General features: G+C 49.6%; 2 protein-coding genes across 2 annotated transcripts; one reads left to right on the top strand and one right to left on the bottom strand.

Annotated features, from left to right (window-relative positions):
* Positions 1–8,346: 8,346 nt before the first annotated feature.
* WSB2 (WD repeat and SOCS box containing 2) lies at positions 8,347–20,814 on the top strand (the record flags this gene model as incomplete). Its single annotated transcript, XM_080717993.1, has 8 exons — positions 8,347–8,534; positions 14,273–14,517; positions 14,621–14,752; positions 16,643–16,743; positions 18,657–18,829; positions 19,375–19,485; positions 19,572–19,679; positions 20,652–20,814. 8 exons carry the CDS (start codon positions 8,347–8,349, stop codon positions 20,812–20,814), a joined length of 1,221 nt encoding a protein of 406 aa, XP_080574119.1.
* A 3,283-nt stretch (positions 20,815–24,097) lies between these two features.
* Positions 24,098–39,693, bottom strand: RFC5 (replication factor C subunit 5; the record flags this gene model as incomplete). Its single annotated transcript, XM_080717854.1, has 11 exons — positions 24,098–24,194; positions 26,343–26,397; positions 27,771–27,848; positions 28,714–28,843; positions 29,648–29,729; positions 30,430–30,589; positions 32,305–32,378; positions 34,281–34,360; positions 37,022–37,158; positions 37,415–37,479; positions 39,629–39,693. The coding sequence occupies 11 exons, from the start codon at positions 39,691–39,693 to the stop codon at positions 24,098–24,100; spliced, it is 1,023 nt and encodes a 340-aa protein (XP_080573980.1).
* Between the last annotated feature and the right edge of the window lie 24,766 nt (positions 39,694–64,459).

Here is a 64,459-nt window from a genome sequence, read left to right as displayed (position 1 = left end):
CCGCCCCACCCCCGGTCTCTCCTGGCCCCGCCCCACCCCCGGTCTCTCCTGGCCCCGCCCCACCCCCGTCTCTCCTGGCCCCGCCCCATCATGCTGGGTCTCTCCTGGCCCCGCCCCACCCCCGGGTCTCTCCTGGCCCCGCCCCACCCCCCGTCTCTCCTGGCCCCGCCCCATCCCCGGGTCTCTCCTGGCCCCGCCCCATCCCGGGGTCTCTCCTGGCCCCGCCCCACCCCCGGGTCTCTCCTGGCCCCGCCCCACCCCCCGTCTCTCCTGGCCCCGCCCCGGCCCCCAGCCCTCCCCTCGTCTCCGCCCGGCCTCCCCCTCCTCGGCTTCCTGCGCCCGCCCGCCCGGCCGCCGTCGGTGGTCTCCCTCCCCTCGCCGCCCCCCCCCCCCCCCCCCGGCTCCGGGCGCCGCCCCGCCCCGCCCCGCCCGGCCGCCATGTGACGGGAAGCAGCTGACGGCCTCTCCGGGGGCGGCGGCGGCGGCGGCGGCGGCATGCGGGCCGGCGGCCCGGGGGGCTGAGGGCCGCCTGCCGCGCGTCCTCCATGGAGGCGGGAGGTGAGTGGGCCCGGGCGGCCGCCCCGGCTTTGTTTCGCTTTCGCTGTCAGCGCGGCGGGGTCGGAGCGGAGGCCGCGGGAGGCCGGGGGGAGGCCGGGGGAGGCCCGGGGGAGGCCGCGGGAGGCCCGGGGAGGCCGAGCGGGGCGGGCCTCCGGGGCGGGGCAGCCCTGGCGCAGCCGGCCGGCTCTCTGGCCGGGTCTCTGGCCGGGGTCCTTGGCCGCGTCTCTGGCCGGGGTCCTTGGCCGGGTCTCTGGCCGGGGGGCGGCCCCAGGACGCGGGCGGGGTCCGGCCCGCGGAGGCCCCTGGCTGGAGCCGGGAGCGCGGCGAGTCCCGGGGGCGGCATTGCTTCCTAATTTAGGAAATGACATTTCTTTGTTCGCGAGGCCAGGCTTTCGGCGAGGGTGCCGAGGCCGCGCCCGCCCGCCCGGCTGCCGTCTAGGTTCGGCCGTGCCCTGGCAGCGCGCTGTGGCCCCGCGGTGCTCTGCCCCCGGGCGAGCCCCTCGGCGGCTCCCGCCGGCGTCCGCTGGTCCTTACCGCCCGGCCCGAAAGCCCTCCGTAGCCAGCCCCCCGTTTCTGCAGGACCGTGTCCAGTTCGGGGTTTGTCCTGATGATGGACAACCGAGCGGGCGTGGGCAGAGCGGTGGAGAGCTGCCAGGCTGCTGCAAAAGGGAGGAAAGGCAGAGAGGAGGCTTCGGAGTTTTAAGTTCTTTTCAAAGTCAATACAGTCCATTGTAAAGGGATTACAATGGACAACAGTAGGAATCTTGAGAGCCGTGGTAAGAATTCATTCCGCAAATATTTATTGAGTGTCTACTGGGTGCCAGGCATCCTCGGCCAGTGCCGGCCCAGAGAAATATAGGAGGAAGCTGGCACGGTGGGACATGCTGCCTGTAATCCCAGCTGCCGGGAAGGCCAAAGCAGGAGGATCACAGTGCCAGGCCAGCCTGGACAACCTAGTGAGACTCTGAATAAAAAAGACCTGGAGCCGGCCCGCGCTTGGGAGGCTGGGACAGGAGGATCGCGCAGGTTCGAAGCCAGCATCAGCTACTTAGTGAGGCTCTCAGCAACTTAGTGAGACACTGTTTCCAAACAAAGATATAAAAATAGATCTAGCTGTGTAGCTCAGAGGTAGAAGGCCCCTGGGTTCCATCCCCAGCGTCAAACATAAAAATAAAATCAGTTAAAAAATATAGGACTGGGGGTGTAGCTCAGAGGTAGAATGTGCCTGGATTCCATCCCTAGTACTGCAAAAAAGAAAAGGAAAAAAAAGACTGGGGATGTAGCTCAATGGTAGTTTGTCTAGCACGTGTGAAGCCCTGGGTTCTGTCCACAGTACTACAAAAAAAAAAAAAAAAAAGAGAGAGAGAGAGAAATACATAGTTTGAGCTAAATATTAATGTAAAATGTTCGAGTAGACATCTTTAAAAAAAGAAACAAGTGTCCAGGCGTGGTGGCGCACGCTTGTAATCTTCGCGCTTGGGAGGCTGAGACAGGAGGATCCCACAGGTTCGAAGCCAGCCTCGGCTACTTAGGCTCCCAGGAACTTAGTGAGACCCTGTTTCCAAATAAAGTATAAAACGGGTCTAGTAGCCTGGAGGTAGAAAGCCTCTGGGTTCCACCCCAGTAACACACACACACACCAAAAAAAAAAAAAAGAGGTAAAATTAAACTATTTTTCAATTCAACATGTCTAAAATATTTCAACTTGATTCGTTTATAAAATCAAATAAAAGCAGCGAAGGAAATATCTACTTGATTATAAAGTGAACCGGCGTGGTGGCACACGGTTGTCATCCCAGCATTCGGGAGGCTGAGAGAGGGGGATCAGGGTTCCCGGACAGCCTCAGCTACTTAGTGAGGCCCTCTGCAACTCAGTGAGACCCTGTTTCAAATTAAAGAATAAAAAATAGGCCTGGGGGTATAGCTCGGAGATGGACTGCACCTGGGTTCCATCCTCAGTACCGCAAAAAAAAAAAAGGAAAAATATCAAAGGCAAGCTGGGCGTGGAAGCGCATGTTTATAATCTCAGTACTTGGGAGGCTGAGACAGGAGGATTGTAGGTTCAAAGCCAGCGTCGCCAACTCAGTGAGACCCTGTTTCCAAATAAGAAATAGAATCAGGCTAGGGATTTAGCTCAGAGGTAGAATGAGTCTGGATTCAACCCCCCCCCCCCCACACACACACATATCTCTCTCAAAGTCAAGTGGCAGGGCTCCCTGGTGACTGAGCCTGGAGCCCTGCTGGATGCTGTGCCGCAGCCATGGGCGCCTTCCCAGGTGGGTGGAATAGCTGATGCCAAGGTCCTGAGGCAGGAGAGGCCCGGGAGCCTCCTGCCACGAGGGGTCTTAGCACCCGTTGCTGGGGTAAGGCCAATTGCCTTGCCTAGAAGAGGCTGGGTAATAAGGGTCTTTCCCTTCAGCCTCATTGTTCAAACACATCGCATTGTTTAATTGGATAGGGTGCGGAGATGTTGGTCAGTTATAAAACTTTAGTTAGGGATAAATTCAAGATGCTGTATTTGCCGGGCGTGGTGGTGCACGCTTGTAATCCCAGCATTCGGGAGGCTGAGACCGGAGGATCTTGGTTCGCGGCCAGCCTCAGCTACTTAGTGAGGCCCTCTGCAACTCAGTGAGACTCTTGTTTCAAAATAAAGAATAAAAAATAGGGCTGGGGTGTAGCTCGGAGGTAAAATGCCCCTGGGTTCTGTCCTCGGCACCACACGCACAAAAAGATGATGTATTTGTTGTACATTATAGCAATCATAGTTAATACATAATCTAGTGTCCTTGAAAATTGCTGAGCAGCAGGGTCTGGGTGTGTGGTGGCGCACACCTGTAGACCCTGCACTTGAAAGCTGAGACGGGAGGATGATAAGTTTGAGGACAGCCTCAGCAACCCAGGGAGACTTTCAGAAGTCAAAACCAAAACATAAAGCCGGGCGTGGCGGTGCACGCATTCGGGAGGCTGAGACAGGATCACGGTTCGCCGACAGCCCCAGCTACTTAGCGAGGCCCTTCGCAACTCAGTGAGACCCTGTTTCAAAATAAAGAATAAAAAAATAGGGCTGGGGGGTGTAGCTCGGAGGTAGAATACCCTGAGTTCCATCCCCAGTACTGCAAAATAAATAAGTAAATAAATAACAATAAAAAGGGGTTGGGGTGGAGCTCAGAGTTTGAATGCCCCGGGTTCAATTCCTAGTGCCACCAAGAAAAAAGAAAATTACAAAGAGTGGGTTTCTAAGGGCCCGCACCACACACGAAAAAGGGCATGAGGTGATGTATACGTTCAGAATCGGCCTCATTGAGCCTTTCCTCAATGAATACATATAAAAGTATTTTTCGGTGTTTGTCAATTAAGGAGAGGAAGCCCTGACCCGCAGCGGTTGCAGAGCCAAGCAGGAAGCCGGCCTCTCCGCCGTTCCTCGCTCACCTTCTGCTTTAATGACGGTTTTCTTTTCCAGTAGCCGCGTTTAGTTCGGGCCCAGACTCCAGCGGGCAGGAGTCACTGGGTTCTTGTTTCTTTTAGCTCCTGGTTTCCTGGACCTGAAATAGCAAGAGATTAAATCCCTAAGTCACAGAAATAGTGTGCAAATTCTGGGTAGGTTGGTGTTTCAGGGGATTTTCTGTGTGGAGTGTTTGGGATAAGCTTTCTCCAGCAGGAACTCTGCTATCGCACGGGGCTGAATTTAGGTCCCTGTGGGGAGTGGACATCCTTGTAGGGAGACGCATCATCAAACGGTGATGCAAAGAAAAGTGGGGAAATATGAAGGGGCTGCTGGGGGCAGAGAAGAGCTCTGGGAGTTGCCAGTGCAAAGGCCCTCAGGTCAGAGCCGATGGAGCACTGTCAAGAGGTGGAAAGCCATATTACTGGAGTAAGCAGGGAGAGGAGAGGTACAGAACAGTCAGGGGTCAGGTGATGCAGGTCTTGAGGGCAGGATGAGGAGTTTGAGTGTTATATTAAGAGTGATTGACGCTGACTGCCACGGCTGGGGTCGGGGGAGAGCAGTGGGAGGCTGCCTCGCAAGCCAGATGCGCTGCGTAAATTCGAGCGGTGGCCTTGGAGGTGGATGGAAAGGGTTGGAACCTTTTGGAGACAGACCCGATTGCACTTGCTAATGGGCTTGGGAGGCAGGGAAGTCAGGGCCCCTCTGGCACTGCCCGGAGGCCCTGTGCTGTCGGGTGGATGCTGCCTGGTGTGGACCAAATAACCAAGTGTGGGCAGCATCCGGACGGGATGAAGACGTTTGCATTCAGGTCAGTTGGCAACGCTCCGCCAGATGAGTCCGTGTCGTTTAATATTTAACCGCATCTGCACTAATGTGCCTGGGCGCTGTTGACGTTTGGGGCCTGTGCGTCCTAAGATGTCCAGCGGCACCCCTGGCCTCTACCCCTAGATGTGACACTCTTAGTTGTGACAACCAAAAATGTCTCTGGATGTTGTCACAGGCCCTCAGGGGACAGGACTGCCCCCAGCTGAGAAGCCCTGGGCTGCGTGGAGAAGAAGGCCTTGCTGATTGAGGTTTATGTCACCAGAGGATAATATTCTAGGGTTAATGAGATGGAAGAAAAATGTCGGCCAGTTCCTCTGTGACATCAGGCACCTGTCAGGGATTTCAGGTATCAGTGGGCTCCTTATCACGTGACCATTCACACCTGCAGAAGCGTGATTGTGTCAATGGAAGAATCACTCGTACACATTTTCTAGGAAGAATTACCTGTCACAGATGTCTGTTTGAGCCAGGCGTGGTGGCGCATGCTTGTAATCCCCGCACTTGGGAGGCGGAGACAGGAAGATAGCGCAGGTTCGAAGCCAGCCTCACTGGCTTAAGAGACCCTGTTTCCTAATAAAAATATATTTAAAAAAAATAGGTCTGGGAGTATAGCCTGGAGGTAGAAGGGTTTCCAGGAACTCCAGTACCACCAAAAACAAAAAAACAACAAAAAACCCGCAAATGCCTGTTTGGACAGACAGCGTAATAAGTTAAAACCTAGATTTCCACACAAGACCTCGAGGAATGAATGTTCTCTTCACAAAGGCTTGATGAGATTTATTAAAAATGTATTTAAAGACCAAATATTCAGCAAAATCAATTTTGTAAAAAAAATGAATTTTCCAATAATACATATACCAGAAAAAAATATGCATCTGTACCGTCTGTTGAATTGAATCCAAGATGCTATGGATTCGTTACCTTTAGGTGCTACCCAGAAAAGATACGATTGCGAAGGGTGTGTGTGTGTGTGAGGGAGGTGCTGCCTGTTATTGTAGGTTCTTGGGAGGCAGAGGCCAAGTAGATGAGAAGTTCAAGGCCAACCTGGGCAACTTAGCGAAACCCTGTCTCAAGACAAAAGCAAACCAAAATTTAAAAGAACGTAGCACAGTGGTGTAGTGTTTGCCCAACATGTGGAGGCTCTGGGTTCGATCCTCAGTACTGCAAAGAAACCCCCCAAAAGAGTTACTGCCTACTTAACTAGATGAAAAGTTAGCAGGAGGATTGTAGATTCAAGGCCAGCCTCAGCAACTTAGGGAGACCCTGTTTAAAAATAAAATGTAAAATAGGGCCAGGGTGTAGCTTAGCAGTAGACGGCCCCTGGGTTCAAGTCCTGGGGCTACACACACAAGAAAGAAGTCATCAGCTGAAAAAATACATCTTGATTCCATCAAGATCAAACTATAAGAAGACTTTATAAAGTGCCTTAAAATACATAAAATAAGTTGGGCGGAGTGGCACATGCTTATAATCCTAGTACCTGGGAGGCCGAGACAGGAAGATAGCAGATTTGAAGCCAGCCTCCGTTATTTAGTGAGGCTGTCTTCAACTTAGTGAGACTCTGTTTCAAAAAATAATAAGGCCGAGTGTGGTGAGGCAGGCTTAACTCCCAGCACTTGGGAGGCTGAGACCGGAGGATCGCGCAGGTTCGAAGTCAGCCTCAGCTACTTAGGCTCTCAGCAATTGAGTGAGACCCTGTTTCCAAATAAAATATAAAATAGGTCTGGGGTGTAGCCTGGAGGTAGAAAGCCCCTGGGTTCCATACCAGTAAACCCCCCCCCCCCACCACCACACACACACGAATAAGCCAGGCGTGGTGGCACACGCTTGTAACCCCGGCATTTGGGAGACCGGAGGATCAGGATCGCAGTTCACGGACAGCCTCAGCTACTTAGGCCCTCCATAACTTAGACCCTGTTGCAAAATAAAGACTAAAAGATAGGGCAGGGGTGTAGCTCGGAGGTTGAATGTCCCTGGGTTCCATCCCCAGACCTGTAATAAATAAATAAATAAATAAATAAATAAATAAATAAATAAAGCTAGAACTGGGGGTGTAGCTTGGAGGTAGAATGCGTCTGGGTTCAATCCCCAGTACTGCAGAAAAATACACACACACACACACACACACACACACACACGATATAGGCTGTTTACTGTCTAAGCGGGGCATGTAAACTTAGTACTTGGGAGACTGAGACAGGAGGATCGCAAGCTCAAAGCCAGCTTCAGCAACTCAGTGAGGCCTCCACAACTTAGTGAGACCTTGTTTCCAAATAAAGAACAAAATAGGGCTCAGGGTGTGGCTCAAAGATAAAATGGCCCTGGGTTTAATCTTTAGACACGCACACGCACACGCACACACACACACACACACACACACTAAAAATAGGGCCGGGGGGGGGGGTATCACTCAAGGATGTCCCTCAGTTCCATCCCCAGCACCACACACAAAAAAATGGATACTAATTTGTTTTTATTTATCTGGTACTAGCCATGAATGAAGGCCTGAACCCGAAGGGCCCCGCACCTGAGGGATTGCCCTCACTCAGGGTGGGAGCCAGCGTTTGTTTTGCTGTGTATCACAATCACGGTGGCCAAGCCCCCACCCAGAGGGCCTTTAACCTACAGGCCTCCCGGGCCAGGAGCCTCTGGAGTAGAGGGAGACAGGGCGTGTGTAGTCGCTGCAGACGCAGCACAGGTGCGGTGCCCGCTGAGAGGTCCTGTGCTCAGCCTGGGAGAAACCAGGTTGAAATTCTATAGGAAAGAAAGACAGGCAGGGACTCAGCTGGTAAATCGAGGTGGGATGGATTCTCAGAAACAGCTTGAGCCAGGTGTGAACTTGAATGTCCGGAGACTTGGGAGGCCGGGTGGGGCTGGGCTCAGCCCTTTCTGTTATGTAGGCAGGTGGGCGCCTTGGAATGTATCTGATGACCATGAGGTGGCCGGGTGGTGTGTTTCAGCTTTGGCAGTGTCTCTGGGGGCAGGAAAACGGTCTGGTTAGATGATTTGAAGGTTTGAGGCTGGCCAGGGGAGATAGGAGGGGAGGCGTAATCAGTAAGTGCCAAGCAGGGGCAGGGCTCTGGAGGCTTTGTGGGTGCTGGGGCGGGCTGGAGTGACCGGGGGCCTTGGGGTTCCAGTTCCTCTCCTCTCTACCTGCCCACTCGCAGATTACTGGGCTCCTATGCACTGGCAGGCCAGCCCGGGCTGTTGAGAGCACCATCCTGGCCATGGTGCCCCACCGGGTGCCATCCTGGCCTGGCCACTTCCCAGCCTCCTGTAGCGCAGGCATTCACGGGAAGATGTGGCGTCCATCCAGTGGGCTCGCGCACCCACAGGTGACTGACTCATGGTTAACTGGCAGCTGGGAGGGCTGGGATGAGTAACCTCTATGGAATGTGGCCTGCGGCTGCTGTTACTACCCCGGTCATTTAAACGACAACTCCCTCTGGGAATCTGCAGTGCTCCCGCAGTCCTGGAAGACGGCCTGGGCAGTCTGGGAGAGGGTGTGTTTCTGAAGCATGCTGTCTCCCGCCCCAGAGGAGCCGCTGCTGCTGGCTGAACTCAAGCCCGGGCGCCCCCACCAATTTGACTGGAAGTCCAGCTGCGAGACCTGGAGCGTGGCCTTCTCCCCGGACGGCTCCTGGTTCGCCTGGTCTCAAGGACACTGCATCGTCAAGCTGATCCCCTGGCCCCTGGAGGAACAGTTGTAAGTATTCTTTGTATCCAGAGGAACCAGGGAGTGGTCTGACCGCCGGGCGCTCCCCCAAGCTCTCCCTGTTCCTTAGGGCCTCCCTGCCCAAGAGGGCGCAGAGGGATGAGGGCTGAAAGCTCAGGGGTTGATAAGGGAATTTGCAGAAAGCTTTATTGCGATATGTTACGCCATACAGTTTACCAGCTTAAACTGTACAATACAGTGGTTTTTCAGAGTTGTATAGCCATAACTATAATTGAAAAAACTTCTTTGGTGGTTCTGGGATTGAATGAACCCAGAGGCATTCTACCTCTGAGCTACACCCCTCGCCCTGTTTTATTTTAATTTTGAAACAGGGTCTTGCTAAATTGCTGCTGGTCCCACTAAGTTGCCGAAGCTGGCTTTGAACCTGCCATACGCCTCTTTCAGCCTCCCAAGTGCCCAGCCTTTGAACACCTTTTCATGGGCTTATTGGCTCTTCATAGACTTCTTTAGAGAATGCCTATTCAGATCTTTTCGCCCATTTTGAAATTGGAACCGTTTCTTTTCGCTGTTGACCTAGTTTCGCTCCTGGTGCTGAGGTTTTCTTTCCTTGGGGTAGGCAAGCCCAGCGTCCGGCCTCTGCGGCCAGGCCGAGGCCCCGCACCTGCGCTGCTCCTCTCTCCCGGGGCCGCACTGTGTGTTTATTCAGCCAGCGTTTCTTTGCTTAGTGCTGAGTTAGAAGCCAAGGACCCTGGAGTATGTCAGACAGCCTCTATTCTCCTGGGGGTCTTTGTTTTTCTTTTCCAGGGGTGGGTGGTACTGAGGATTGAACCCTTGGGGGTTCTACCACTGAGCTATACTCCCAGCCCTTTATTTTTTTTGTGTGTGTGTGGGGTACTAGGGATTGGACCCAGGGGTGTTCTACCTCTGAGCTGCACCCTTCCCCTGATTTTTAATTGGTTCATGTAATCATACAGCCCCCAGCCCTTTTTATTTTTGAAGCCATTTTTTTCTTTTTTTAGTGGTACTGGGGGTGGAACCCAGAGGCTTTCTACCTCCGGGCTATACTCCCAGACCTATTTTATATTTTATTTGGAAACAGGGTCTCACTAAGCTGCTGAGAGCCTCACTAAGTAGCTGAGGCTGGCTTCGAACCTGTGCGATCCTCCTGTCTCAGCCTCCCAAGTACTGGGATTACAAGTGTGCGCCACCACGCCCGGCAGAAGCCAATTCTTTCGAGGTCCTGGAGGTCTTGCTGAATTGCTGAGGCTGTCTTCGAACCTGCAATCCTCCTGTTTTAGCCACCCAAGTACTGAGATTAGAGGCCTGTGCCACTACTCCTGGCTCCCTTTTTTATTTTGAAACAGGATCCCACTAAGTCACCCTGTGCTGGCCTCTACCTGTGATCCTTCTGTCTCAGCCACCCATGTATTGGGATTACAGGCCTGGCTCATTTGTTTTATATAGCCTTTTCTTACAGTAGCATGTTAGGTTTATGCTTTTTTTAAGTTCAGTCTGAAACCGTGTTGCCTCGCGAGGAGCTAATGCTGGCCAGAGTCTGCTGAAATGGGCACACAAGCTGAATTCTACGACGCACACTTGTCTTCAGGCCCGTCTTCTGGCACACAACTCCTAAACGCCTTGGAGTCTCCAGAGTGATGAGCGCCTTTTTAAATGAGTTTGACAGGCCAGCTGTCCCCAGGTAGCTCCGGGATGGGGCTGTCACCTGGAAGACCAGGGCAGGACCAGAGGGTGGGGCTTTTCTCCCCAGCTTCCCTTCCCGCCCAGGGGAGCGGGGCTGAAAGGTGATGGCTGGTGGCCAGTGTGGTAATCCGTCCTGCCTTATGTCATGAAGCTTCTATAAAAACCCTTTAACAAGGACAAAGTTCAGAGAGCTGCCAGCCACACCTGGAGCCTCCGGAGAGGATGCCAGGCTCTGCCCTCCTCCCCATCTCTTCCTCTGGTGTTCATTGGAGTCCTCCGTCAAGTCTTTTATAATAATTAGCAACTGTGAACACAGTGATTCGCGAAGGTCTGTGAGCCAGGAGAAGGGCGTAGGAAGGAGCCTCTGTTGGTAGCCAGTGGGTCAGAAGGCCGGGGAAACAGCTGGGCTTGCAGTTGGCACTGGAAGTCAGGGGCCGGCCTTGGGGACTGCACCCTCAGCGTGGGATCTGACACTGCAGGTGCTCAGCGTCAGAGGCGCCCAGCTGGTGCCTGCTGGGGATGCCCTCATGTTTGATCCCAGGAGTCCTCTGTGTTGAGAACATAGGAGAGACTCACTCTGGCTTTTCCCTGTGCCTCAGAGGAGTGAATCTGTACAGTTGTTAGAAGAGGGCTGTTTGGCTGATGCATCGAAGACCTTAAAAATCCTCTTCTGGCCATTAGGAATCTCGGAGTGGAGTCAATGTTTACACATGCAGGTTTTCAGCATGAAAGCCACTGTACAGTAGTGAAAAAAATCAGAGTTAGCTTAAAATGTGTGATGAGAGACTGGCCAAGGAAACGGGCATTTCCAAGTGATATTTTTGCAGCCGTCAAAGATTATTGTGTGTTTGTAATCCTGACTTTCAGTTCCTTCCGCAGTCATTTTAATGGTAATGTCAAGGTTGTTCATTGTTTTTTGATCTCCTTTTCTGAATTCAAGGGACTCGTTTGTATCTATCTTGAGTCTGATAACAATTTGTTGTCTAGAAAAGTTATTTTTAAAAAGACCAAAAAGCCGGATGTGGTGGGGCACTGTTATCCTCGTACTTGGGAAGCTAAAACAGGAGGATTGCAGGTTTCAGGCCGGCCTCAACAACTTAGTGAGACCTTGTTTTAAAATTTAGAAAAAGTACAGTTAAAAAGGGAAGAGGCTGGGGTTGTCGCTCAGTGGTAGAATGTTCCTGGTTTCAATCCCAAAATTAAGGAAAAAAAAAAAAAAAGGAAGGCTGAGCATGGTGGTACATGCTTGTAATCCCAGTACTTGGGAGGCCGAGATGGGAGGATCATGAGGCCAGCCTCAGCAACTTAGTGAGGCCATCTGCAACTCAGCGAGACCCTGTTTCAAAATAAAAGAATGGAGCCGGGTGTGGTGGCGCACGATTGTAATTGCAGCATTTGAGAGGCTGAGACTGGAGGATCGGGGTTCCCGGACAGCCTCAGCTACTTAGTGAGGCCCTGTGCAACTCAGTGAGACCCTGTTTCTAAAAATAAAGAATAAAAAATAGGGCTAGGGTGTAGCTCAGAGGTAAAATGCCCCTGGGTTCCATCCTCAGTCACACACACACACGCACACACACACACACACAGAGCAAGGAAAGAAAAAGATGCAGGCCATTAAACTGTATAAACTATATAAACTGTGTATGTAGTATTACCCCAAATTTATGTTTTAGGAACATGAATATACATAAAACATAAAAATTTGCATTGAAATTTTACTGTGGTTAGAATGGTATTTAGATTACGGATAATTTTTAACGTTTTATTTCCAGATTTTTCCATGTGTTTCTATTTTCCATAATTTGAAAAATTGTTATTTTTAAAAGTCTTTGACAGGGGGACTCTGGGATATTTATATTTTTGTTAGGATTATTAAACGTTCTTTCTTTTAGCCCTGGAGGTTGAACCCAGGGCCCTTCTACCATGAGTCTACACCCCAGCCCTTTTTTATTTTTTTACTTATTTATTTGTTTTGTGGTGGTGAGAATTGAACCCAGGGTCTTGTGCTCACAAGTCAAACACTATACCACTGAGCTACATCCCCAACCCCTTATATATTTATTTATAAATTATTTTGATGGTACTGGGGATTGACCCCAGGGGCATTCTACCTCTGAGCTACACCCCAGCCTGATTGTACTTTTTATATTGAAACAGGTCTCACTAAATTTCCAAGGTTAGCCTCGAATCTACAATCCTCTTCTTTCAGCCTCCCAAGTACTGAGATTATACACTTGCCCAGCATCCCTTATTTTTTATTTTGAAAATAAAACTCTTAAGTTGCTGAGGGCCTTGCTAAATTGCTGAGGCCAGCCTCAAACTTATGATTCTCCTGTCTCAGCCTCCCATGTACAAGGATTACAGGCATGTGCTGCCATCCCCAGTTTATTATACATTCTTTAAAAATTAGGAGCCAGGCGTGCTGGCGCACGCTTGTAATTCCCGCACTTAGGAGGCTGAGACAGGAGGATCGCGCAGGTTCGCAGCCAGCCTCACTGGCTTAAGAGACCCTGTTTCCAAATAAAATATTAAATAGGTCTGGGAGTGTAGCCTGAGGTAGAAGGCCCCTGGGTTCTATCCCCAGTACCACAAAAAAAAAAAAAAAAAAAAAAAAAATTTAGGAAGTGCTTTAGATATTGAGAAAATAATTGATATTGACCAAATAATTGTACTGCCCTCAGAAATAAAGGTTTTAGAAACTTTAATTTCAAGTGATGCTGATTATGCCAGTGAATCTCCCTTGGCACCAGCAGCCCCTCCCCACGTTGCCCACCTCCTTCCCATGGAGGTCATGTCTCCATCCACCAGCACACAGCAACCTAGAATATCTGTTGAGCACTGGACCCAGGGCACCTAAGGCTTGGCTTCTCAATCCAGTTCTACCCCTGATTTTATTATCTCAAGAAAAGAATTCCCCCCGATAGCAGGGATTGTAGTACAGTCCTGGGCCACTTGACCGCTCGGGCAGCGCGGGACTACACGTGTGACGGTGGCCCCTGGAGGGTTCCGTTGCCTCGTGACGCCATCGTGCGCTCTCTGATGCTGGCATAGGACCAAATCACCCAGTGACGCAGTTCTCAGAAGCACCCTGTCAAGCGGAGCATGGTGGCACACACCCGCGATCCCAGTGCTTGGGAAGCTGAGACGGAGGATCACAGGTTAAAGGCCAGCCTCAGTAGCCTAGCGAGGCCCTCAGTGAGCAACGCAGCGAGACTGTTTCAAAATAAAAAAATAAAACAGGGCTGGAGGCGTAGCTCAGAGATAAAATGCCCTGGCTTCAATCCCGGTACCACAAAAAAAAGAAGGAAGAGGAAGTGTGGTCAGGGTCACCCAGGAAGGCGTGACTTACTTGCCCTGATACTGTGCACCATGGCAGTGAGCTGTGTTCAGGCCAAGCCCAGGCCGCCGCTTGCCCGTACTTTGGTGGCAGGACCCAGGGCTGAGCCTCTCTTTCCTGGACCTCTCGCCACAGGCAGGACTTGAAGGAGAGGGCTGGGCTCGGAGCTCGGGCGTGCCCCTCGGCGGTCTGGTCTGTCTGCTGACCAGCCTGCTTACTGGTTTCTGTCCCGGCTGGCCCTCAGGGAAGCCATGAGTAGTGAAGGCGGGAATCCACTGGTACCAAACAGACTGTTGGCAGGACAGGGGCTTGTTTCCTGCTCCACCAGGGTTTCTGAGAGAGCTGGAGGTAAAGGTGAGGCAGGAGACAGCAGCTGGGCCTTCGGCTCTCATTCCGTGGGTCCTGGTTCCAAGCTCCAGCCTGAGTACGCTTTCTCTTGGGAAAAACAGCGCATGTCTCTTCTACGCTCCGACCCCAAGAGACCTTAGTGAGCAAGCGCGTGGCTCCTGGGCACGTCTGCGATCTGGTTAGCCCGCAAGGCAGGTCACCCCATTGCAGGGCCGGCAAGGCCTCTGCTACTCGAATCCCAAAGGGGAAGAGAAAGCAGACCGGAATTCGCTGAAAGCCAACAGTTTTGGTTGTAGGACTTTGAAGTCTTTTGGTTACAGGATGATGGGTTGGTCAACTTGCTAACAATTTTGGATTCATTAAGAAATCTCTGCTTTCCCAGCATCCCTAAAGGGTTTGAAGCCAAAAGCCGAAGCAGCAAAAATGGCACGAAAGGACGGGGTAGCCCCAAGGAGAAGACGCTGGACTGTGGGCAGATCGTGTGGGGCTTGGCCTTCAGCCCCTGGCCTTCCCCACCCAGCAGGAAGCTCTGGGCACGCCACCACCCCCAGGTGCCCAGCATCTCCTGCCTGATCCTCGCCACGGGGCTTAATGACGGACAGATCAAGATCTGGGAGGTGCAGACAGGTAGGTGGCCCTGGGAGGCGTGTGGTGGCCTGTCTGACCAGGTTTGCTGGTTGGCAGCCTGGGGGCGCCCCCTCCCCTGACCGACGCCTCTGCTCCCTCCCAGGGCTCCTGCTTCTGAATCTTTCTGGCCACCAAGATGTTGTGAGAGATCTCAGCTTCACGCCCAGCGGCAGTTTGATTTTGGTCTCTGCATCGAGGGACAAGACTCTCCGCATCTGGGACCTGAACAGACATGGTAGGTAGGGAGGTGGCTGGACTTGGCTACTCCAGGGGCACCAGCCTCCTGGAGGTTTTTATCTACAGGCTGTTTCCCAGCCTTTGATCTGTGATCACTTCCTGAGGAACCTTTTTAAACATTCTCTTTCTAATCACCCTCCCCGCCCCAACGAAACACGGAACCAAAGAGATTCCAGTGCTGTGAGTCAGCTTCGGCCTCTTACATCATCCTGCACACGCCGCCATTCCCGGGAGCGGCGGGCACCGCTTCACAAAAGTGGACTCATACTCTTCAGACTTTTTCTGCATCTTGCCTTTTTCATTAAGCAGGAGCTCGGAGAAAATCCATGTCTCCGATTCCATCTGATTTTCGGGCTGGATCTACTCCCACTGATTCACCCACCGCATGGCTGGGCATTAGGGTTTTCTCAGAAAGCCAACGCCTGTAGACATGATGGGATCACCCGGCTTACGCGCCAGCAACACGGGGCCGACATTGAAACCCAGGTCGTGTGAGCCCGGAGCGGGAGCCTTCCTCACCCCACACCGCTGCTCACTGCCGAGGGCTTCCGAGTGGCCACGCAGAAACCATGGCAGAGCTCGAGGGGGGGGGAACGCACTGAGAATCAAGAAGGTGCTTCAGAGCGCTTGGGCGTTTGGGGACCTAAGGAGGCCCTGCCGTCCAAGGGTTAGGTCTGTGCACACTCTGCCCTGCTGATGGCGTAGATTTAGGTGAAGCCACCAACAATGAGTTTCACTGGCCATTAGAATATCATGTTAGGCCGGGCGTGGTGGCGCACACTTGTCATCCCAGCATTCGGGAGGCTGAGACCGGAGGATCGTGGTTTGCGGACAGCCTCAGCTACTTAGGCCCTTTGCAACTCAGTGAAAACCGGTTTCAAAATAAAGAACAATAAAAAAATAGAGCAGGGGATGTAGCTCAGAGGTCAAATGCCCCCGAGTTGCATTCCCAGACCAGCAAAAAAAAAAAAAAAAAATCATGTTAATAGATTATAGGTGTGTGTGTGTGTGTGTGTGTGTGTGTGTGTGTGTGTGTGTGTGTGTGTGGTACTGGGGATGGAACCCAGGGGCAAATCTACCTCTGAGCAACACCGTCAGCCCTATTTTTTTATTCTTTTTTTTTTTTTTTTTTTTTGTGATACTGGGGATAGAACCCAGGGACCTTCTACCTCCGGGCTACACTCCCAGACCTATTTTATATATTTTTTATTTGGAAACAGGGTCTCTTAAGCCAGCTAAGGCTGGCTTCGAACCAGCGCGATCCTCCTGTTTCAGCCTCCCAAGCGCGGGGATTACAAGTGTATGCCACCACGCCCAGCTCCTATTTTATTTTTTTTTTCTTTATTTTGAAACAGGGTCTCACTGAGTTGCAAAGGGCCTCACTAAGTAGCTGAGGCTGGCTTTGAACCTGCACAATCCTCCTGTCTCAGCCTCCCAAATGCTGGGATTACAAGCGTGCGCCACCACACCCGGCTTGGAATTTTTTTTTTTTTTTTTTTTTTTTTTTTTTTTGCGGTACTGAAGATGGAACCCAGGGGCATTCTAACTCCGAGCTGCACCCCTAGCCCTATTTTTTAGTCTTTATTTTTGAGACGGGGTCTCACAGAGTTGCAAAGGGCCTCACGAAGTAGCTGAGGCTGGCCACGAACTGCGATCCTCCTGTCTCAGTCGCCCGAATGCTGGGACTACCAGCGCACGCTGCCACGAACAGCTAGATTACAGGCATTTTATTGTTCTTCTTTTCTGTGTACACGTTGAAATGACAAGCCTGTCCTAGCTCTTCCTCGGCACTAGCGTAGTTCTTTTGAACTAGCCCGTCACTGCTGGGTCCGGGTCCCCCTGCTCCGTGCTCTGAGCGCGCCTCCCTGTTCGCTCTCTCCTCTGGCAGGTAAGCAGATCCAGGTGCTGTCGGGCCACCTGCAGTGGGTGTACTGCTGCTCCATCTCCCCCGACTGCAGCATGCTGTGCTCAGCGGCCGGGGAGAAGTCGGTAAGCCTCCGCCCCGGGGCCAGTCTCTGACACGTGGAAGTCTGGGGTAGCAGGAGTGCGTGTAAAAGCCAGAGCCGTCCGGCCGCCGGCCCCGCTGCCCGCGTGCTGTTGGGCCGTGGCCCCTGCACGGCTCCTCCTCAGTTGGCACGTGGCCATAAACTAAGAAATAGGCGACTCCATGTCCTGGGGCCATTTTTGTAAAATGGAGAAAGGCTGCTTTGTACATTTTTCTGGCCCTTTGGACTCTTTAGATTTTAACAGCTGCAGTCCACATCTGGGTCCAAATTTCCTTTGATAATGTACGAATTTAGGATTTCCAGTTCAGATCATGACATGAGCAGTTACTTATTGCTGAGCTTGGTCCTGAAATCCTATTACAGTATTAGAACCCCAGGAACGAGCTGTTTGACTCAGCTGCTGCTGGTTAGATTTTCATGGCTGTGAGTGATGGGGAGTTAGGCCAGAGTTCGCCAGATGGTGCTTCTGAGGGATGACTATTTACTTACGGTACTGGGATCAATCCAGGTATTCAACCTCTGAGCCTCACCTCCAGCCCTATTTATTATTATTATTTATTTATTTATTATTATTAATTAATTAATTTATTTATTGTTTGCGGTACTGGGGATGGAACCCGGGCATTCTACCTCTGAGCTACATCCCCAGCCTTATTTTTTATTCTTTATATTGAAACAGGGTCTCACTGAGTTGCAGAGGGCCTAAGTAGCTGAGGCTGCCTGCAATCAGGATCCTCCCGTCTCAGCCTCCCAAATGCTGGGATTATAAGCATGCGCCACCATGCCTGGCCCCAACCCTGTTTTTTATACTTTCTTTATTTTTTTGGTACTGGGGATTGAACCCAGAGACATTCTACCTCTGAGCTACACCCCCAGCCCTACTTTTTATTCTGTATTTTGAAACAGGGCCTTACTGAGTTGTGGAGGGCCTAAGTTGCTGAGACTGGCCTTGAGCCTTTGATCCTCTTGTCTCAGTCTCCCAAGTACTGGGATTGCAGGCCTGTGCCACCTCGCACGGCTGCGGTTGACCATTTGAGGTGTGGAGCCCTGTGAAAGTGAGCTCTTTCCTGGAGGACAAGGAGACCTTTAATGATTCTCGGACTGAGTTGCAGGCTGAGCTATTCGGCTGGAGTCCTGGGGTCGGTTCCCGTGATCCTAGACAGCAATGTGTGGGTTGTAAAGTGTCTCCTTAGGGTGCTACTGCTTTGTGGGGTAGCCAAGGTCACTTCTGAGCCCTTGGGTTTCAGTAGGACAAGATAGTACTTGGCTTAGTCCTTCCTCAACGCACGCTCCCTGCTAGCCCCTGAGGACCACTCCAGCCGGCCGCCTTCCTCAGGTCGGCCTGGCCTGTTCTCTTTGTGGTATGGGGAGTGAGCCCAGGGGCATTCCACCTCCGAGCTAAACCCCAGCCCTATTTTTCATTTTTATTTTCAACAGGGTCTCACTAGGTCGAGGAGTCTGTCTTCTGAGGCTGTCCTTGAACCTGTGACCCTGTTTCAGCCTCCCAAGTACTGGAATTCCAAGCCAGTGCCACTGTTGCCGTCTTACTTGCTCTTATTAAACAAAATTCTGGGTTGGGTGCGGTGGTGCACCCTCTGGGGAGGCTTAGGCTGGTAAGTTCAAGGCCAGCCTCAGCAACTCGGTGAAACCCTGTCCCCAGATAAAAGCGGAGGATATTTCTTAGCGGGAGAGGCTGGATTTCATTCCAGGAAGGAAGGAACGCCTTCCACCTTGTCCACTGAATGACTGGAGGACTCAGACCCGTCACTCTTAGGTTCTGGGAGAGCTGTAGAGGAGAGAAGGGGCCTCACCTGGCTGTGGGGCCTCAGGCTGTGCGCCCAGGCCCATCCCCGCCCTCACCCATCCCGCCCTCACCGGCGCCTCCCCTGCCCACAGGTCTTCCTGTGGAGCATGCGCTCCTACACGCTAATCCGGAAGCTGGAGGGCCACCAAAGCAGCGTCGTCTCTTGTGACTTCTCCCCGGACTCGGCTCTGCTCGTCACCGCCTCCTATGACACCAGCGTGATCATGTGGGACCCCTACACTGGCGAGAGGCTGCGCACGCTGCAGTAAGGACCGGTCCCCGCCAGCCGCCCCGTGCCTGGAGTCGGGCGGGAGGGCGTCCCGGGTGGAAAGGCATCTCTGGCGGCCGAAATTACACCAGTGTCAAGCCTCCTGGCTGCACTCACTGGGATTCACATAAGGAGACCGACCTCAAAGTGACTATTTCTGTTTACTAATAACTGCTAACCACTGCAGAATGGCCCTCCAGGTGAGCCGCCATTTCCAGTGTGCATTTTCACGTCCTCGCAGAGTGGCTCTACTCTCTCCCTTTGCCTGTTGATTTATGAAGCAGATAGTAGGTAGTCCTATAATTATCATGTAACTCGGCCTAAAAAAAGACTCCGTTTGTCCTGTGGCGTTCAAGTGGGGCTGGCCTACTTTGGAAGAAAACCGGCACAAGGCGGTGCTCCGGCCCAGCCAGCCCCTCCAGACACCGGCCTCCGCCCCGCCCGTGCCTCCAGGGTTTCCGTAAGGGGCCCGGGCCACAGCAGCCCGGCCTCCTGGGTGCAGGCAGACCCCCGGGCCTAGCCTCCTGTTCTTCCTGCCACAGCCACACCCAGATGGAGCCCGCCATGGACGACAGCGACGTCCACATGAGCTCACTGAGATCCGTGTGCTTCTCTCCCGAAGGCTTGTACCTCGCCACTGTGGCAGATGACAGGTACGCAGAGGACTCCCGGGCCGCGGGTGGCTCCCGGCCCTCCGCGCCTGGCTGGGCGGGCTAAGGCGCGTCCCTTCTCTTGGCAGGCTGCTCAGGATCTGGGCCCTGGGGCTGAACGCGCCCGTGGCCTTCGCGCCCATGACCAACGGGCTTTGCTGCACGTTCTTCCCGCGCGGTGGAGTTATTGCCACAGGGTGAGTTTCTGCTCCCGCAGACGCTCGCAGGTTCTGCTGACTATACGTGTAGTTGAGGCATTCTACCTCCAAGCCACACCCCAGCCCTCCTTATTCTTTATTTTGAAACAGTGTCTGAGTTGCAGAGGTCCTCACAAGTTGCTGAGGCCAGCTGCAAACCTGTGATCCTCCTGTCTCAGCCTCCCAATACTGGGATTACACCTGGCTACTGTGTAGGGGTTTTTTTGTGTGTGGTACTGAGGGTGGAACCCAGGGGCTGTTCTACCTCCGGGCTATACTCCCAGACCTGTTTTCTATTTTATTTGGAAACAGGGTCTCACCAAGTTGCTGAGAGCCTCACCAAGTAACTGAGGCTGGCTTTGAACCTGTGCCATCCTCCTGTCTTAGCTTCCCAAGCGCAGAGATTACAAGCGTGCGCCACCACGCCCGGCTACTGTGTGGGTTTTTAAGAGAAAAACAATCTAGAATTTTCTTGCTTCTGACAAACCACAAATAAAATTCAAGATGACCTAAAGTCAATATCTCATTTGCTGCCAATATATCATTTACTATTCAACCTAAGTATAATTAAGGATCTATAGTTCATGCCACACACTGGGCCAGATCTACAAAGAAACACAAATTAAGATGATATCAGCTGTATGTGGGGACCTCTCTATGGCCGAGAGCCCCTTCTAGGCTCAGTGGGCAGCACCCTTCCCTCTGTTGCTTTTTGGACTAATACGCTGACAGATGACGCATGGTGTCGAAGGCTGTCTTCAGGGTTTTCAAGGTCTTGCTGTATTGACCAAGCTGACCTCAGACTCCTGGGCTCAGGTGCTCTCCCGCCTCAGCCCTGAGTAGCTGGGACACAGGTGCGGGCCGCACCTGCCTCTGAGCCCTCCTGCCATTTCAGGTCGAATGAGAAGCATTACTCCATTGCTCTGACGACACGCCTCCCAGGGCCTGCCTTAACACATTGTCTTGTTTCAGGACCCGAGATGGCCACGTCCAGTTCTGGACCGCTCCTCGCGTCCTCTCCTCACTGAAGCACTTATGCCGGGAAGCCCTTCGAAGTTTCCTGACGACTTACCAAGTCCTAGCACTGCCAATCCCCAAGAAGATGAAAGAGTTCCTCACGTATAGGACTTTTTAAGCAACTCTGCTCATCTTGTTCTCTTGGTAGCAGGATAAATCTTTCCAGCAAAGGAACAGCTGGAATAGGCCCAACATCTGGTCTTGGATCGAGATGGAATTCTTCGGGATTGTGAATGGAATGTAGCCAGCCGGATCCCAGGGGCCTGGCGTGGACCCTTTCCCCGTGGCGCGTGCAAGCATCTTACAGCAGGCTCCCCCCTCCCGGGACGCCTTACCTCCCGTCTTCAGTCCACTAGTGACCGATGTCCAACTCCTAGTCGTTTTGATTCCAAGTGCAGTTATCCATGTGTTTGGGTAGTAAGAGTAGCGTCCAGCTCCTCACCCTCGTGGCGGCGAAGCTTGCGTCCTCGGCTGGGAAGCGGCTTCACGCCGCGCGGGCCGGTCTCCCCTCCAGTGTGGTGTGGGCAGCGTGGTCCAGTCTCCTGCGGTCAGGGCTGCTCCATGGCGGCTCCTGACCAGCGGGACTGAGTTCTCGTGTATCCGTTGTGTGAGGCGTTTACCTGCGTTACAGCCGAGTCGGGCTGGGCTCCTGGGTGAGACACTTCTCGGCTTTTTCCTTTAGACAGTGGTGTGCATGTGCAGAGGACAGGTGTGTGCGTCGGCCCATACGAGGATGACCGCTAAGCTGCATGACTGGTCAGATGGCTGCGTTGTCAGTTGGCCGTTTATTAGCATCATATTTATTTGTATTTTCTCAAAAGATGTTAAGGTACAACTGTGTTTTCTCCATGGTATCTAGAAGCCGTGGGCAGATAGAGTCCTGTGAAGCTGTCTTGGGTCTGTGGAGGCGCTGTGGCCTCCCTCAGCTCACGCCGGCTCGCTGCTTGACCGCGTCAGGCTCACGGCCACTTTCAACCTCACGAAACAAAAACAGCTCCTTAGAGTACTGTTCCCCTTCGGTGGCATGTACCTACCCAATCAACACCTCATTCAGACAGAATCTGCCTTAGGAAATTTAATATATTTTAAATTATTTTAAAGGAAATGCAACATCTTGGGTTTGTTAATACTGTGGAGGCAGTGTAACGGACAGCTTGCTGAGACTAGAGGAATCTCCTCTACCACCTTTGTTGCTTGAAGAAAAATGTTTCAAAATGAGGGTTTCATTGAAGGACAAAAAAAAGGTTTTGGCTCCGTCTTTTTTTTTCCATTAAGAAAGAAAAAACAATCATTTTTAAAGCAAGTAGCAGAGTGGGAATTTTACAGTTATTTCGGTGACATGCAGCGTGGTTGGCAGGCCCGGGGTGGTCTGCAAGCCCCACTCGGCCAGCAGGTTAAGACTTGACCCGGGCCCTTGCAGGGCAAGTTCCTCACGGTGAAGGACATCACCTCCCTTTCAGTGGAACGGATGCTCCTCACCAGAGGTTAATCAGCATTAAATGAGCTCTGGAAGAATCACACCTCTATAAAGAACAGCCTCCAAAAAAGTTTTATTTGGTGGTAGTAAAGACAGGCTTTAACATACGTGCAGGACAAATGGGCATCAGTGACTGGCCGGGCAGAGAGCAGACACGCTCTTTACCTTTGTTCTTACGCTTTTTATGTGTGCGTGGTACTGGGGATTGAACCCTTGGGGAACTCTACCTCCACCCTTTTTATTTTTTGTTTTGAAACGGTCTCGCTAGGTTGCTGAGAGTCTTGATAAGTTGCTGAGGTTACTTTGACCCTGCAACCCTCCTGTCTCAGCCTCCCAAATACTTGGGATACGGGCGTACACCTCCTTGCCTGGCTTTTTTTTTTTCTTTTATTGGTGTATTGTGATTATAGATCATAGTAAGACTGCTTTGTTTTTACTGTGAAGAGTTTTAGAAATGCGGCAAAACTGCTGTGAAGTAGACTGCTACGTTTGCACAAAAGTTCTAATCCTTTTAGCAGCTCTAGGTATAAGGGTCATGCATAATCACTCATGGCCTCCCTGTAATTAAACCTTTTACCAGATTCAGTGGCGCACACCTGCAATCCCAAGTATTCTGGAAGCCTACAAGAGAGAACTGCAAGTTCAAGCCAGCCTGGGCCACTGAGTGAGACCCCACCTCAGCGGGCTGGCAGCAGGCTCTGCGGTAGGGCGTCCCCGACCTCACTGCCCAGTGCTGCAGGGAGTGTTTCTTACTGTCCACAGAACTTCATACCTACCAGTAAGTACTTCAAGAGAACAAATAAGACTAGCTTTTAACGAGTTCACTCTTGTTTCATAAGAATGTAACAGTTTTGCCTGGCATGGTGGCTCATGCTTACAATCCCAGTACTCAGGAGGCTGAGACAGGAGGGTCGCAGGTTGGCAGAAAGCCTTAAGCAAGTAGTGAGACTCATCAACTTAGCAAACCCTGTTTCAGGATGAAAATACAAAGCCCCTGGATTCAACTATCAACAGCAGCACCACTACTACCAAACAAATATAAAAAACAATAGTTTAAGTTGCAAAGCAACTCAGACCAATTTAGGCACAGAAGTGATTCACATAAGTCAAAGAGAAGAATCTTGAGCTGGGCGTGGTGGCACACGTTTGTAATACCAGCGCCCGAGAGGCTGAGACAGGAGAATTGCACGGGTTCGAAGCCAGCCTCAGCTACTTAGTGAGGCTCTCGCAACTTGGTGAGACCCTGTTTCCAAATAAGGTATAAAAATAGGTCTGGGAGTGTAGCCCGGAGGTAGAAAGCCTCTGGGTTCCACCCCCAGCAACACTAACACACACACAAAGAAGAATCCTATCTGGGTTTGTGGTGCATGCCTATAATTGCAGTACTTGGGAGGCTGAGACAGGAGGATTGCAGGTTCAAGACTAGCCTCACCAGTTTAGCAAGACTCAGCAACTCGGGGAGACTCTGTTTCAAAATCAAAAGGGCTAGAGATGTAACTCAGGTAGAACATCCCTGGGTTCAATCTCTACTAGGAGGGGGAAAAAAGTGGATAGCCATCTGATACCCGCCCACCCAGGCCTGGAACAGGTTTCTCCCCTCCCTCCTTCCTTCCCTCCCTCCATTCCCCAGGGGCTTTCTACCTCCGGGCTATACTCCCAGACCTACTTTATACTTTGTTTGGAAACAGGGTCTCACTAAGTTGCTCAGAGCCTCACTCAGTAGCTGAGGCTGGCTTCAGACCTGTGCGATCCTCCTGTGTCAGCCTCCCAAGCGCGGGGATTACAAGGGTGCGCCACCACGCCCGGCTCTGGAACAGGTTTCTAAGACTCGGGGTGACTGGCTCCATCCCACGGCGGGGAAGCACTGCACTCTGTAACCGAGTCCTCTTCTCCAGTACCGACGAGCTCCAAGATGCTGGAGCGGTTAGGCCTCTGCGACAATCAGGTCTCTAGTAACTTGAAAAGCAGCGATGAGGGAACTCAGCTGAATCTTCTCGCTGGTGCCAACGGAAAGTCTGTACCTAGAGAAACCAAATGCCAGGTAAGAATAAAGAAAGCCCCTGCCTTCTGCTAAGATCAAAAGCTGACGGTCTCTAGGAGGAGAGGCACAGGTATTGATAAAAACCCATCCTCAGGAGCAATAATTAGTGTCCTCTGCTTTAAACACTGATGTAGGAAGCTTTTTTTTTGGGTGCTGGGAATGGAACTCAGAGGCTTTCTACCTCTGAGCTACACCCCCAGCCTTATTTTATTTTTTATTTTGTAACAGGGTCTCGCTAGGTTTCTAAGGCTGACATCCCTTCCACTCTCCTGTCTCAGCCTCCCAAGTACTGGAATGACAAGCCTGTGCCACCATGCCAGCTGGAAATCTCCATTTTAACTGCTCTGAATGCAATTTGCAGATGAAGAAATAAGCCTTAATCACAGCAATTCTGTATGTCTATAGTTAGATCAGAAACACTGCAGTTGATAAAGAGCTTTAAAAATTGATCTTCCACAGTGAAACCTTGTTTCAAAATAAAAAATAATCGGGGCACGGTGGTGCACACCTATAATACCAATATTTGGGAGGCTAAGACAAGAGGATCACAGGTTCAAGGACAGTCTCAGCAACGTAGGCCTGCCACAATCTAGTGAGACCCTGTTTCAAAATAGGAAAAAAGGGCTGCGGATGCAGTTCTGGTTGAATTCCCCCGAGTTCAACCTCCACTCTCTCTCACACACACACACACACACACACACACACACACACACACACACACTCACACTCACACACACGGAGATTTCCTTTCTCTAATGTTTCTCTGGGAGGTTGGGCGGCTGTGCTGGGCTGTGGTCTAGTCAGTAGAGAGGACGCTGGCAGCTCAGCTTGCCACCTTTTAGGTCCCAGCCATCAAAAGCACAGTCCCACAGCACTGATAAGAAGCGACCCGATTTGCACACACGCAGGCCCAGGACGGCGTGCTGGGGCTGGCCTGTGCTGATGTCTCGCGTGAACCCAGTGCTCCCTCGACCTAAGTGGCCGCTGCCAGCTTCACTGGGGGTTGATAACTGCGTTTACTGAACCAGGCAGAGTGGAAAATTGGGTTTGTTTGCGTTCTGCCCCCATTATGCCTCAGAGGGCCAAAATGCCTTAATAACAGTTGGAGAGCTGCTCGTCCTCGGACGACCTGCCGCCTCCCAGACGGCGAGCGTCTTCAGGACTAACGGGGGCCGGGCCGTAGAGGCCGATCTGTGTGTCCTCCAACGTGCTTGCTTTTGTTTTGGGGTGCTACTAGGGATTGAACCCAGGGCCATTCTACCTCCAAGCTACACCCGGCCCTTTATATTTTGTATTTTACATTTTTATGTTTTTATTTTTGTGGTACTGGGGATGGAACGCAGGGACCTTCTACCTCCAAGCTACACCCCCAGCCCTATTTTTGATTTTTTATTTTGAAACAGGGTCTCACTGAGAGTTGCAGAGGGCCTCACTAAGCAGCTGAGGCTGTCTGAGAACTGTGATCTTTGGACTGTCTCAGCCTCCCAAATGCTGGGATTACAGCGTGCGCCACCACGCCCGCTTTATTTTTTATTTTCAAACAGGATCTTACTAGGTTGCTGAGTCTCACTGAGCTGCTGAGGCTGGCCTTGAACCTACAATCCTCCTGTCTCAGCCTCCCAGGTACAGGGATTATAGGTGTGCACCACCATCCCCGGCTCTAATGTTCTTTAAAAGAGCAACTCACATCCTTTGCCATGTTCCATTCAGTAACACCCCAAACTAGATTAAACAGTACGTGAATAATGTGGATAAAGAAGCTGAAGTCTTAGGCCCTTGCAACCCAGTGAGAGACTGTTTCAAAACGAAGAATAAAGCCGGGCGTGGCGGCGCACGCTTGTAATCCCGGCTCTTGGGAGGAGACAGGAGGATCACGCAGGCTCGAAGCCAGCCGCGCTGGCTTCAGAGACCCTGTTTCCAAATAAAAAATATAAAATAGGTCTGGGAGTGTAGCCTGGAGATAGAAGGGTTCCATCCCTAGTAACACACACACACACACACACACAGAATAAAAAAAATAAAAAATAGGGCTGGGGTGTATAGCTCAAAGGTAGAATGCCTCTGAGTTCCATCCCCACTATCAGAAAAAAAAAAAAAAAAAAAAGAGAAAAATCAGGAAAATACTTACTCAATGTCTGCCATTTTGGTCAACAAATGTATTCGTACTGAAGACGGAAAGTCAACTGAGGGGAAAAAAAAAAAAGGAAAAATCAAATGAGTTCTCCCCTGCTGCTAAAAAAAAAATCCCAGAGGAAAAGTAGGAGTTTAGACATGAGCTAGCTCAACACTGAGCCCGACAAACTGGAGTCTATAGCCAAGTAGCCACGAGGCGCTTCTGGAGCTGCGCGGACCAGTTAGGAGACTTCCCAGAACGTGAAAACGCCGTGACGTCGTCTTTCCCCACTATTTTGTGATTCTCCAGAGTGTTGCTAAATATGTACGTAGCAGATTCCAAAGTGAGAGTGAGAACACAGAAGAGGTGTCAGCGCTGCGCTTTTTGGGCGGCTCAGCGAGGGAACTTGAAGCTGAGTTCTGTTTTAAAAAAACACGCATGAGCCGGGCGTGGTGGCGCACGCTTGTCATCCCAACGTTCGGGAGGCTGAGATGGGAGGATCACGGTTCGCAGACAGCCTCAGCTCCTTGGTGAGGCCCTCTGTGACTCAGTGAGACCCTGTTTCAAAAATAAAAAAGACTGCCGGGTGTGGTGGCGCACGTTTGTAATCCCCGCGCTTGGAGGCGGAGATAGGAGGATCGCGCAGGTTCGAAGCCAGCCGAGCTGGTGTTAAGAGACCCTGTTTCAAAAATATAAAATAGGTCTGGGAGTGTAGCCCGGAGGTAGAAGGGCTTCCAGGAACCCCAGTACCACCAAAAAAATAAAAAATAAAATAAAAAAATAAAAAATAAAAGACTAAAAAAGTAGGGCTGGGGGTGTAGTTTGGAGGCACAATGCCCTGGGTTCCATCCCCCAGTACCGCAATAAATAAATAAAATAAAGCTGGGCATGGTGGCGCAGGCATGTAATCCCAGTACTGGGGAGGCTGGAACAAGAGGATCGCAGGTTCATGGCCAGCCTCAGCTACTTAGTGAGGCTCTCCACAACTTAGCGAGACCCTGTTTCCAAATAAAATATACAAAAGAAGATCTTGGAGTATAGCCCGGACGCAGAAAAGCCCCTGGGTTCCACCTCCAGTTCCACCAACATGAAAAAAATGAAGGAAGGAAAGATCCAGTGTGGAACTAGGGATGGTTCCCCTAAGACTGGGGTGTTTTGGGGGTTTTTTTGGTGGTGCTGGGGGTGGAACTCAGGGGCTGAGAGCCTCACTCAGTAGCTGAGGCTGGCTTCGAACCTGTGCGAGCCTCCTGTCTCAGCTTCCCAAGTGCGGGGACTACAAGCGTGCGCCACCGCGCCCGGCATGGAACAAAGTTTTAAATGGCAAGACAGAACTAAATTTAAGGGGTCAGCCCCACACTGCCTCCTTCTTGTTGCTCTGCCCGGCGTCCCCTTTCTCTTCACCCTTAACCCTAAAGCAAGCGGCCACCACAGCTTCTCAGTTACCTCTGTGCACGAACAAGTGAATCTCCGTCAGGATGTCATGGAGCGCCAGCCCCTTCAGAGTTTTCAACTCCATGATGTCTGCGGAGGGGCGGTCAAGGCAGAGACCGCGTCCCAGAACAAGCGTACTTAACTGCAGAGGATTCTGAGCTCAAACCTCGGTGAGTGACTTTAAAGCGGGGCTTTCAATCCCGACACAGCTGCCCCTCTTTCAGTTTCAAGCTGCACGTTGAGCCCCAATTCTTTCTTTGACGTTTTATCTTCCACAAGGGCTGGAAGGTATCGTCATATCTCCTTCTAGCAGAGAACAGGGCCGCATGCATTCCCTAAAGGCATATCCCGTTCCTAGCTTTGATTTTCAGTTACTGACCACTTCCGAGTTACTGCCTCTTCAGCCCCGAGGCCTGGTTTTCCCCATCTGTGAGCCAAGTTGCTTTAAGCCTCTACAGTGGTTTGGATTTGAGTAAAAGACAGCAGTGTTGGGAGGGAAGTCCCTGCGCTGCGGCCTCGGGATTATATGGCTCCTTCTCCCTCCTTACCTCCTCCTGCCGGCTCCTCTGTGATGGGAGGAGTCCTGCCCTCTCCTCTGTTTCCCACTATGCCCTGAACTCTGCAGACCCGCCAAACATGGACGGAACCTCTCAATCTCCAAACACTGTGAGCAAACAAACCTTCCTCTGAATTTTGTGTGTGGGTCAATCACTTGATTAAAGCAGTGAGAATGCGGACCGAGAGCCTTACACGGGCCAGAGCCTCTCAGGAAGGACTTTGGGGTGTTTAAGACAAGGACCCACCCCTTCTACAGACACCTGCCCTCACAGCAAGCTGACCAGAGCCACGTGCGGCCAGGCGCCCTCCGGCCTTGCCAGGGTAGGCCGGCCTCGGTCTGAGCTCACAGGGCCACCCCGCGGCCTCAGACAACACGGGGAGACACGAGGAAGGATACTCCTGTAAGCCGTAGTGAAGTCCAGATTCAGCATCCAGTCCAGGATGTTGGCGATGTCTGACTTGAGCGGGTGCCCCGTGCAGGTGTACACTGTCTCCTCCGTCACCTTCCCGAAGGCCATGTTGGTGCTCTGTGCAGACAGAGGGGGGACCCAGGAGCTGTCATCAGCTGCCACGCTGCAGTAGCCAAGAAGGAGCAGCAGTGGCGTGACATGGACCCGGGAAGCCCGTGTCTCCACACCGATAAGAGCGTTTCTTGTGGGAGGAGGCCGTAGCCTGTCCCCTTCCTTTGTCTTGTTTTTGCAGTAGCGGGGATGGAACCCAGAGCCTTGTGCATGCTACGCTAGGCAAGCACTCCACCGCTGCACTACACCTCCAGCCCTCTTTCTTTCTTTCTTTCTTTCTTTCTTTCTTTCTTTCTTTCTTTCTTTCTTTCTTTCTTTCTTTTTTAGTTTTTGGTGGTACTGGGGTTCCTGGAAGCCCTTCTACCTCCGGGCTATGCTCCCAGACCTATTTTATACTTTATTTTATTTTATTTTTGGAAACAGGGTCTCTTAAGCCAGCACGGCTGGCTTCGAACCAGCGCGATCCTCCTGTCTCCGCCTCCCAAGCGCGGGGATTACAAGCATGCGCCACCACGCCCGGCTTTATTTCTTTTTTTTGAGACAGGGTCACAGTAATTTGCCCGGGCTGGCCTCACACTTAGGATCCTCCTGCCTCAGCCTCCCAACTAGCTGGGATTACACGCATGTGCCACGATCCTTGGCTTTAAAGATTCTTCCGATTAATCAAAATACAAAGGGAGGGGGGCTGGGAGCCTGTGAGTTCAGTCTTCCCAGGTCTAGATTTCCGAATGAACGGACTGGCTGCTGCCACTGCCTTTCCTAGAAAACTGCGTAGAAGCAACGACCAAGACTCGCCCGGCAGGGGCCTACCTGTAAGATGTTCAAGGCCCTTCGCATGTCCCCGCTGGAGAGCGTCACAAGCGCCTTCATCCCGTCCTCGCTTATATCAACCCTGCAAGGCAAAGGGATTCACTGAGCCGAGAGCACAAGGGAACAACACGGCCTCAGGTGATTAAGGCTTTAAGTGAATGCAAGAAAAATCCAGCAGAGCCAGCAGTGCCGTGATCTGAGCGGCTCAGCGGTCACTCCGGGCCTGAGGGACAGAGGACCGGAGTGACCTCCACATCAGTGGCCACACCCAGCTGAAGTCTAGGGAGACGGGCAGGATGGCACAGACGTACGCCCAGCCTGGCTGTGGGTTCTGCTCCCGGGACGAGGAGCTCTGGCGCGACCCGAGATCGGGGGCCTAGCGCCGCCGTCAGCACGAGCAGGTGCTCGGGCGGGCTCCTCGCTCGGCGTCTCATTACTCGGCATGCAGTGTCACAGAACCTTCCCTTCTGGTCAAGAGAGGCTCGCGGCATCACAGCAGGGGCCCGGCAGCTCGCGCCTCCAGCGACGGAGTAGGAGGAAACTGGGGCAGCTTCCAGGGGAGGAAGGTGGAATCAGAAATCAAATGACTTTTATGAGGCAGAATGTCCATGAGATCCCAGAGACAACGACAGCCGCCAACAGCCCCCGTCGCTCATCCTGGGCCGGGCCTTCTGCTTAAATCATTTACCAACATTCCCAGCCAGTCATCGGGGCCCACTCTCCACCTGCCCGAGAGCCCGAGAGCCCGAGAGCTCGCCCTTCCTGCCTCATGGCTGACTTACTTCTCTTTTCCTACAACGTGTTCCAGGCGGGGAACCATGAGTTCAGGTGTCAGGGGACCGAATCGAAACCTCGTGCACCGAGACTGCAGGGCAGGGATGATCTTGGACAGATAGTTACAGATGAGGCAAAATCTGGTATTTTCAGTGAATTTCTCAATCACTGGAGAGAAAGATAAAACCAGCTCATGTCAAAGGCCAGTCCGATTCTTCAGAGGACCCACAAGCCCTGGACTTTTCTGTGGTCAAATGGCAGGGAGAGATTCAAAAACACAAACAAGCAGGGAGTTACCCACAAGGGGAGAGGGCACCGTGCCGTGTTCAAGATCGGGGACCGGTCACCCTCCTTTCGGGAGTTAGTAGCGTGTCCCCTCCAGAGGACTTTTTAAAATGATTCTGGCTCTTGTCTATTGATCTCTTAACCTGAGACCAGCCCACGAGCTGTGCTGCCACCTGGCAGGCGACACTGCATCTTCTCTAGTTTTGAGGGGGCGGCTCTTTGCAAACCTTCCCGTGGACCTTGGCAGGCGGTCTCGAGCGCGGGAGGGAGCAGCGCCCCGAGCCGAGGATGCTCGGGACCCCAGAGCCACTCGGCAGGGACCTGGTGTCTTGCAGGTTGCATGGAGATGTGCCCGGGCTGACGGCCACTCAGCACAACAAGATGCCGAAGAAAGGCTGCCGACTGTCCTCCTCCTCCTCCCCTGCTGCACATGCCACAAACGCACAGCCTCCCACTCACAGTTCACTCCCTCAGAATCTCTTTCTTTCTTTCTTCCTTTTTTTTTTGGTGGCACTGGGGATTGAATCCAGGGGCATTCTACTTCTGAGCTGTACCCTATTTTTTTGAAATAGCATCTCACTTAAGTTGCCCAGGCCAGCCTTGGACCTGCAATCTTCTTGTCTTAGCCTCCCAGGTACTGTGTTTATAGGCAAGCCTGGCTCCCTTGAACCCAGGGACATTCCTCCTCAGAACTACACCCCCAGCCCTTTTTAATTTGAAACAGAATCTCTAGTTTGCTGACAGTCACACTAAGTTGCTGAGGCTGGTCTCAAAGCTGCCATCCTCCTGTCTCAACCTCCCAGGCACTGGGATCCCAGGCCCGTGCACCACCGTGCCCGGCTCCCTCAGAGTCCCAACGAGATAACAAGGGTCCTGTAATGGAGGTGCACCGCACTAGCTCCAGCAGGACTGACATATCACATTCTCTCCCTTTGCTGCAAGCCTGGAAAACAGCAAAGGCTCAGCAGCTCTCTGGGCCCCGGGATGCTCTCTTCCTGGCTATTTTGTATCCAAGGGCACCAAAGACAGAAGGGCCTGCCCAACAACCAAGGCGTGAAAGACTTTCCATACCTTCCCACCGAATGATACAAACCCCAACCTGAAACAGTCCAGCAGGAAGAGGATGAACCAGCAGGGGCCCGCCATACTTAAAAAAGCCCCGGCTGGGGCCATGTCCTCAAGCTGCTGCCAGGGGAATCCCTGGCCCTGGGGATATTTTGTCCAGATCATCGGGTATGTGGAGAAAATACCCAAAGGCGGCTCTGGAGCAGAAGATGAACAAGACCTGGACAACAGCCACGCGGAACGCCACCCCCAGGGGCCCCGGTCCTCCCTCCGTCCCGAGAGCCCCACGCTGCAGCCAGCAGCTCCTCTTTTCTTTTGAGGTGCTGGGGATGGAACCCAGGGGCAGCCCACCTCTGAGCTCCATCACCAGCCCTATTTTATTTTTTATTTTGAAACAAGGTCTCACTAAGTGGTGGAGCGCCTCACACAGTTGCCGAGGCTGGATTCCAATCTGCAACCCTCCTGTCTCAGCCTCCCAAGTACTGGGGTACGGGTGTGTGCCACCCCACCTGGCTCCTCGGCGGCCCTCTTACCTCGCCGCAAGGCATTCTGGGCATCCTGGGTCATGGCATCCGCTTCGTCCAAGATGACCAGCTTAAACCCTTTCCTAGGAAAACACACGGGGTATTAAGGGTGCTGCTGCTCCCGCTGCCACACGGGGCCCAAGTCCACGCCGTCATGTTTGTGCCACCAAGTCCGTCTCTTCTACAGCTTTTATTTTTGCGGTACTGAAGACTAAATCCAGGGGCATTCTACCTCTGAGCTACACTCCCAGCCCTGATTTTTATTCTTTTATTTTGAAACAGGGTCTCACTGAGTTGCAGAGGGCCTCGCTAAGTAGCTGAGGCTGTCTGTGAACTGCGATCCTCCCGTCTCAGCCTCCCAAGTACTGGGATTTCAAGCGTGAGCCACCCTGCCTGGCTTTCTTCTAGGACTTTGACCAAGCTGCCATCTGTGGATACATGAACAGGAAATGCCCGTTAGTCTTTCGACCTTTAGTAGGGACTGCGGCTGGACTTCTGCGTCCTTTTGTCTTCCCAAGGCTATCTGCCGTGTGTGTGTGTGTGTGTGTGTGTGTGTGTGTGTGTGTGTGTGTGTGTGTGTGTGAGACTGGGGATTGAACCCAGTGTCCGTGTGTGTGTGTCTGTGTGTTACTGGGGATTGAACCCAGAGGCATTCTACCTCTGAGTTATACCCCTAGTCCTTTTTTTGGGGGGGGGGGATGGAAGCCAGAGGCATTTGACCTCCGAGCTACAGCCCCTGCCCTATTTTTTTTATTCTTTATTTTGAAACAGAGTCTCACTGAGTTGCAGAGGGCCTCACTAAGTAGCCGAGGCTGTCCGCGAACTGCGATCCTCTGGTCTCAGCCTCCTGAATGCTGGGATTACGAGTGTGCGCCACCGCGCCTGGTTCCTCCTAGTCCTTTAAAAAAATTTTTTTTTTCGAAACAAGGTCTCACTAGGTTGTTAAGAGTCTTGCTAAGTTGCAGAGGCTGGACTTGAACCTGCAATCCTCCTGTCTTCGCCTCTCAAGTACTGGGATTATGGGCATGCGCCACCATGCCTGGCTATCTGTTTTTTGTTGGTCAGGACCTTGAACACGCTAAGCGTGAGCTCTACTACTGAGGTCCACCCAAAGTCCCACTATCCGCTTCTTCCCCCTCCTTCAGGCGTGCCTAAGACTTTTCACCTTTTTCTAAACCGCCATCCTAGTTGTCCTTCCTGATCTCAATTAATTTTTGTTTAAATTCAAACCAAGCTGGACGTGGTGGGGCGCATCTGTATCCCAGTACCCGGGAGGCTGACAAAAGAGGATTACAGATTGGAGGCCAGGCTGGAGCAACTTAGTGAAGCCCTTGCAGCTTGGTGAGACCCCGTTTCAAAACAAAAAGAAAAAAAAAAATAGGTCTGGGGGTGTAGCTCAGAGGTAGAATGCCCCTGAGTTAAATCCCCAGTACAAAAAAAAGAAAGAAAAGAAACAGGGTCTCAGCCAGGTAGGCGTGGTGGTGCACACCTGTAATCCCAGTTACCTGGGAGGCTGAGACAGGAGGATCGCAGGTTCAAGGGCAGCCTCAGCAAGGTGAGAGGCTCTCAACCTAGAAAGACCCTGTTTCAAAACAAAAATAAAAGAGGGCTGGAGGGCTGAGGGTGTATATCTCAGAGGTAGAACACTCCCGCGCTAAGTCCCCAGCACCCCCCCCCAAAAAAAAAACAGGGTCTCACTAAGTTGCCGAGGCTGTCCTTGAACCTGTGATCCTCCTGTCTCAGCCTCCAAAGTCCTGGGGCTGCAGGCCGAGACACTGCTCTGGTCTGGATATTTCCTTTATATTCGCTTCCTAATATTTCTGACCACATTCCCCCCATCTTCTCTCTTTCTTCGTGGCTGCTTTTGACAGAGTCATGTTTTTCGTCTTTATAAAATGACAGAGGAGAGGACCGAGAAACAGTCAAGCCGCAATATCTCAGGGATCAAAACCTCCAGGGAAAGAAATGGTACAAGTGCGTCTTACTTAAATATCGTCCTTGTGCTGGCAAAGCTGAGGATGGGTCCCCGCACGATATCTATCCCTCTGTCGTCCGACGCATTCAGCTGAGTGCAGAAGAGACAAGCCACGGTGAGAAAGAGCGTCTGCGGTCTGACTCCTTGCTGCTGCTGCTGCTGCTGCTGCTATTTTTCTTCTGTAACTGGGGATTGAACCCACGGGAGTTCTACCTCCGAGCTGCACCCCCTGATTTTGAAACACTAGGTTGCAAAGGGTCTCGCTAGGTTGCTGAGGCTGGTCTCGAACTTGTGATCCTGCTGTCTTAGCCTTCCGAGTACTGGGGTTACAGGCGTGTGCCACCATGCCCAGGTGAATTATTGGTTTTAATATATCTTTTTTTTTTTTTTTTTGCAGTACTAAGAATTGAACCCAGGGGCATTCTACCTCCGAGCTATACCCCCGCCCTATTTTTTATACTTTATTTTTGAAACAGGGTCTCACTGAGTTGCAAAGGGCCTTGCTAAGTAGCTGAGGCTGGCCTCGAACCTGGATCCTCCTGTCTTGGCCTCCTGAATGCTGAGATTACGAGCGTGCGCCACCACATGTGGCTTTAACATATCTTTTCATCAATTTTGCTCAGCTCACGAGTTTTCCAGGTCTAGAGATGGCTAAGAGACGATCATTAAAACAAAATCCACAACTGTATTAAAACTCAATATATGATTATATTCTGAAAGGCAAAAGGCCCCCCAAAGATAAATCTCTCTCTATAAATCTTGGAAATAAATATGTCCTAGTCACCCTGAACAGCCCTTAGCAGAACAATGCTAAGTTTAGTTCGCCAAACCCAAAGCAATCCAGGCTACACGTTTTGAATCCACCAAAGAACAGTGATAACAGTAATGTCCCGAGACCCGTATGTAAAGAGTAAGCCAAATGTTCTTCTTGCCAAAGGCAAGACTTAGACTTCTGAAATCTAAGTTTATCAGTCCAGGTCCCAGCAATATTCAGAAGGCATTCATGCATGCCATAAGTTGAGAAGAATTAAATGAAGAGGTATTTTAAAGGGTTTAGTATGCCGGGCGTGGTGGCGCACGCTTGTAATCCCCGCGCTTGGGAGGCTGAGACAGGAGGATCGCACAGGTTCGAAGCCAGCCTCAGCTACTTAGTGAGGCTCTCCGCAACTCAGTGAGACCCTGTTTCCAAATAAAGTATAAAAAATAGGGCTGGGGGTATAGCCCGGAGGTAGAAAGCTCCTGGGTTCTACCCCCCGGCACCACAAAAATAAATAAATAAAAATAAAAGGTTTAGTATGTGGGAGTTGGGTGTGGTGGCCTACACCTGTAATCCCAATACTTGGGAGGCTAAGACAAGAGGATCATAGGTTTGAGGACAATCTCAGCAACTTAGCAAGACCCTCTTTCCAAACCAAAAAATAAAAAGGGCTGGGGGTGTAACTCGGAGGTAGAATGCCTCTGGGTTCAATCTCCAGTACCAAATAAAAAAACAAAACCTTTAGGGTTTGGGGATACCACAGGAATATGCAATACCTGTTATCACCTCCAGGCCTGGAGGGCTTCAAGGAGGGAGGCCCCTAGAGAAGGTGGTGGGAAGGAGCCTGCCTGTGGGACGGGCCCTGCAGGTGGGGGACGCTGCCCAGTACTAATCCCTGGACAGGGCCAGGGACCCTCATCCTTCCTCTGACCTCTGTCGGCCTCACCCAACCAAGAGCCAAAGAGCACGGAGCCTACAGCCACGACAGACTACCGTGCAGCCTGTGGGCCAGAACAGGCGGTACCACGTGGAGACTGGGTGCAGACAGCGCACAGCAGCCAGCCAGCGGCTGAGCTGCCACAGAGAGAAGGGTTCAGGTAATAGTTGGGAACCGCAAAGTAAGATGTCTGGCCCCACAGCCGCCCTCCAGCTGACGCGTGCTGGAAGCCAACCACTGCAGACGACAGGACTGCAGATGACAGGGAAGTAAAATTTCTTCCTCAAATCTGCTTCTTGGGCCCGGGGAGGGGAGTGGTGGCGCAGGCCTATAATCCCAACACTTGGGAGGCTGAGACAGGAGGATCGCAGGTCCAAAAACAGCCTCAGCCACTTAATGAGGTCCAGTTTGAGATTAAAAAATATATAGCCGGGCGTGGTGGCGCACGCTTGTAATCCCCGCGCTTGGGAAGCAGAGACAGGAGGATCGCGCAGGTTCGAAGCCAGCTGCGCGTGCTGGCTTAGGAGACCCTGTTTCCAAATAAAAATGTAAAAATAGGTCTGGGAGTGTAGCCCGGAGGTAGAAGGGTTTCCAGGAACCCCAGTAACACCACCAAAAAAAAAAAAAAAAAAATATATATATATATATATATGGGGGGGGGGGTGTAGCTCAGAGGTAGAGCGCCCCTGGGTTCATTCCCCAGCAACACACACACACACACACACACACACCTTTCCCAAATGTCAGCGGGCAACTTTCAGAGTAAAATAAAACTCGCAGAACTAAAGTTAAAAGACTGGAGTGTGCTGGACATGGTGGTGCACGTCTATAATCCAAGTACCCGGGAAACAAACGGGAACGTCGCAGGTTCAAAGCCAACCTCAGCAATTCAGGAAGGCTCTCCGCAAACTTAGCGAGACCCTGTTTCCAAATCAAAAGTAAAACGGGGCCAGAGTGTAGCTTGGAAGTAGAATGCTCCTGGGTCCAACCCCCAATATAACAACAATAAAAAGAGGCCGGAGCCTAGTTATGTATAGACTGAAATGACCCTATTTACCTCCAGGACCATGGAGCCGAATTCTTTATCTCCGTACAGCTGTTTGGCACAGGCCAGGATGGTGGATGTCTTTCCTGTCCCTGGAGGGCCATAGAGAAGCAGGTGGGGCAGTCGGTCTTCACTGATAAACTTCTGAACTGGGGGCGGGGATGAGAGACACCGTCAGTTTTTGGAAGCACCTCATTCTCTGTGGGCCCTGAGCTGGGCCGAAGGAGATGGACACCAACGCGGCACCCCAATCGGAGGCAGACACAGCAAAGAAAAAGCTTGGGGCCACGTGCTACAGGGCGCGACCAGATTCCTCTGTGTTCTTATTCAGCAGAGACAACGTCGCAGAGAAACCTTCACAGGCTCCTCGGCTAGGATGACAGCAGCTAACACGTGGATACTCACTGGTGCTCAGAATGTCCTGGTGAGAGATGAGGTCATTCAACGTCTGCGGCCGGTACTTTTCCACCCTGTAAGAGAGTGTGGCGTACGCCTTACTACATGTGTAAGCGCAAGAGTATTTTTCTTCTGTGCAGAAGACGCCTTTCACATCCTAACTAAAAGAGGAAGAAAAACCCCTTCTGTTAGAATAGAGACCAGTGTTTCTCAGCCAGAGGCCATTGTGTCCTCCAGAAAACATTTGGTGATATCATGAGAGATTTTTTTTTTAATTTTTTAATTTTTGGTGGTACTGGGGTTCCTGGAAGCCCTTCTACCTCTGGGCTACACTCCAAGACCTATTTTTTATACTTTTTTTAAATTTGGAAACAGGGTCTCTTAAGCCAGTTGAGGCTGGCTTCGAACCTGCGTGATCCTCCTGTCTCCACCTCCCAAGCGCAGGGATTACAAGCCTGCGCCACCACGCCCGGCTATCGTAAGAGATTTTTAGATCGAATCCCTACTTTCCGACCATATGCCTTGTAAGCTCAGCGTGGATGGGCACCTACTATATCAATGTGAACTTGAAACTGAACTTATACCCAAATAGCCATCAAAAGATGATAAGTCATCAAGGTAGATAAAATGTGGCCCAATGCAGAATGACTTGGCCAGATTAAGGAACGAAGGATGAACTCTGAGAACTTGGGCTGAGAGAAGGAAGGAAGCCAGACACAGAAGGACACATAGTGTAAGTCTATGTATATGCAACGTCCCCAAGAGGCAGAGAGTGGGAAGGGACATCCGGGGCCTCCAGGGGCTGGAGAGGAGAGGATGCTGGGGGCTGACTGCCGGCAAGGACAGGGTTTCTGTTGGGGGTGATGAAAATATTTGGAATTAGACAGGGAAATAGTTGCACAACATTCTGAATGTTTGTAATGCACTGAACTGTGTGGCTAGAACTGCATATTTTATTTTATTTTTTTACCCTGGTTAAAACAAATTTAACTGTTTATTAGACAAGAAACATCTTGGCATCTTCCTAAATCAAGCCAAATAGCCGGGCGTGGTGGCACTCGATTGTAATCCCAGTCCTTGGAAGGCTGAGACAGGAGGCTTGCAGGTTTGCAGCCAACCTTAGCTACTGAGGGGGGCCCTGTTTCCAAGAATAAAAAATAGGGCTGGGGTGTAGCTCGGAAGTAGAATGCCCTTCGGTTCAATCCCCAGTACCACAAAATAAGTAAATAAAAAATAAAATTAAATCAAGCCAAATCCCACCAAAGTCTTGGAAACATCATCAAGACAGTTGTTGCACTGGGAAAAGCGACTTTCTAGTCCCGGCACCTCTGCAAGTCATTTAATCTTTCTTTTCTTTCTGTCTTTTTGTGGTAGTGGGGATTGAACCCAGGGTTATTCTGCCTCTGAGCTACACCCCGCCCTTTTTATTTTATTTGTTTATTTATTTATTTATTTTTGGTGGTACTGGGGGTGGAACCCTGGGGCATTCTACCTTCGGGCTATACTCCCAGACCTATTTTATATTTTATTTGGAAACAGGGTCTCACTGAGTTGCTGAGAGCCTCACTAAGTAGCTGAGGCTGGCTTCGAACCTGCGTGATCCTCCTGCCTCTGCCTCCCAAACGCGGGGTTTACAAGCGTGCGCCACCACGCCCGGCTGTTTATTTATTTTTGAAAGGGTCTCACTCAGTTGCTGAGACCGGCCGGGAACCGGCGAGCCTCCTGTCTCAGCTTCACAGGTACTGAGATGAACAGGCCTGCATCATCCTGCCCGGCTTAACCTTTCTAAAAATGCAGTTCCCTCGTGGGTAACATTTGAAATAACAGTGACCGTCTCTTGGGGTCTCCGTAAGGAATTAAGCATCTGCGAGGATGCCTGCTCATGTAGTGGAAAACTGCTCAGTAAAAATCAGTAGCAAAGTTATTACTGTTTGGGTTTAGCATCTGGCCAGGAGGCCCTGGAAGGTTTGGGCAGGAAGGCAGAGGCCAGGCTGCAGACGCAGGGGCGAGCGCGGGGCCCTCCAGGTGCCAAAGCGGCCTCCTCCCCTGCAAGCAGAGCGGAGGAAGAGGCGGGGTGTCGAGGCCAGCCGCCATGGGTCTCCGGGCCGCAGGCCTGAGAGCAGCGGGCTGGGGTCCAATGTTGTGCAAATGTTCCCCTATCTAGTTCCCCAAACTTGCCATCACCCCAAAGCCAAGCCCCGCGGCAGCCGGGCCTCCTCCTACCAGGGCAGGTTCCTGATCTTGGGCGCCGCGGGCTGCTGCTGCTGCTGCATCGTGGAGGTCTCCATGGCGGGGAGACTAAGGTGGCCGGGCCCGCTGCAGTCGGCGGGTCCCCAAACACACGCCAAGAACCGCCACCCCCGACCCGACCTCCCCCCACCACCCTAGCACTTAGAGTTCGCGCGCAAACCCAACTCTCGCGAGACTAGACCTCCTGCTTACGACTTCCTCCCGCGGTCCCGCCCCTTCTCTGTTGCTAAGGCGCCGGTTGCTAGGTGACCGTGGCGCAGGCCGCCATCCTCTGCAGCTCCGCCCCTCCAGCGCGCTCCCAGCTCTCAGACCCTCAGGGGCCTTCAGAGGGATGGAGCCCCAGGGGCAAGACTCTCCCGCAGCCGCCACTCGTCAATCCCAGCTGTCCCCAAGGCTCAGACACCTACTTGCGAAGGAACAGAAAGCTGTCAGAGCTTAAAATAATTTCAAAGATGTGGTTCTGGAATAGAAAAGGCCAAACGAAAAGGTTCGCAGTACCTCTCAGTTCTCAAGAGGAAAGATGGTGCTTGGAAATCACAAGCCAAACCCTGTTCCAACCTATCCGTCTCCCCAACCCGTGTTCCTCACTCGGCAAAATTGAGAGGATCAACCTCCAGAACTAAATAAACAAATAAAAGTAAAAATATTTTCAGTTGGGTTCATATGTATAAAAGAAGAGGGATAATAAATATAGAGGACAGAGTTCCCATGAGCTGAGATACTGAGGAGAACCACGATCAGAATTTTAGTTTATTTTTATGTTTGTTTGTTTTTCTAAAGTAAGGGGATTATGGACCACTTCTTTTTTGCTGGTCTGTATTGTCCAGTGAGTGTGTAGAACATATATATATATATATATATATATATATATATATGTTATATGTGTATATATATGTGTGTGTATATATATATATATATATACACATATATATACACATATATATACTTTTTTTGCGGGTCTGGGGATGGAACCCAGGGGCATTCGACCTCCTAGCTATACCCCCTGCCCTATTTTTTATTCTTATTTATTTATTTATTTTTGGTGGTACTGGGGTTCCTGGAAGCCCTTCTACCTCCGGGCTACACTCCCAAACCTATTTTATATTTTTGAAACAGGGTCTCTTAAGCCAGCGCGGCTGGCTCCGAAACTGCACGATCCTCCTGCCTCCGCCTCCCAAGCGCGGGGATTACAAGCGTGTGCCACCATGCCCGGCTTTTATTCTTTATTTTGAAACCAGGTCTCACTAAGTTGCAGAGGGCCTCACCAAGTAGCTGAGGCTGTCCGCGAACCACGATCCTCAGGTCTCAGCCTCCAGAATGCTGGGATTACAAGCGTGCGCCACCACACCCAGCTCATGATATTCTTTTTTATATAATGGAAATAAGGAGATCAACGATGTGATTTGGAGGTAGCTGTATGGCTGGCATCCTATCCAACATTACTATCACCTGCTGGGTCTGGCCTCCAACCTGTGGTCCTCCTGTCTCAGCCTCCCAAGGATCACAGGTGTGCACCACCACACCGGGCTTGTGCTTTTCATTTCTTATATCCATGGCCCCCAACGTATAGTTCAACTTCAGGTTGACTTTACCATGGGTTTATTGAGGTAAAGTGCATTTGGGGCCTCACTAAGTATCTGAGACTGTCTGTGAGCCACGGTCCTCCTGTTTCAGCCTCCCCAATGCTGGGATTACAAGCTTGGACCACCATGCCCGGCTCACTTTTTTATTTTGAGACGGGGTCTTGCTAAGTTACCCAGGCTGGCCTCGAACTTGGCATTGCTGCGCTTTCTGAGCAGCTGCCACCATGCTCAGTAACTTACATAATATTTCTGATTTGCAGGAGGCTTATTGGGACATGACCCCATTACTGCAGGAAGCCTGAGCTACTATCACCGGCCCCATTTCATAGGTATTTTAAGTAACTTACCAGCGTTCCCACTTAGTATAAGGGGCAGAACTGGATCTTACCGGGATAGTCTGACTCTACAGCGCAGGCTTTTGGCCACTACACCGGTGACCCCCGGGCCGGCAGCAGTGGAAGCAGCATCCCCTGGGAGTTTGTCACAAATGCTAATTACTGTCCCTACTCCAAAACTGGAATCTGAAACTCGGAGGGGGGGCTCGCTGTGTTAAAATAAACCTTCAGAGGCGATCTGGGTGTCTTCAGGCTTCACAACTGTTCTCTACAGCACTCTGCTTTCAGTCCTTGGGCTCCCCAGGACTTTGCTCTTTTCTTTCTTTCTTCCTTCCTTCCTTCCTTCCTTCCTTCCTTCCTTCCTTCCTTCTTTTCTTCCTTCCTTCCTTCCTTTCTTCCTTCCTTTCTTTCTTTCTTTCTTTTCTTCTTTCTTCTCTTTTGTGTGTCTACTGGGGATTGAACCCAGAGGTATTCTACCTCCAAGATACACCCTCACCCTGATTTTATTTCTTATGTGGAAACAAATTCTCAGTAGTTGCTGAGGGCCTCGCTAAGTTTGTGGGGCTGGCCTGGAACCTGCGGTCCTTCTGTCTCAGCCTCCCAAGTACTGGGATTCCAGGCATGTGCCCCCACACCTGGGTCCTAGGACTTCACTTTCTAAGAAAAACAATGCCAGCTGGGCGTGGTGGCGCACACTTGTGACCCCAGCATTCAGGAGGCTGAGACAGGAGGATCGTGCTTTCCGGTGAGACTCAGCTACTACTTAGTGAGGCCCTGTTTCAAAATAAAGAATAAAAAATAGGGCTGGGAGTGTAGCTTGGAGGTAGAATGCATACTGTCAACACCCCCCCGCCCAACTTTTGACATATTAGGTTTTTAATGACCTACTTAAGCTTTTATTAGCCGTCATAAGTCAAATAGCATCCCACCTATGAAATAACAAGGTGCTCCTCTGGGCGGAACAGAATCGGTAGGCTTGGCTTTTAATTTTTTGTTTATTTTGTTATTTATGTGTTTGTTTTGTGGTACTGGGGATTGAATTTAGAGGCATTCTACCTCCAAGCTACACCCTCAGGCCTATTTATTTTATTTTATTTTTTGTTTTCAAACAGGGTCTCACTGGGTTGCTGAGAGTCTAAGTTGCTGAGGCTGGCTTTGAACTGTGAACCTCTGGTCTCAGCCTCCAAAGTACTGGGATAATAGACATGCACCACCATGTCCCTCTGGGTGGGCTTCTTAAAGAGAAAAAGCTGACCATATGTAGTGATGCATGCTTGTAATCCCAGTACTCGGGAGGCGGAGACAGGAGGATTGCAGGTTCACGGCCAGCCTCAGCAACTTGTGAGGCCCTCTGCAACTTAATGAGACCCTGTTGCAAAATAAAGAATAAATAGGGCTGGATGTATAGCTTGGAGATAGAGTGCCCCTGGATTGAGCCGGGCGTGGTGGCACACGCTTGTAATCCCTGCGCTTGGGAGGCGGAGACAGGAGGATCGCGCAGGTTCCAAGCCAGCCGTGCTGGCTTAAGAGACCCTGTTTTCAAATAAAAATATAAAAAATAGGTGTCTGGGAGTGTAGCCTGGAGGTAGAAGGGTTTCTAGGAACCCCAGTGCCACCAAACAAAACAAAACAAAACAAACAGAATGCCCCTGGGTTCAATCCCAAGTACCACTAAATAAATAAATAAATAAATAAATAAATAAAAACAAAAGAGGCTGAAGAAAACAGAAATAAGAAACACAAAGTAGGCAGTCGTTGCAAGGTCACTTTCCTTAGACGGTGCTAAGGCTTGCATGTGCCCCCAAGCGCTCATGTGTAGGACGTGTGGTGCTCAGTGTGGCCATGCTGGCAGGTGGCGGAACCTTTAAGTGGTGGGGCTTACTTCAAGGTAGCTAGGCCTTCCGGGTTCTGTTTGAAAAGAGATTGTACTGGCCTCCCAGAGTGCTAGCTGTCCTGGCAAGGCAGACTTGTTATAAAAGAACAAGCAGGGCTCCAGGATCTCTCTCAGGCTCCCTTCTGAAAGGTTGAAAATAGAGTTGAGGAGGGAGGTAAAAACACCAATCATGTTATCTGCTGCGTTATTCAGACCCAACCCAGCATCCTCCGGGGAGTCCGCCAGCCGTGGGGGAAGGGACCGATGGGCCACGTGTCTGGAGAGTTACGCACAGTCCTGATCGGCCGGCTGAATCACGTGGCGGATCAGAGGCGCTGATGTTTTATAAGCATGCCGATTCTCTCAAGACATCTGTAGTCCCGTGATCTCAAGTATGTCTCACGGCACCCGTAGTCTCGCGATATCTCCACTTCTGGCTTCCGGGGTTCCGCCTCCTGTTCCCACTGCGGGATCACGTGGGGGAAGGGGAGGGACCCGGCTTATCACCTTCCATCATGACGTCATCGGCAGTAGGCCCTTACCAGTCGTGGAACCCTTGGGGCTGCCGGATCTTGGACTTTTGGCCTCCAAAACTGTGAGTCGAATAAACCCGTTTCTTTGTGCATCACCCAGGTGTTTTATTACAGCAGCAGAAAGTGACTAATACAAACGGTTAAAGCAAGGGTGACGGGCTAGCCACACCTGCTTAGGATAACTGGGCCCTTTGGAACCCCTTGCTCTCGTTTTTTTTTTTTGGTGGTACTGGGGTTCCTGGAAGCCCTTCTACATCCAGGCTACACTCCCAAACCTATTTTATATTTTTATTTGGAAACAGGGCCTCTTAAGCCAGCTCGGCTGGCTTCTAACCTGCGCGATCCTCCTGTCTCCGCCTCCCAAGAGCGGGGATTACAAGCGTGCGCCACCTCGCCCGGCTGCTCTTGGGTTTTGCTTTTTTTTTTTTTTTTTTTTAAACTGGCTCATTGTAAAGTTCCCGGTGATTGCATGTCACCCGGCAGGAGGGACTCCCTTCTGGTTCCGTCTGGTCTGTTGAGGCCTAGTTCGAGAGCTTAGTTCAAAACAAGGCTCTCCCCCCACCCCATAAGTTTTATTTAACTCACGTGCATATTCTCAAAAAGCGAAGTTGTCCTGCTAAATGTTGTCTCTGTGTGTGTGTGTGTGTGTGTGTGTGTGTGTGTGTCTGTGTGTGGTTTTGCTTATTCCTGTGTTGGTATTAACTGGGCAAGTTACTTAATGCCTCTGTGGACCTCAGTATTGGCATCTGTAGAGTGGGTTGGGGTGGAGACCGGGCTAGATCACTGAATTCTGAATTTTAGCACTCACTATACATTAAGAGCACTGGGGAGCCAACACAATTAAATCTGGCCTCTCAGAGTAGAAAGTCCACATTAGCGTGTGTGTGTGTGTGTGTGTTTGGAGGAGTCCTGACGATTGAACTCAAGGATCTTCTACCTCTGAGCTACACTCTAAGTCCAATTATACTGTTTATTTTGAAACAGGGTCTCACTAAGTTGTGGAGGGCCTCATGTTGCTGAGGCCAGCCATGAACCTATGATCCACCTGTCTCAGCCTCCCAAGTCCTGGGATTACAAGTGTGTACCACCATACTCGGTTTCACATTAGCGTTTTAAAAGCCTGGCATGGTGCTGCACACCTGTAATCTCAGCTACTTGGAAGGTCGAGGTCAAATTCAAGGTCAGCCTGGGCAACTTTAGTGAGATTTTGTCTCAAAAAGGGCAGATGACATAGCTCAGTGGTAGAGCACTTGCTTAGCATGTCTGAGGCTCTGGGTTTAATCGCAATATCACCACAATAGATAGGTAAGTAAATCCTGGTGATTCTAATCTATTCAGCCAGTATTGAATTACTTCAGCCCAGCCTGATGGTACAGTATTTTATTAGCAATCCTAGTACTTGGGAGGCTGAGACAGGAAGATTGCAGGTTCAAGGCCGGCCTCAACAACTTAGCAAGCGTGCGCCACCACGCCCCACTTATTCTTTATTTTGAAACAGGGTCTTACTAAGTTGTGGAGGGCCTCACTAAGTAGCTGAGGCTGTCCTTGAAACAACCCTCTGTCTCAGCCTCCCAAATGCTGGGATTACAGGGAGTGCCACCACACCTGGCTGACTTTTTTTTTAAATAAAAAATTAAAAGGGCTGGAGGGTGTAGCTCGGAGATAGAATGCCCTTGGGTTCAATCCTCAGCACTCTACCTCTACTCCCCCTACCCCAAATTAAGTCAGAAAAGAAATGTAGGAAGGAGATTCTGGGTAGCTTACGTAATAACTAGGAAGGCTGGAGATCTCCACTCAGGAGAGAAGGGGCGAAGCTGGGCATGGTGGTGCATGCTTTGTCATTCCTGGGACTCCTGTAATTCCTAGGATGGAGGCCGAGGCAGGAGGATCACAAGTTTAAGGCCAGCCTGGGGAAGCTAGGGAGACCCTGTCAAAGAAATAAAAAGGGCTGGGGGTGGAGCTCAGTGGTACTGTGCCCCAGGATGAAGGGGGGCAAAGAAAGGAGGGAGGGAGAGAGAGACAGAGACAGAGAGATAGAGAAATGGAGGAAGGAAGAGAGGGAAGGAGGGAGAGAGGGAAAAAAGAGAAAAAGAGGGGCAGGGAGGGAGCGGGATGGGGCAAAGATAAGGCGTTCAAAATTAATCCACCAAATTAAGTCAGTGAGGAAACTCTTCCCTCTTCTGCCAACCACTGGGTACCACTGAGCCTGCGGCTCCCGCTGCCCCTGGAAACCAGATCTTGCGTTCCCCACGTCCACTGTTAGAAGCAATGCACCAACCGTTTCCTGGGCTGGCTCACTCGCTCCTAAAATCAGCAGCCCATTAATAAGCCCGGAAGACAAGCCTCAGTGGCCGAGCCCACGTAGCCGGCCGTGAGGACCTAGCAGCCAGCGCTCCTGCCACGTGGGACGTCCCGCATCCAGATACAACCAACCACAGATGGAAAGATATTTATAAAAAGTTGCAGAAAGCCGGGCGTGGTGGGCACGCTTGTCATCCCAGCACTTGGAAGCTGAGACAGGAGGATCGCGGTTCGTGGACAGCCTCAGCTACTTAGTGAGGCTCTCAGCAACTCAGTGAGACCCTGTTTCAAAATAAAGAATAAAAAATAGAGCTGGGGGTGTAGCTCGGAGGTAGAACGCTCCTGGGTTCCATCCCCAGTAGTGCAAAAAAAAAAAAAAATGAACCAAGGTGCATCTGTACTAAGCATGTACAGACCTTTTTCTTGATACAAAACAGTATAACAACCATTAACTAAGCATTCACGTTGTAGTAGGTATTACAAGAAATCTAGGGACAATTTAAGCATATGGGAGATGTGGGTGGTTCTATGCAAACACGACTCGCTTTTGCGTAAAGGACTTGGGCATCCTGGATTTTGGTACAAGTCTTCAAGGCCACTCGGGGATGACTATGCAGCTTGTTTATTTTTTGTGGTGTTTATTTGGAAACAGGTTCTCACTAAGTTGACGTGAGCCTCACAGAGTTTCTGCGGCTGACTTTTTTTTGTTGTTTGCAGTACTGGGAATTTTATTTTATTTTATTGTTTTTGTGGTACTGGGGATTGAATACCTTCAATCTATTATACCCCAGCCTTATTTTTTATAATTTTATTTTGAAAAAGGGTCTCCTTAAGTTGCAGAGAACCTAACTAAGTAGCTGAGGCTGGCTGCAGACTTGTGATCCTCCGGTTTCAGCCTCCCAAGTACTGAGATTACAAGTGTGGGCCGCCACGCCCGGCTGGGAATTTTACTTTGAAACAGGGTCTTGCTAGGTTGCCGAGAGTCTCACTACTTTGCTGACACTGTCCTTGAACCTGCGATCCTCCTGTCTCGGCCTCCCAAGTACTGGGATTACAGGTGTGCACCACCACGCCTGGCTTCTTTAACAAATTATTTGAACACAGGGTCTTGCTAAATTGCTCCAAGTGTCGCTAACTTGCTGTGGCTGGCTTTGAACCTGTGATTCTTCTGTCTCAGCCTCCCCAGTACTGGGATTACCAGTGTGTATCACCACACCTAATGGTACATATTATTTTTCGTGTGTGTGTGGTGGGGGGTGCTAGGAACTAAACCCAGAGGCGTTCTACCTCTGAGTATTTTATTTGGTAACAGGGTCTTACTAGGTTTCTGAGAGCCTCCCTAAATTGCTGAGGCTGGCTTTGAACCTGCGATCCTCCTGTCTCAGCCCCCCAAGTATTGGGATTACAGATGTGTATCCCTGGCCCAGCTGTATACAGTAGCTTTAGTAGTGGGAGGTGACGTCAGCCTCCCGCCAGGATTTGTAACCAGGGACCTCCCTGAATAGGAGCAGGGTTCAGATGCCAGCGGCTAAAAGCATCACAGATGTTTTCCACATCAGTGCTCGGCAGCCAGATGTTGTCAGATCTTTTGTTTTTCCAAGAGAAACCATAATTTTGGATTTTACACGAATTTCCCGTGTATTAAGTGTCAGCATCTACATTTAAAAACAAGTAAGCTGCCAGGCGTGGTGGCGCACGCTTGTAATCCCCGCGCTTGGGAGGCAGAGACAGGAGGATGGAGCAGGTTTGAAGCCAGCCACGCGCGCTGGCTTAGGAGACCCTGTTTCCAAATAAAAATGTAAAAATAGGTCTGGGAGTGTAGTCCGGAGATAGAAGGGCTTCCAGGAACCCCAGTACCACCAAAAAAACAAAACAAAACAAAAAACCCCCCCCCCCAAAAAAAACAAGTAAGCAAACTGAGTGTGGCGGCGCACGCTTGGAATCCCAGTACTTGGGAGGCTGAGGCAGGAGGATTGCAGTTTGCAGCCAGCCTCAGCTACTTAGTGAGGCCCTCTGCAACTTAGTGAGGCCCTCTGCAACTTAGTGAGACCCTGTTTCAAAATAAAGAATAAAAAATAAGCCGGGCATGGCGGCGCACGCTTGTAATCCCTGCACTTGGGAGGCGGTGACAGGAGGATGGTGTAGGTTCAAAGCCAGCCGTGCTGGCTTAAGAGACCCTGTGTCCAAATAAAAATAAAACAAACAAACAAACAACAACAAAAAAAGGTCTGGGAGTATAGCCCAGAGGTAGAAGGGCTTCCAGGAACTCCAGTACCACACACACACACACACACACAGAATAAAAAATAGGGCTGGGGTATAGCTTGGAGATAGAAAGCCCCTGGGTTCAATCACAGGGACTGCAAAAATTAAATAAAACCAAGCAAGCAAGCAGTCCATGCATGGTGGCGCATGCCTGTAATCCCAGTACTTGGGAGGCTGAGACAGGAGGATCGCAGGTTCAAGGCCAGCCTCAGCCACTTAGTGAGGCCCTCTGCACTTAGTAACACCTTGTTTCAAAATATAAAATAGGGCTGTGTGTGTAGTTCAGAGGAGGAATGCCCCTGGGTTCAAGTGTTCAAGTTTCAGTAGCGCGCGTGCGAGCACACACACACACACACACACACACACACACACACACACACACGGACGACTGGGTGATGGTAAAAACAGTAGGTGGTAGGGTCCAGTGGGAAGAAGTCCCCGGGGGCTTGCCCTGGAAGAATATATCTTGTCCTGGGCCCCATCCGTCTTTCTTTGTCTGTCTGTCTGTCTGTCTGTCTCCCTCTTTCTCTCCTTCCTGTCCCGTGTGAGCTGAGCGGCCTTCTGCCGCCACACCCTCCCACCCGGCCATTTCTGCTTTGGTTCCAGCCAACCACCGCTAAAAACTCTGAAACTGGGAATCAAAAGAAATCCTTCCACCTCTAAGTTGTAGGGGTAGAATGCCCCCGGGTTCAACCCCCAGTACTACGATAAAATAAAATGATAAAAATAATTGAAAAAATAAGGCTGGGGCTGCAGCTCAGAGGTAGAATGCCTCTGGGTTCAATCCCCAGTTCCATACCCACGCCCAAACCCACACGTGTACACACACACACACACACACACAGGAGGCGGGGCCTGGTGGAGGTCTTAAGTTACTGGAGGCGTACTCTTCAGAGGGTGAGGGAATGCAGCTCTTACCTAGCTCTTTGCTTCTTGGAGGACCTGGGATAAGCAGTTCCCTCCACACACACTGTCATAGACTGCCTCCCCCCCAAATATAATTCAGCCACCCAGTATTTTTTATCATTGCTCCTGAGGCCACAGAACTTGGGGTTTAGCCTTCTCTTTGCTCCTCCTTGGAAGTCCTTCTCCATGTTCTGCACCAGGGAGAATTATGGAGAAATAAGAAGTGATCCATATCTGGCTGCTCAGAGCCAGGTCCAGAGGCCAGCCGTGTCCAGGGAGCCTGTTAGAAATGCAATCTCTGTCCCAGAATCTTCATTAGAACAAGGTCTCCAGGCAACTTGTGTGCACACATCGGTTGATAAGCCCTGGGTACCAGCAGTGTGCCCATCACAGGGTCCTGCCCTTCCCACATGTTCTGCACCCCTCCTGTGGACTTCCTCAGGGAGCCGGGCCACTCCCCTCTCACCCGGCACTCCCTTCTCCTTCTCTCGAAGGGCTTGGAGTTCTAACAAGTCAACTCCACGTCCAAAGCTCCCCCGGGATAAGCAAGCTCGACATCCCAGAACTCGAAGGCTTAATTACTTGGGGGAAAAAATCCTCCATCGTCCTTTGTGGCTTGTCTACAACAGCAAATAATTCCCATGAATTTCTCAATCATGTTATTATATCACACGAATAACAGGACCTCTAGGCTGGTAAAATTTTTAAAATATTTTTATTATCTTTCCTTATTCTCCCTACTTTGAGTCTGGTACAATTGCCCAGACCTAGAATCTTTGGGGACATGATGAAATTGTTGTGGGTTTTTTTTTTTGTTGTTGTTGTTTTTGTGTTTTTGTTTTTGTGTGTTTGTATTTTGTGGCCCTGAGGATTGAATCCGGGGACATTCTACCTCTGAGCTATGCCTCCGGCCCTATTTTATTTTTTCTTTGAAACAAGATCTCACTAAGTTGCTGAGGGCCTGGCTAAGTTGCCGAGTCTGGGTTCGACACTATGATCCTCCTGTCTCAGTCACCAGAGCACTGGGATGATAGGTGTGCGCCACCACACCCAGCTGCCGTCATGACGTCATTGGTCTCGTCTTGGACTACACTGCTTTGAGACTGTGGGATTGAAAGTGCAAAGGTAAAAAAGTGGTTGGGTCTGTATATGTTGTGTGGATGTGCACGGAACAAGGGGATGTTTATTGTTTCTGTTTTATCATACTAGAGACCCTAGAGAAAAAGAGCGTAATATTAACAAAAGTATTTAGATTCCACTTGGGGATGCGTAGTAATAAGAAAATGCAAATTACCATCATTGTTTACGTTGCATGGCGGAGTCACACAACACTTTATTATAGAATAGATGCCATACAAAGAACTGCTATGTATAGACACGTCACCCCATTCCTCCAGTTCCCCCTGGACTCACTCTCTCAAAGCATTTGGCCCAACTTCAACAGCAATGTGATTGTGTGTGTGTGTGTGTGTGTGTGTGTGTGTGTGTGTATGGTACTGGGGTTCCTGGAAGCCCTTCTACCTCCGGGCTACACTCCCAGACCTATTTGATACTTTATATTTGGAAACAGGGTCTCTTAAGCCAGCGTGGCTGCGCCATCCTCCTGTCTCTGCCTCCCAAGCGCGGGGATTGCAAGTGTGCGCCACCACGCCCGGCAGCAATGTGACTTAAAAGGCATGGATTTTAGCCGGGCGTGGTGGCACACGCTTGCAATCCCCGCGCTTGGGAGGCGGAGACAGGAGGATCGCACAGGTTCGAAGCCAGCCACGTGCGCTGGCTTAGGAGACCCTGTTTCCAAAAAATGAAAATGTAAAAAATAGGTCTGGGAGTGTAGCCCGGAGGTACAAGGGCTTCCAGGAACCCCAGTACCACCAAAAAAAAAAAAAAAAAAAAAAAAAAAGGCATGTATTTTAAATACACACAACTCTGAAAAGTAAAGCAAAAGAGTAAATACTGAAAATTGGGGAGCTGAAGGCACCCCAAAAGAAATAATTTTTAAACCTGAAGGTATTTTGTGTGTTTCAAACATAAGCAATCAGAAAATATTTTTAAAATTCTTTGAATTTAGAAAGATTTTTTTTTTTTAATTTTAAAAGTGAAGCACCTTAAGCCAGGCGTGTATGCTTGTAATCCCTGCGCTTGGGAGGCTGAGACAGGAGGATCGCACAGGTTCGAAGCCAGCCTCAGCTACTTAGTGAGGCTCTCAGCAACGTAGCGAGACCCTGTTTTCAAATAAAATATAAAATAGGTCTGGGAGTGTAGCCCGGAGGTAGAAAGTCTCTGAGTTTCACCCCCAGTACCACCAAAAAAAAAAAAAAAAAAAAAAAAAGTAAAGTACCTTAGAATTAAATCTTATTCCAACCTGAGGAGACTTGGCAGATTGGTACGAAATTAAAATGTCTGGCATGTTCATTTTTATGAAGATTGGACACTTGTCTCTTTTAAAAGCCCTGAAATTTAAAAGTCGTTTAAAGTATAAATCTTAACAAAATTTAACAAAAGCAAGCTTCTTTGTAAGGGTAACTAATTAAACTTTTCAGAGTCACATGGCAGTAATGTGATTTTATAACCTCTGCTTTAATTTTTTTTTTCTCTTAATGTGAGGGGTATTGGACAAAAGCAACATATTCAATATGTCGGTTTGGTGAATGTCAGTCAGGACTAGCATGTTGAATACGGGTTATCTTCAGCTGGTGCCCATTAATTAATTAAAAAAATGTTTCCTTAATGCTGAATTCAAATAAGTTCCTGGTTTTGATACAACTTCCAATATTCTTCTGTTGCCCAGGTGATTTGAAATTCTAATTGAGAATAAATTTTGAAAAATTAACACATAAAAGGGCATCACTGAAAACATTTTCCATTGCATAATTTGAAACACTGTGGAAGCGAAGTGGTTGGCGTGTTTGGGTAGTCAGGGAACTTAATGCCATGCGTCCGTGTTTCAGATTTACCCATCTGCTCGGCACCAGGAAGGGTTTCAATGGTAAGAGCTGCGTGTACGCAGTCGTGGAGAACTCGGCGTGCTTCAAATTTGCAAGTGTTATTTCTTTGAAAACAATTAGTAGGATAAGAAAGTTGTTCCGAGTTGGCAATATGGTATTGTCAGAAACAAGCACATAACAGAATTTGTTCCCATCTCCTGATACTCCTAGGTGACCACCAGGGAGAAGATACACACAAAGGGAAAGAAGGAATGGTATCCGCCATCCTGGTACCCCTCATCCTACAGACCGGGAGAATTGAGCTGAAGCTTCCATTTTTTTCCCCCCGGTGGTACTGGGGTTCCTGGAAACCCTTCTACCTCTGGGTTACACTCCCAGACACCTATTTTTAATTTTTTTAATTGGTGCATTGTATTCATTCATCATATCTATTTTTTTATATCTTTATTTGGAAACAGGGTCTCTTAAACCAGCGCGGCTGGCTTCGAACCTGCACGATCCTCCTGTCTCCGCCTTCCAAGCGTGGGATTACAAACGTGCGCCACCACGCCCGGCTAAAGCTTCCATTTTAATTAAATGAGAGTATACCTTCTCAGTTGAAATTGTACATGCTGAAAAATAATAGTGAGATTCAAACACTGCTTTAAACACACGTGTGTGTGTGTGTGTGTGTGTGTGTGTGTGTGTGTTGGAAATTCCACCCAGGGGTACCCTAAGCCATATCTCCAGCCATTTTTTAATTTTTTATTTCTGAAACAGGGTCTCAGTAAGTTGCCCAGGCTGGTCTCAAACTTGTGATCCTCCTGCCTCGAGCCTCCCAAGTCACTGGGCTTACAGGTGTGTGTCACCACACCCAAGTGAAATAATATATTTATACTGGGAAAGTACCTTGGCATTTTTGGTTAAGTGCTGTACACTACTCTTAATACTAGTACTAAACTGAGCTTAATAAACTTCCCTTTGATTGATTGGTAACAACCCCCCTACTCCCTGTACTGGGGATTGAACCCAAGGGCCTTCTACCTCCAAGCCTCACCCACCCTTCCTTCCTTCCTTCCTATCTATCTATCATCTATCTATCTATCTATCTATCTATCTATCTATCTATCTATCTATCTATGTATTGGTACTGGGGATTGAACTCGGGGGCATTTTACCTTGAGCTATACACCCAGTCCTATTTTATTTTTTATTTTGAAACCCAGTCTAAGTTGCTGAGGGCCTCATAAGTTGCTGAGGGTAGCCTGCAATCCTCTTGTCTCAGCACCATGCCTGGCGGCAGCAAGTACCTCTTCACCAACACTGACTTAATTAACTGGGCACAGTGGCACACGCCTATAAGTACTTGGGAAGCTGAGACAGGAGGATCATGGGTTTGAAGGCAGCCTCCACAACTTAAAGAGGCCCTCCGTAATTGAGACTCTGTTTCAAAATAGAAAATAAGGCCAGGCCGGCATGGTGGCACCCGCTTGTAATCTCCGTGCTTGGGAGGCAGAGACAGGAGGTTTTCGCTGGTTCAGAGCCAGCCTCGCTGATTTAAGAGACCCTGTTTCCAAATATAAATATAAAAAAATAGGTCTGGGAGTGTAGATTGGAGGTAGAAGGCCTTCCAGGAACCCCAGTACCATAAAAAAAAAAAAAAAAAAAAAAGGCCAGGCATGGTGGCGCATGTATGCTTGTAATCCCAGGATTTGGGAGGCTGAGACAGGAGGATCACAGGTTCAAAGCCAGCCTCAGCAACTTAGCGAGACTCACAGCAACCTAGTGAGACCTTGTTTCTATATAAGGAAATAAAAAATTGGGCTAGGAATGTAGCTCGGAGGTAGAATGCCTCTGGGTTCAATGCTCAGTACCAAGAAAAAAATTAGTACTGCCGGTGTAGCTTAGAGGTAGAATGCTCCTGGGTCAATCCCTAGTAACACACACACACACACACACACACACACACACACACACACACCCCACTAGATATACTTGTATTAAATATTCATATTTTAATATTAATGCAAACATTCCTAGATCTAAGACAGGAAGAAATAAACCTGGGCTTAAAATAAATTTAAACAAGTCAGGATTTCATTTGAATTATAAATATGACTTGCAATGCTCCTGTGGAATTTTCAAAAACTTAGCTACCTGCTGTTAACAAGTGTGCCAGCATTTTGAACAGGCCATGTGTAGCAATATTGGGAGCAATTTTTTTTTTCCAGTACTAAGGATGGAACTCAGGGGCATTCTACCTCCAAGCTACACTCCAGCCCTATTTTTTTTTTAATTTTTTTTATTGGTGCATTGTAATCATACATGACATTGGAATACAAAATTTGAGAGGATATACAAGCACACATCATCCAACTGGCCCTCATCTAATCCCCATCCCATTCCCTCCCCCTCCCTCGATACCATGTTTGATTGATTATCTTTGATACATTTGTTTACGTACCTCCTGAGTTTTAAAGAGGTTCCATCCTCCCCCATCCCATCCCCTCTGACTGGTCACCTTAATTGCTTCTCTATAGGGCCCTTTCTGCAACTTGACCTTCTCCTTTTACCCCTTTCCTCCTAGATTTTGCTAGCTAGGGGAAGCATCTGTTTTTTACTTTCTGTGATATTTCTCTGTGCATGCTGCATTGCAAGTTCTGATCCCACTCTTGACATCCCCAGTAGAGGCCTGGCCACCCAGAGGACTCTGATCCCGACCTTGCTGGATCCAGCACTGGCCTTGCCTCATGGGAGGCCCCGATCCTGGTCTCGCTGGCCCCCACACCAGCTTAACACCTCAGCTGGCTCCGATCCCGGCCTCGGAGGCCCCAGCACCGGTCTTGCCTCACAGCAGGCTCCGATTCCGGCCTTTCTGACCCTGGCACTGGCCTAACCCCTTGGCAGGCTCCTATCCTGGCCTTGGAGGCCCCAGCACTGGCCTTGCCTCACGGCAGGCTCCAATCCTGGTCTTGATGTCCCAGCACCGGCGTAACCCCTCGGCAGGCTTCGATCCCGGCCTTGGAGGCCCCAGCACTGGCCTTGCCTCACAGCTGGCTCTGATCCTGGCCTCGCTGACCCCGACCTAACCCCTCGGCAGGCTCAGATCCTGGCCTCGCTGGCCCTGGCACCGGCCTTACCCCTCGGCAGGCTCCAATCCAGGCCCCCAGCACTGGCCTTGCCTCATGGCAAGCTCCGATCCTGGCCTCGCTGGCCCCGGCACCGGCCTTACCCTTCAGCAGGTTCTGATCCCGGCCTCGGAGGCCTCAGTAGTGGCCTTGCCTCACGGCAGGCTCCAATCCCAGCCTCGGAGGCCCCAGCACCGGCCTTGCCTCATGTACTCCAGCCCTATTTTTGTTCTTATTTTGAAACAGGGTCTCACTGAGTTGCAAAGGGCCTCACTAAGTAGCTGCGGCTGTCCGTGAACTGAGATCCTCCTGTCTCAACCTCCCGAATGCTGGGCTTACAAGCATGTGCCACCATGCCTGGCTAGGGAGCAATTTTGATGACTTCAAGATTTTTTATTTAACATGCAAAATTGGAATGGATAGGCTTTTGTTGTTGTTATTTTGTTTTGGCACTGGGGATTAAACCCAGGGGCATTCTACCTCTGAGATAAATTCCCAGTCCTTTTTCTATTTTAAAACAGGGACTTGCTAAGATCCTAAGGCTGGCTTTGAACGTGCAATCCTCCTTTTTCAGCCTTTTAGTACTGAGGTTACAGGGATGCATCCCCATGCCCAGGTGGGATAGTTCTTTTTCTTTTTTCTTCCTTTCTCTTTCTTTCTTTCTTTCTTTCTTTCTTTCTTTCTTTCTTTCTTTCTTTCTTCCTTTCTTTCTTTTTTCTTTCTTTCTTTCTTTCTTTTTTTTTTGGTGGCACTGGGGATGGAACCAGGGCCTTTTACTTCCGGACTACATTCTTAGACCTATTTTATATTTTTTTATTTGGAAACAGGGTCTCTTAAGCCAGAGAGGCTGGCTTCGAACCTGCGCGATCCTCCTGTCTCCGCCTCCCAAGCGCGGGGATTACAAGCCTGCGCCACCACGCCCGGCTAGTTTTTTTTTTTTTTTAAAGGAGAACATTATTTAAATTAGCAGGTAACAAAGCCGGGCATGGTGGCTCACACTTGTAGTCCCAGCATTCTGGAGGCTGAGACAGTAGGATCACGGTTCCTGGACAGCTTCAGCTACTTAGTGAGGCCCTCTGCAACTCAGTGAGACCCTGTTTCAAAATAAAGAATAAAAAATAAATAGTGCAGGGGATGTAGCTCGGAAGTCAAATGCCTCTGGGTTCCATCCCAGACTTGCTAAATAATAAATAAATAAATAAATAAATAAATAAATAAATAAAATAAATTAGCAGGACGCTTGGGAGTGGTGGTGCACCCTTGTAATCCCCGCACTTGGGAGGCGGAGACAGGAGGATCGCGCAGGTTTGAAGCCATCCATGCTGGCTTAAGTGACCCTGTTTCCAAATAAAAATATAAAAATAGGTCTGGGAGTGTAACTCAGAGGTGGAAGGGTTTCCAGGAACCCCAGTACCAACCAAAAAAAAAAAAAAGTATAAAATAGGTGTCTGGGAGTGTAGCCTGGAGGTAGAAGGGTTTCCAGGAACCCCAGTACCACCAATAAATAAATAAATAAATAAATAAATAAATAAATAAATAAGTTAGCAGGTAACATATAGATCAGATACAAGCTGTAATTGATGCCTGTTCACTAGAAAATTACATAAAACAATAGGAAAGGAGATGCAAAGAAGGCAGTCATGAGAACCAGTAACAAAGGAGGAAAAGACTAGTTTACACATGAGATGTGATCGGCAGAAGCCATTTAGTTCTAGACTTTGACTCTTGTCAATGTTTTGGCAGTGGGGATTGAACCCAGGGCCATTCTACCTCTGAGATAAACTCCGGGTCCTTTTTCTATTTTCTATTTTAAAACAGGGACTTGCTAAGATCCCGAAGGAGAAAAGCGGTAAACATACCAAAACCACGAGAAAGGCGACTTCGTATGAAAACAGATGGGTGCACGTATGATAAGGGACAGATCTAAACACTAGTGTGATGGGGTTTCCATTTTTGCTAGCAGATTAAACTAGATCACCTAAGAACTTCCACAGCAACCATCCCCTTAAAAACATTGGGTTAAAGATCACACACATCCTTTTAAATGTCACAAAGTAGTCGGACGTGGTGGTGCATGCCTGAAATCCTGGTACTGGGGAGGCCGAGACAGGAGGACTGCAGGTTCGAGGACAGCCTCAGCAAGTAATGACACTCTCATCAACCTGGTGAGACTGTGTTTTCAAATAAAACTAAAATAGTACCGGGGGTGTAGCCCAGAGGTAGGATGCCCCTGGGTTCAATCACCAGCACCACACATACATACATATATACATATACATATACACACATACATACATATATACATATACATATACACACATACATACATACAAATAAATAAATGCTAGAAACTAAGAATAATCCTGAGGAGTTAGAAAAATAGGGCTGGAGCTGAGCGTGGTGGCGCACGCTTGTAATCTCGGTGCTTGGGAGGCTGAGACAGGAGGATCGCGCAGGTTCGAAGCCAGCCTCAGATGAGTGAGGCTCTCAGCAACTTAGTGAGACCCTGTTTCCAAATAAAGTATAAAATAGGTCTGGGAGTATAGCCCAGGGGTAGAAAGCCCCTGGGTTCCACCCTCAGTACTACGAAGTAAATAAATAAATACATAAACAAACAAACAAACAAATAAATAAATAGAAAAAGAAAAATAGGGTATGAAAGTCAGAGCACAAGGGTGAGCTGGGTGCTAGATGAGTTTCAGTTTTCACCGTCCCAAGTCCAGGAAAAAGACTCGTTGGAATTGTAAGTACAACTTTTATGCAAATGAGGGCTCTGAAGAGCTTCATTCTTGGGAAAGGGGATAGATCTAGAAGAATCTGTCCAGCCAGTGCAGGGAGATGACACGGAAGCTTATCTGTCTCATTCTGGGTCCTGGGTGGGAGAAAGAGAATTCTTCTCTTTTGTTTTTGTGGTATTGGGGGTGAACACCAGCGCCATTTTACCTTTGAGCTATCACCCTAGTGAAATATGGTCTTGCTAAGTTGCAGAGGGTCTCGCTACATTTGCTGAGGCTGGCCTCAAACCTGTGAACCTTCTGTCTTTGCCTCCCAAGTAGAGGGATTATAGGTGTGCGCCGCCATGTTCAGATAAAGAATCCTGCTTTTAATGTATCACAGGAAGATTCTACACTCAGTTATAAGGTGAACATTTCTGGGGATCCTACAGGCAGCTTGGCTGGTAACGGATGTGTTCATTCATTTGATTGTCAGTCATTTCATAATGCATCGCATGTTAAATTACCACTGTTGTACACCTTTGAGTACATACGATCCTTACTTTTCAGCTAAATATTTTAAAATTAAAAAATAAGACTACATTCACATAGGGTTGAGGTTCAAATGTATACTGTGGGTTACTTTAAGCCAAGAAACTTGCTAAACAAAATCTGATTAAACAAACTTGTAGCCTAGATGTCCTGGATTCCTAAAGATAAAAATCTACTCATTCCAAAATTGCAAAACACACAACACACACACACACACACACACACACACACACACGTAAAAAAAATTCTAAGCCGGGCGTGGTGGCACACGCTTGTCATCCCCGCGCTTGGGAGACGGAGACGGGAGGATTGCGCTGGTTCGGAGCCAGCCGCGCACGCTGGCTTAGGAGACCCTGTTTCCACATAAAAATGTTAAAAAATAGGTCTGGGAGTGTAGCCCGTGGGAGTGTAGCCCGGAGGTAGAAGGGCTTCCAGGAACTCTAGTACCACCAAAAAGAAGAAGAAGAAAGAATAAAAAAATAGGGCTGAGGGTGTAGCTCGGAAGTAGAAGGCCCCTGGGTACAATCTTCCATTCTCAGTACTACAAAAAAAAAAATCTAAACCCCCAGATTATAAACACACAAGGAAACAATCCATCATGAATAAGACACAATAGATACAATTCAAATGGTCAAACTAAATGCTGCAGATAATAGGATATGTGTATGTGTGTGTGGGGTTACTGGGGATAGAAACAGGGGCATTATACCTTTAAGCTACACCCCAGCCATTTTTTAAAATGTTTAGTTTTGAACAGGGACGCACTCAGTTGCTGAGTCTGGTCTTGAACCTGCGATCTTCCTGTCTCAGCCTCCCGCGTACTGGGATGACAGACGTGAGCCACCATGCCTGGCTCCACTTGAAGCAATTTCGGTGAGCTTCACAGGGGGAATAAAATAGTTAAGAGAACTGGGTATGGGGATGCATGATGGTAATTCTACTACTTGGGAGGCTAAGACAGGAGGATCGCAGGTTCAAAGTCAGCCTCAGCAATTTAGCAAGGCTCTTGGTAACTTAGCGAGAGATTCTGTTCTCAAATAAAAGGTAAAATAGGGCTGAAGGTGAAACTTGGAGGTATAATGCCCCCGGGTTCCATCTCTAGCACCACACATACACACAGAGTAGTTAAGAGAAAGTAAGCTTGGGATAGATCCACTGAGCATTCTGAAATTGGAAAACCAGCATACAGATAACATGGCCCACAAGTTCTAATTTGTTGTTTTTTGTACTAGGGATTGAACCCATGGACTACCTACCTATCTACCTACCTACTTGTCTGTCTATCTATCTATCTATCTATCTATCTATCTATCTATCTGGCGGGTATTGCAGGTATGTGCCACCACATCTAGCAGATCCTGTTTCTCCTTCCCTCCCTCCCTTATTTATTTATTTATTTATTTATTCACTTATTTATTTATTTGTATACTAGACGTTGAACCCATGGGCATTCTATCTCTGAGCTCTCAACCCTCTTTAAGTTTTTATTTATTTATTTTATTTTTTGATTTTTTTTTTTGTGGGTCTGGGGATGGAACCCAGGGGCATGTGACCTCCAAGCTACACCCCCTGCCCTATTTTTTCTTCTTTATTTTGAAACCGGGTCTCACTGAGTTGCAGAGGGCCTCACTAAGTAGCTGAGGCTGCCCGCGAACCGCGATCCTACGGTCTCAGCCTCCAAAATGCTGGGATTACAAGCGTGTGCCACCACGCCCGGCTAAGTTTTCTCTTTTGAAACACGGTCTTGCCGAGTTGTTGAGGGTCTAGGTAAATTGCAGAGACTGGCCTTGAACCTGTGATCATCCTGCTTCAGCCTCCCAAATACTGGGGTAACAGATGTGTGCCAGTGCGCCAGGCGGATCCTGTCTGTTTCTTAAAGCTTTGCCTGCAAATAGAAAAGACAAGCCTGATTGCACTTGCTAATTATATGTGTGCAGAATGCAAATTGCTTTGTTTAGGTTCTAACTGGAATGAAGTAAGCATAGAAAACACATGGGAAAGTATAAAGGTGTTTGTCTCAAAGAGGAAAGAGTGCACAGGGATTCCTCTCGAGAAGACTCACCATCTGTTTATATCCATCTGTTTATATTCATGGATATTTTATTACTTGAAATATGGTGAGCTGAACAGTGTTTGTGTCCAAAAAGTGTGACTTAGTGGGACAGGGAGGCTTCATTCTCCTTTCTTGGCCTTGGATGATATTAGCTAACTAAAGGATAGTTTATTGACAATTTAATTTCTGCACAAAATTAAGAATAGAGAAAGAATTTGTCCAAGCTGGGTCCAGTGGCACACACCTGTCATCCCGGTACTTGGGAGGCTGAGACAGGAGGATTGCAGATTGGGGGACAGCTTTGGCAACTTAGCAAGACCCTGTTTCCATAAAAGAAAAAGAAAAAGGGCGAGAGCTGGAGGTGTGGCTTGGAGGCAGAAGGCCTCTAGGTTCAGTCCCTCGTACAGGGGAAAAAAAAAAAAGAAAGTTCATCCATCTACAAAGAAGAAAGGAAGTTCTGAAGAGCTCCCTGCATCTCCAATGTCAGAAATACTCGTGAAAAATTTCAACGCCTTCTTAACAAAATTTGATTCCAGATGACTGAGTTTCATTTTGACAAACCATGGCAAGGTCTCCAATTTAAAATAGCAATCAGGGCGTGGTGGCGCCCGCTTGTAATCTCAGCATTCGGGAGGCTGAGACAGGAAGGATCGCGGTTCGCTGGCAGCCTCGGCTACTTAGTGAGGCCCTCTGCAACTCAGTGAGACCCTGTTTCCAAATAAAGAATAAGAAATAGGGTTGGGGGCGTTGCTTGGAGGTTGAACGCCCCTGAGTTCCATCCTCAGTATAGAAATAAATAAATAAATAAATAGCATATTGAGGGATGTGTTTGTTTTCTCTTCCTCTCCAAACTCAAAGACAATACAGGGCGGAAAAAGTATTAACTCTTAAGGACAAAGAAAATGGGAGGGGAGACAACAGTGGAGAGCTTTCACTAAGTCTGGGGAGACAAAATGTTGCTGGGAGGAGCTCCAGTTAAGTGCTGAAGACCTTAATCTTTGTCTCCAGAAACCCCACTGAAGGAATCTAAGGGAAAGAAGAAGTTAGATACAGTTGTACATTCCTGAGCAGATTCTCACTCATATTCTGTCTGTCTGTCTGTCTGTCTGTCTGTCTCTCTCTCTCTCTCCAGTGCTGGGGATCGAACCCATAGTCTTGCACAAACCACTTTATCATCCAGCTCTATCACCAGCCCCCTTTTTTTTGGTGGTGCTGGGGTTCCTGGAAGCCCTTCTACCTCCGGGCTACACTCCCAGACCTATATTTATATTTTTATTTACACTCCCAGACCTATATTTATATCTTTATTTGGAAACAGGGTCTCTTAAGCCAGCGCGGCTGGCTTCCGAACCTGTGCAATCATCCTGTCTCTGCCTCCCAAGCGCGGGGGTTACAAGCGTGCGCCACCACGCCCAGCTCCACAGCCCTTTTTTTATTATTTAATTATATGAATGAATGAATTTATTTATTGAGGTACTGGGGACTGAACCCAGGGGCATTCTGCCTCTGAGCTATACCCCCAGCGATATTTTGTTTGGAAACAGAGTTTCACTAAATTGTGAAGGGTCTCACTAAGTTGCCCAGACTGGCCTTGAACCTGTGATCCTCCTGTCTCAGCCTCCCAAGTACTAGGATTACAACTGTGTCCCATCATACCAACCTTCATTATTTTATTTTTATAAGAATTTGAGCCTAGCGTGGTGGCACACACTTGTAATCCCCGTGCTTGGGGGGCTGAGACAGGAGGATCGCACAGGTTTGAAGCCAGTCTTGGCTACTGAGTGAGGCTCTCAGCAACTTAGTGAGACCCTGTTTCCAAATAAAGTCTAAAATAGGTCTGGGAGTGTAGCCTGGTGGTAGAAAAGCCCCTGGGTTCCACCCCCAGCACCACCAAAAAAACAACAAAAAAAATTGAGATGGCCTCACTAAGTTGCTGAGACCGGCCTTGCATTTCTGATCCTCCTGCCTCAGCCTCCCGCGTAGCTGTGATTACAGGCACACAGCATTATGCCACACTGCTTCCCACAGCGACAGTACCATTTTAAATTCCCACACGCCGTGTGCGAGTGTTCTGGTTTCTCCACATCTTCCCCAGCATTTGTTGCTTGGCAACACAGTCCCGGGTCTGGGTGCAAGTGATTCTGTTGCACAGGGATTTAGAAGTGGATAGGTCACGGGGTACGTGCATCTTAGGGTCTGGCACGTTGCCTTCCAAAAAAGTACAGATCTGCAATCCCACCATTAGTGTATGAGGCTACTTATTTGTCATACTAACAACCATAGATAATATTGTATTTTTAATATTTGTTATGGTGGTGGACAAAAAAATCCTTGTGGGTTTTTTGTTGGTTTGTTTGTCTGTTTTGTGGTATTAAGGATAGAATGAAGGGGGCCTTCTACCTCTACCTTCTACATCCCAGCCCTATTTTATTTTTTATTTTATTTTTTTGGTGGTACTGGGGGTTGAACCCAGAGAATTTTTACCCCCGGGCTATACTCCCAGACCTATTTTATACTTTATTTGGAAACAGGGTCTCACTAAGTTGCTGAGAACCTCACTAAGTAGCCGAGGCTGGCTTCGAACCTGTGTGATCCTCCTGTTTCAGCCTCCCAAGCGCGGGGATTACAAGTGTGTGCCACCATGCTTGGCCTTATTTTTATTTTGAAACAGGGTCTCACTAAATTGCTGAGGCTGTTTTTGAGCCGGTGAACTTCTTGTCTCAGCCTCCCAGGTACTGGGATTATAGGCATGTGCCACCACCACACCGGCTTTTTAATATATCTCTATCTATCTATCTATCTATCTATCTATCTATCTATCTATCTATCTATCGTCCATCTATCTGTCTATTTTTCTATCTATCATCTATTTTTGTGGTGATGGGGATTGAACCCTGGAGCATTGTACCTCCAAGCTACACCCCAAGCCCTTTTTTTAATGGTACTGGGGATGGAACCCAAGGGCATTCTACCTCTGAGCTACACCCCCAGCCCTATTTTTATTCTTTATTTTGAAACAGGGTCTCACTGAGTTGCAAAGGGCCTCACTAAGTAGCTGAGGCTGTCCGCAAACCACGATCCTCCTGTCTTAGCCTCCAGGATGCTGGGATTACAAGCGTGCGCCACCACGCCTGGCTCCCCCAGCTCATTTTTTTCCTTTTATTTATTTATTTTTTTTTGCTTTTGAAACTAGGTCTCACTAGGTTGCAGAGAGTCTCTCTAAATTGCTAACCTGGCCTCGAACCTGCCATATTCCTGTCTCAGCCTCCCAAGTACTGCGATGACAGGTGTGTGCCACTATGCCCAGCTAACCCTGTTGCTTTCGTTGTTTCCCCATCATTACTACTGAAGTGTATTTTACATTTATACCAGCTACCTGTACAGTTTTGCCATACTTCGTGAAAGTAGTCCTCTGTTGGTGACATTTGGATTTTTCATCAGCCCACTGCTTATTCAAGATGGCTAAACAGAGGGGTGAATGTGGGAAGCTGTTTGAGACGCAGCCAGTCACAGCGAGGAGACGCAGAAGCAGTCAACACCCACGCGCTAGGGTTTAGATGTGGTTTGTCCCCCAAGAGTCTATGTGCAGAAGGCTTGGCCCCAACAGAGAACTATTGACGTGTTAGGACCTTTAAGA

This window comes from Muscardinus avellanarius (assembly GCF_963383645.1).
Source record: "Muscardinus avellanarius genome assembly, chromosome: 21".
In the NCBI taxonomy this organism is placed as follows: Eukaryota; Metazoa; Chordata; class Mammalia; order Rodentia; family Gliridae; genus Muscardinus; species Muscardinus avellanarius.
Note: the sequence above shows the minus strand (reverse complement) of the source record. Positions and strands in the feature narration are given on the sequence as shown.